General features: G+C 40.9%; 1 long non-coding RNA gene across 1 annotated transcript; it reads right to left on the bottom strand.

Moving 5' to 3' along the window:
• Positions 1-33,058: 33,058 nt before the first annotated feature.
• On the bottom strand, positions 33,059-60,696 carry LOC118999281 (uncharacterized). Its single transcript, XR_005069072.1, has 3 exons — positions 60,489-60,696; positions 47,662-47,760; positions 33,059-34,252 (listed from the first exon to the last, which is right to left on the bottom strand). It is a non-coding gene; the product is annotated as an uncharacterized LOC118999281 (long non-coding RNA).
• Between the last annotated feature and the right edge of the window lie 11,393 nt (positions 60,697-72,089).

Below are 72,089 nucleotides of genomic sequence, written 5' to 3'. Positions count from 1 at the left end.
TCAAGGAGTTGCCTGGTTAAGAAAGAGAGAAAGAAGAATAAATAATTAATTGTAATCCTGTGCAATGAGTGCTCTAACCATGTGTACTGCAGAAAATGCCTAAAAATCAGGAAGCATCACAGAAAAAGTAACTTTGGGGCCAGATCTTGGAACATGAACAGTGTCTACAACTGGAGAAGAGGGAGTGATGAGAGGGGAAAGTGGTCACCTTAAGCAGAAGGGATGGCAGGTGTGAGGACATCAAGGTATAAAATAAGTGGCTGAAATGGCAAGCGAGGCCAGATCATAAAGGACAATATATGCCTTTGTGAAATAATAGGAAAATACATATTGGTCTCCTCCCCAGCTCCTGCCACAGAGCTCCTAAATCCCTTGGAATTTCCTAGGTTATAGGAATGTCTTTTGTTCTAATGAGGCAGAAATTGGTTGGCTGTTGGACAACTTCAGAATAGGGGCTGGTCACCGTAAAGAATAAGCTCTGATTAGAAGCTTGGAAATTTCAGCCCCACCCCCATCCTCTGGGAAGAGGAGAGGGAATAGAGACTGAGTTCATGATCAGTGATGAAGCCTCCGTAAAAGTCCCCAAAGTATTTGATTTAGTTTGCCTCTGGGTTGGTGAACACTTCTATGTGCCAGGAGGTTGGCACACCTCAACTCCATGGGAACAGAAGCTCCTGTGTTCAGGACCTTTCCAGGCCTCAACCTGTGGATCTCTTCATGTGGCTATACATCTGTATTCCTTATCATATCCTTTATTATAAGAGCCAGAAAATCTGTTTCTCGGATGGGATCCAAAAAGGAGGTCATCAGAACCTTCAATTTGTAACCAAGTCAAACAGAAGTTGTGGGTACTTGGGGACCCACCGCTTGTGATTGGTGTCTGAAGTGGGGAGCAGTCTTATGGGAATGAGCCCATTACCTGTAGGGTCTTAGGGGTTACTGTCAGAATTGAATTAAATTGTAAGACACCCAGCTAGTGTTGGAGAATTGTTTGATCCGCTGTCAAACGTGTTAAGTGTTATGAGTGTTCATAAAGGAAAACACAGGAGAGTTTTCCTAGATAGCCTTGTCCAGGATTCTGGACAAGTCCTCAAACTTCTTTGAGCTTAGGGTACATGTAGCTTATTTGACACTTCTCCACACAGCAACAATTTTATATTTATGCTATTATCCTTTCAGCAATAATTCATTACCATATACCATGAATATATTTTACCCAGGCACTGGGTGATGTTGGTTAATGAAAGCTAATGTAGCAAAATATTGTCTCTTCTCTCAACCAGTGAGCATCAGTGTCTCACTCTGCAGCCAGTCTTACTCAATGAGCTCACTACCAGGCTCTCTGGAGTTGAATGTCTTTTGCCATGATAATGTTTGGCAGGTCTCTCTTTCTGCAGTCTGCTTTTGTTCTTGGAAGCAGTTTTGATCCATACGTCTAACAAAAGTTGTGCAAGTGCTAGTGCTAGTGCTAGTGCTGGAACAAAGAAATAGAGTATCTTTGCTGGGTGTTCAAATACAAGTGTAATGGCAGCTAGAGTGAGTTTTAAGAAAATGGTGGAAGAGAGAGCGAGAGAAATGATCAGCAGACTTGTAGAGACCGATTGCAGTCTGACTTTGGGCAGGGCACGCTGGGAGGACTGCACCATACCTGTGACAATTTGGCTGGAGGGTCCTTGGGTATGCCAGGGGCCAAAAAGAAACAGAGTGGCCATGGTCAGCCACTGTCGTGATGTTGGTAATATATCTCTGTAGGGTCTATGCTTTCAGGACCACGTGCAGCACTAGTTCATGGAGTGTACCCATTTCCTGAAATAAATGGACTCTGTACACACAAGAGTAAAAGGGAAATTCACGGCTTACTAGAACACACCTCTGGAGCCAGGCTATCTGGGTTTGAAACCCAGCTCTACCATTTACCAACTGTATCACTTTGGATATTGAACCTCACTGCACTTCAGTTTCCCTGTCTATAATGGGAATAACAACACTACCTACCCAATGAGGTTGTTGTGAAAATAGAATAATACTTGTAAAGAGTTTAGAATAGTGACTGGCACCTACTAAATCATTGAAGATATTATTATCATTATCATTATCATTATCATTACTACTACTACTACTACTACTACTCTTATTGCTGTTTAGTTTTCTGTCTGTAAAATGAGGAAAATAGACTAAATGATCCCTGAAGTCCCTCCCAGTTCCAGCATTACCTGAATCACTAATCCCTGTATTCCTAGGAGAAAACTGAAATTCAAAAGTTTTGACTGTTTCTGCTAAGATTACAGGGGGAATAAAGAAGTAAGATTCAAAACAGGAGTGGGAACTCAGGTCTGCCATCCCTTAATCCCATACCCCTTGTGCCCGTTGACATACCAAAAGCTGACCAAAGCAGCACACAGCCGGGCCTTTCCCTCCTTAACCTCCTGCACGCTGGCTGTCCAGGAAACTCAGCCCACTTGTTTGTTTTGTTCTGTGTTAATCCCTTCGATTGCTCTGCAGATCAAGAAGGGAAGTGGTAAGCCTGGGGAGTGAAAGGGGAATTGTTGCATTGAAGGAAATAAAATTTAGCATTAAATAACCTAAAAAATATTCCTACCAGTACTTACAACTCAAGCACCTACTGCTGGTCCCCACGACATTAGATTGATCATCCTTTCAGGACAGGTGGTTTACTTTCCATCCAACACTACATCAGTTTTGCAGAAAGCCAGATCTTTGGCTTTTCTACCCTGGAATCCAAAAAAAAAACTTTGTTTTTCCTTCTCATGCAATGATGGCAATTTTGTAAGGGTTCAGCGAAGGCAGAGGGAGCAGGAGGAGGGCAAAAAGGAGAGGGGGAAAGGGGACATATTCCCAGCAAACTGGACCCATCCTCTACTGTCATTTTGATCATTTTGTTTCTTTTTTTCTTTCTATACTTTTTAAATACATGTAGCAGAGACTCTGGTCTTTCACTCCTAGAAATGAAGTTTTCTTCTTTTGTTTAGTCTCTCTCTCTCTCTCTCTCTAAATATTAGGGTAATCATTACCCTTTAACAGCTAAAATATCTACGCAGGTTTTCTTTTTTAATAAGTATTTTGCATTTGACTGATTTCATCAGAGGAGGTCAATGTGACCATTTTAATTTGCAAAATTTCTTCCTCTTTTTATTTCTTCCACACTTGATCTCGAGCACACATTTAATCATTTCTGTTGGCTTGTGTTTCAGCATCAGCTGGACATGTAAAATAGGCTCTTGACAGTCTCAGAATTTGATTATGACAAAGGAATCACTATTCTATAAACACTGAAAATTGGGAATTATCTCTAGAGCTGTTTGTTAACGAAGTTGAAACCTAACCTTTAGGGCTCATTAAAATTCTACCCATGAAAACTCTTACATTGGTCTCTATTTCATGAATCCATCCCTATGTTAGGAGTACTGGTGTGTGGAAATTGGTCTAGGCCCTCCTCTTTTGCCCTCCCCTTTAATCTCTTGGTTGGGTTTAGGCAGAGATTTTTATAGCTTATAGATTTCTTTTTCCCTACTCGGGCTATGTGTTTTGAATCCAAATAAACATGAATGGTTCTCTGAATGTGTAACTGTTACTGAGGCACTCTGAGCAGGCTAACCTGCTGAATCTGTCTCCCTTCATCAATAAAGGAAAAAGTCCTTTAGGGATAATTAAGAGGGGCAAAAGAGGGACATGTTTTCTGTACCTGACAGTAGAAATGAATGTGAACATGGGAGAGAGAAATGACAAACCTCCACATATAAGGCACAATTGGTGGAATGCAATGAGTTGTTTTAATGACTCTATCTGCTTAGTGACAGTCAGTTAAAATACAGCCATTCTTATCAAGAGGTTCCCTGCATGGTGACAGTAGCCACTCTCCTGCCCTGCTGGCAGATAAGACCTTCCAAATCCTCCCAAAATCCTGCAGCTTTTATGCAGCATTTATGCGCAGAAGAGCATTTGCATCCACTTGGTACATTTTTATTTTTTAAAAAGACGCCATTGATGGTGAATAACATCACTAATACTATTGCTAAACAGATGGAAAATAATTGTTTATGGAATTTGTGTTTTAATCTCATTAATGTATTTGGTAGGGCAATCCACCTAAGTACACAATTCAAAGCCTGCCTTTGATCTTGGCCCCTTTGGGGCATTTTCCATGACTGATAAACTACTCTAAGTTCATAGGGAAATGATGAAAATGATAAAAAGGGAAAAAAGAAGAAGAAAGGCAGGCATCAACCTCCCATTTGGGTATTTCGTCCCTTTGGAGAATCTGACAAGCTGGCCAGGCCCGCAGTCATGCTGGAGACTCAGCACACATCCCACCCAGTCATACACCCACACGGGGCTCAGTATGAATGCCCTCATCTCTCCCCTCCCCCTCACCAGTCCCTTCGCACACAAATACACACATGCTCAATGCAAGAATTCATATGCTCTATCTTTTTAAAGATTCCTAGTTACTTTTTACATGGGCCAGTTTAGATGCTTATAAAGTATTTATCAAAAATAGCTGTTATACATACTCTCCTCTTTCACCCATCACACATTTCTTGGTTAGTATTATAATGTGACATGATAGAAGCTTTACTTTCGATGAAAATGAATGTTCTAATTGTGAAATATTGTGTCTTACAAATGTTCTGCTGTAAATCAGGCTGAGTGTAGCCATAGGCAAGAGGAAACCCTCACACCTTGCCAATTTTTCTCTTACCATAACGTAAAGGACAGATCTGGTGTAGAAAATTTGATAGCCACTGAAAGAAAGTGTTCTATACATTCCTTTTTCAGAAATACAATCTCCTTCTTTCCTCGTCTTGAGATGGTTGATCAGACACTTCCCTGCATTCTTAGAATAAAACAATCAGAGGAGGATTGAAATTCATGGATAGATTTTGTTTGTTTGTTTGCTTGATGGATTTTTCTTCTCATTCTTTCTCCTCTGCAGAACACAAGTAGTAAATGATCGGATCTTTGACAGAACAAAGGTATTTTTGATGGGCTCTGTAATCTAGTGCGCTAATGTGCCCAGTCCCCTCATTGTCTTGCTGTCTGATCCCATCCCTTCTGCCAGACAGTCACTGCGGGATGAGTCACTTTTAATGTCTGATAATCAAGGTGAATTTTCAAAAAGCTGCCATTTTGGAATTATGCACTGTATCACAGTGTCAGGGACGAGAGGAGGAGGAAGGAGGAAGGGAAGGCTAAGATAGACACCTACTGCACATTTGGGGAACTGCAGGACACCCTATCACCATGCCAGATGAGATGTGTCTGGAGGGTCTAAATCGATCGAGGCGTCCATAATGAGAAAGAGACTATGTTAATTATAAATTTAAAATAACTTCTATGATAATGAAGATTATATGCACAGGAGAAAACGTCTTAGTTAAAACAGACTGAAGGGATGAAATTAAGCACCAGCCTTTTGGGGGTATGATTCTGTACCTACTGAATATAATGTGGTCCATTAAATAACCTAATACAAACTTACATTGGAAAAAGAATAGAAATGAATTGTGGCTGTCTCTGTGGATGCTATATTGCCTGCCACCCTTATTTAAAGCAACATCAGCTAAGGGAGTTTATCTAGCAGATGAATACAGCCTTCCTTTAGTTCAAAAGACTGGATATTTCTGGAATCATTTAAAGGATTGAAACCTTGTTCCCTCCATTAAATAGCAAGGGAGGTATTGGAAACCCCAGGTAAACAAAAGTCAAGCAAATATTCTTGCAAGACTTTGACTATTCAAATAGACGTTGGGCAATATCTTCTCTAAGATAATTAACTAGACCGCTGGTAATTAACCAGTACACTGTTATGTACTGTGGCTCTGGAATTTTTTTAAAATTTTAGCATTGTGTTAAATAGTAGGGTAGTTGAAGGAAAATGATGTAAGAATAGCCTGCTACCTCTGTTTGTTATTCAGAGGAGTGAATGTCTATAAATAGAACCAGGATGTTTTGACTAGGGAAATGCTGTCCTCATTACAGCTGGGAGATGCTGGGGCAATTTAAAGCTGAAGCTTCAAAGCCTTGTCCTGCTTTATAAAAGCACAAGGGTTTTCATGGCTGTTTCAGTAACTGGTCAGAGCGTGCAGGTACTTTTTCTGTCCTGGGGGAGGGAGATAATGGCATTTCTGAGAATGCTATTTTGTAACTATGATGAATGCTTACATATTTTCTCTAGCAGGTATTTAAATACTTGCATATCTTCTTTAACACAGTTATGTTTACAGGTTATTATACCCTTTTATTGTCTACCCAGGTTAATTAGCCCATTCTGTCCTCATTCTCCACCCCTACTGTCTCATACACACTATACTTAATAGACAGTTGCAAAATAAGAAGAAAATATTTAGCTACCATGCTACTATTCTTGTGTATACAAAAAAAAAGATTGGACATAGGGAGGCTATTTGAGATGCAAGTGAGCCCTTAAAGATCTTTGGGTAAAACCCTAACTGTACCGAAGCAGAGAAGTGACTTGTCCTGGGACACTCAGTCGGAGACCAGCAGGCTTCAGGCAAGCACCCAGTCGTCGAACTGGCGTGCTGTCCGTGCAGCGAGCTTTGTTCCCGTTGAAAGAATGCAGGCTCTGCAGCTTGGCTAAACCGTGATTAATGTGCAGACGTCACAATGAAATAAAGAAAAACCTGAGGAAGAGATAAGAATCATATATATTTTCAACCATAATACAAAGGAATAAAATGGAAAATGGTATGAAATGAAGGCAAGCAAAATGTTAATAGAACATCTATCTAATAAAACGATCTGCCTAGTCAGGAATTCTATTAGAAGGCAGAATTGTCCTTTTTTGAAAAAAGTAGTAGAGACATTTGAGACTAACCAAGAAAGCAAATGCTGCTTACAAAAATCACACTGCTTTATTTCTCTATATATTCTCACCTGAAATATTAGAATAATTTACCTCAGAGTGAGGCACGGATTCTAGCTGTAATCACTGAGATCCTTCCTAGGCTCCATAAATTACTGACAGGTGAAACTAGGACTCAACCAGCATTTCTACAACCTAGATCCTTAGAGAGTACAGCCTGCCTTGCTCTCTGAGGACAGGTCTGCCTGAGGTGACCTGATAGGTATTTTTGCATCTGTGATTTCCCCGTCGCTATGTTCTATCTCTTGTTGGACTGATCTCTGTCTGAAATATTCTGCACATTTTTAGTAAAATGCCTCCTTAATACTTTGAGGACTCTAAGGCCCTCAACATCAACACCCCTGCACCCTCAAGTATACACCCTATGTTAGTGCGAACCTGATGGATTTTACTCACAGACCGTTAATGACAATAGAAGCATTCTTGGAGGCACTAAATGATAATTACGACAAACCACATATTATTATATGCCAGAACATGACCTCCCCACTCTACTTTCCCTTCTGAAAGAACCTCAAGAAAGGCTTGCACTAAGAATTTAAAAGGACATATAAAATCCATATACATTGAGAATGTGTTTTAGCATGACAGAGAATTTTTGGTAGGGATCAAAAGATTATGTATTGTAAGAAATCTTGACAAATAAGATAGATGTAGTCAGAAAACAATGAAAGGGTTAAAAAACAAATTGTGATTCCTTCAAGTATCAAAACAAAGTGGGCTTTCATATTGTCTCTGATCCAACTTTTTGCTTCTGGGAAAGAAAAAATTGAAGAACATACATTTGGCTGGTGGGATAAACACAGAAACACGGTATCTGTTTTTGCTCTGGAGATCTATCAGGAGAGTTAATGAACTTCCATTGCAATGATAACATTAGGAATAGAGTTTCTCAGCCTTGGTATTATTAACATTTTAGACCGAATAATTCTTTGCTGGGGCGTTAAAGAAGAGTCAGGGAGGGGGCTGTCCTGTGCATTTCAGGATGTGTAGCATCCTTTCTGGCCTCTATTCACTAGATGCTAGTAACACCCGCCAAGTTGTGACAACTAAAATATCTTCAGACATTGCCAAATGTCCCCTGGGAAATAAAATTACCCCTGGTAGAAAACCACTGGACCAGAAGGAATAGTTTTTATTTTGGAAAATAGCCTTAGTTTTGGAAATGATCTTTACTGATACAATAGGTTCCCCACTTCTAACAATATGTTGAAAATATAGAGGTATGTCATGGTCCCTGATATTGCCCATGAATTGACTAATGACTGGTTCCGTAATCTCGTCTAGAGAGAGACTTGTCTCAAAAAGGAAATGAGCAATGGGTTATTCACACAGAGTTGACCAGGACCAAACAGATACAAGAGCCAACTTTGTTTTTGAAAGAAGATACACTGTCAATGAAATTTTTGAAATACATTAGAGACCTAAGTTTATAAAAAGACGTCCCATAGTCATAGAATTGGAAGATTTAAAATAGTAAAGATTTCAGCACTTCCCATAGAGCCACCAGCCTAGTTGGGGTTTTTGTTTTGTTTTGTTTTGTTTTTTGTCTTTTAATACCTGTTTGAGACAAAAATGACCTTACAGCCCCCAGTCTTCCATAGAAAGCAGCCTGAGCCACAGTGGAGAGCGTATTTTTCAATGCTCTTTTCAGATGTAGCCAAGGAGGATAATGGGGGAGGGGAGAATTGGGACCTCCCAGAGCCATAGAGAACAATGAAATGAGAAGCTCTCCTGGGGAGCAGAACAAGAGCCCAATCAAAGAACCGTCCCAACTCTAGGGGGCCTTTACCATGTAATCCCATAGAGACTGCAGAATTACAGTGCATCATTGACTGCTATATAATTTCCATTTTTCCCCTTTCTAATTGGGAGACTAGTTTCCCTGTTCCTCTTCCACCACTGTATGTTGGGCACATGGGGCAAGTAACTGGACTTGTTACTTCCTAAGTGTGTGGATCAAGAGGAGCCATCTGAGAGTCAGAACTTTAAATTTGAAATGAGATTGGATGACACTTTAAGGTGTCCTCTTTCAAGAAGAATGAAAGTATTGTGCATATAAAAGAGGGAGCAATATTTGTCCAAAGGAACAGACTGCGGCAGATTTTAATACTCTGTTTCATCACTTGCTGTCCTTTCTTATGATATGATTATACATACCACTCATTGTCTTGATTGTCAGCATCTCTCCATATGGGAGACTGTCTCTGTGATATTACGGTTGGTCTACAACTTTCTTTTACCACAGAAACATGGATAGAAGTGATAGATACCACTTCCAAGCAGAAGCTTAGCTGTCTTGTGGTTTAATCATCACTTCTTTCCTTCTGTCACTTCGTCCAACTGAAAGCTGTAATGGGCACCACCAAATCAATTCAGAGAATTCAGTAGGAGTGGTGGCCATGATTTTGATTAGGTCTTAGATATGAGGCTTTTTAAAAATCAGCCTATTGCTCAAAACATTTCTCAGTGTTACTTTTTTGTTGTTGTTTGTAAAGGAAAAATAGTTGCATTTTTAAATCCCATTTACAAACCTGCAAGTTCTTTCTTGATCTTCCTCTTCTATTACCTTGTGAAATGTAGCTGATAGAAACTAAGGCACACACTACAAACATTCTGTTTTTTAGGCTCTTCACCTAAATCCACAAGCTAATTAAAAACACAATCTTCCTTCCTAGAAAAGTCAGACTTAGCAATGCAATTTTTAAATTCAAAAACAGAAATAACCAATAAAGTTTATTGGTTATTGGTTATTGGTTAAAGTTTATTGGTTCTAGTTTATGACAATAAACTAGAACGAAAAACAAAGTTCCTCAGTCTGAAAAAGGCATCTGCAAAATCCCAAAGCTAATATCATACTTAGTGTTAAAATACTAAATGCTTTCCCCCTAAAATCAGGAACTAGACAAAAGGTCTGTATTCATCACTTCTACTCAACATTGTACTGGGTGGAGGTTTAGCCAAGGCAATCAGGCAAGAAAAGGGAATAAAAGGCATCTACATTGGAATAGAAAAAGTAAAACTCTCTTTACCTTCAGATAATAAGATCTTTTATATAGAAAATCATAAACAATCCAAAAAAACAACTATTGCAACTAAGTAAACAACTTCAATGGTGTTTCAAAATCAATATACAAACATCAGTTGTATTGCTATATACTAGCAATGAAAAATCCAAAAATGAAATTAGGAAAAAGTTTCACTTACAATAGTATAAAAAAGAATAAGATAATTGGGAACAAACTTATGAAGATTCAAGGCATGCAGAGCTCATTCTATGAAATCATTATTATTTGCCTTTTTGTGGATCCCTTTAGTACGCTCTCAAAATGGTTCTACTGGCACACGAGTTTTGCTGAGTGATTTGGGTTCAGGTACAGGGCAGTTAGTGGCTGTATGTATAATTTTTGGTGAAGGGTGATTATTCTAACAAAGAGTTGTCAATCTACATCCTTACAAGTGAGAGGTTTATGTACATACTTTACTTAAGGTAAATTAGACCTTAGGTTTCCCCTTGGCAACTTCTGGAAATTATTTACCTAACATTTTAGGGTCATTTTACCAATATAAATTACTTTGTAACCTTTTTATTTCTTACGACAATTCTACCTGACAGACTTAATCACTCTGTGTTCTATACAACATCTGTACTTTGTACAATTTCCTATTTCTGCATGTCTCCCATCATTTTGTAATTATTTGTATACACATCTGCCTCTGACACCAGACCATGAAAAGAAAGACAGCTTCTTATTCCCTTTGCATCCCCAATGCTTAGAACGTGCTCAGTGTATGTTTGCCATCCTGAATTCCCATTTTCATGGGATTTCTGTTTTTCACCTGCTTGAAGGCCATCTTCCTAAGCCTTCTCTCCTCCAAACTCTGCACGTCAGTCCCTTCAAGTTACAGGTTGATATAAAAATTAATAGATATTCTCTCTGTGCATTATATCAATTTCCTTATTTCTGAAGTTACTAACCACCATTTCACTATTGGCCATAATGAGAAACAGCCCATGAGAGTCACATTAAATGCCTTACAATAGGGTTTTCATGGCACAATATGAGGACTATTTATCTGTGAACAAGATATTAAAAGTAAGAAATAAAAATCTCTGTCCATCCTTTGTTTTCACTCTCCCTGCTTTATCAACATTTCTTAGCTGAGATCTTTCCATCTGCTTTTTAAGCATAGACTATACATGCCTTTTCAAAGAGAGACAGCTGCCCTTGTATTTAGAATAAGGACAGCAAGAAGCCTGCATGTCGCTCATGCTTGATGGATATTTATTGTTCAGTACAAGCTAAAGGAACCTGCACTATCACTAGTGTTTCTATTACTGTGACTATCAGCCTATCAAATCAGACATCACGATAATTGATTGAGTTCTTGGTGCGATGGAGGGACATTCTTAATGGTTGGTTGACTAAAAAATCCATCACCAAACAATACAGTCAGCGTTATAGTCAGAGTTTATATATTCTCTGATGAGAGTTTTTAATCCAGTTATTGTTCCTCTAGAGTCTGACATGAAGCTCACTGGTGGGATAGGCATTTTCTTGTAGAGACGGTCTCAACTTAACCTGACCAGAGATGGAAGTTTCCCAAGACCCAAACAGCCAAACTGTTTTGATCTTTGAAAGAAAGATACAAGAACATTAATAACAATGATTGATGTCTTCCCCAAAGTATATCTTTGTGAAAAAAGTCTTTGTCGTTTTGGGTCATGATGAAATAAGTACTAGAAAATTTTATAGCAGCTTAACAGTACTTTCATGTCTGAGTGATCTAGTCATAAAAGAAAGACCTGGTATTTTGTATTCCCTTTACATTTTATTTTTCTAGTATTTTGTTATGTTTTATAAAACTTTTGTTCATAATGATATGGACATTTTTTCAAAAGAACTGGTCTTTACCATAGATTGTTTGGGAAACAATAATCGTAATACTATGTCTCATCTCAACACTTGTTTGCTAGCCTTACTCACTTTATTCCATTCCCCAGACTTCGTTCCATTCTATACACACTGTCATGTTATCTGAACATTCTAAACTTAGATCATTTTCCCCTCCTTAACCTGCAGGCAGTAGGTGTGTTAAAGGCTTGAGGCACCGGTTGCACCCTTTTTTAAAGCCCCTGGTATTTGAGGGTTCATTGTGGTCATGAAGCTGATAAAGTCCCCTTCTAACCACCTTAACAGTGTATTCACATTTTGGGAGATAGGAAAGTTTGGTACTGTTGGTTGTGACTTTGGCTCCTAGAGTTGTCAAACTGGAGAAGTTCATCTTAATCCACTATGCCCTTCAGCATCACTAACCCTTAAATCATCTCTGCACAATCCAATAAATGTTGGTTCTCCATGAGTATTATTTCAAGTGAACTAATACATTGTTCATTGTTATATTGCATTTGATTTCTTATGCTGAGCAGTCAACCTGTCTCCAGGAGAACTATGTTTTAACTGATTATGTCTTCACCTATGACAGCATATTTTTTAAAGAACATGATTTGAAGACATTGGTATCCACTGCCATTTACAGCTTCTTTTCATCCAGATTGATTATATGTTCATGACAGGGATATGATTGATGGGATGGAGAACACAAGACCAGAATCAAGGAGACCAGTTAAGAGGTCACTACAGTAACCCAGTCGAGAAATAATGAGGGCTAATCTAGGATAGTGACAGTGGTAATGGAGAAGAAAGGATGCGTGTGAGCAATACTTAGGCATTAGAACAACAGGATTTGGTGACTGATTAGATGTGGAGGGTAAGAATGAGGAAAAGGTGAAGATGACCCTCAAATTTTGGGCATGGGGTAACTAAGTAGGTGGTGCTGAGATAGGAAGCTAGGAGGAAGGACAAGTTTGGAGAAATATGGGGAGATGTGATGGGATGGATTTAGCTTTGAGAACACTGAGTTGACCAGTCTGACATCCAGGCAATTGGAAATGAGTCTGAAACTCAAGAAAAAAGTCTGGTTTATAGACCTAGATTTTTTTAAAGTCATGAGCTTATAAGTAAGAGTATATACCTGAATGAGAACATAGAGAAATATAATATTTTAAAGTGTGTTAGAGCCATTTCCATTTCTTCAACTTCCCCTTAAAATTTAAGATGTTTAATAGTTATGGTTTCTTTATCTTTCATGTGATAAAATAGTATAATCCAGTATAGCCTAATAGCTTACACATGGACAATATAGGATTCTATGAAAAGTGAAGCTGACCAGAGAGATCAGATGAAATGTTTCCTAAACTGGGAACTGATCTCTATCTTCCAGTGTGGTACAGATTATCCAACCGCCCCTTGTCCAGATCTCCTCACTCACACTTAGTAAAATAACACAAATATATGTGTTAGGACTTTAGGTGTGTCAGCCCATTTGATTCAATTCAGCCATCACATGACCCCCTAAGAGATATAATTAAAACCCATTAACAGGTGAGAAAATAGACTGAAAGAATTACGTGATGGAAAGTGCCTGAGTCCCCATACTTTAGCATTATTTAGCATCCCCAGTCATCTGGTAAGACATGCTTTTGCATAGTACCATATTTAGGGCCCCCACTGTACTGGCACTCTAAATGTTGTTATCTCTATCCACCTCAGCCAAATCAGGATTTTCCCAAATAGCCAATTTGTATGGTTCAAAAATTGATTCCTTTAGCTACATAGCCCCAACACAAATAGCAAACACTAATGGACATAGGAGAGAGAATTGTGTTTCAAATGCACGTCAAACCACTTTTTTGCAGTAAATCTTACCAAGAGTACACATCAAGAGGGTTGGAAATGTTCATCCTTTTTCACCCAATAATCCTGTTTCTTCAAAACTATCCTAAGGAAATAGAGAGGCACCTGTAAATTTTTCCCTGTTTTTTTCCCACTTTTTTAAACAAATATTTTTAATGAGTGTCTACCAGTCCCAGACACTCTGCTAGGAACTGGGAACACAACTGTCAATAAGAAACCATCTCTGCCTTCTAACAGCTCCCAGTTCAGAGCACCAGGCAGATTTGTACCTATAATGATAGAGAACTTGACCGGATATCATGGAAATAGAGAAGGGGAAGATCTCAGAAGTCTACAGTAGGGAAGGCCTTCTGAAGGAAGGATGCACAGGCTAAGTTGGTTGTAATGTTAGCCTTGAGAAGATGGGAGGCAAGGACATTCCCAACAGAGGCAACAACATAAGCAAAGTGGTAGGTAAAAAAATTATATTAGAGACATCAGGGTCTTTCAGGAATGAACAGTTGGGAGAGGTCATACACCATGTTCTGGAGCCTTGCTTTTACTCTGTAGGTCAGAAGTCCTCCCAGTGTGTTCAGAGTAGCCCCAGTGGCTCTCACAGAAGCTTTAGGAGACTCTGTCAACAGAAAGGTGGGTGGAGCTAGGAACTGGTTCAGACTCTGAACCCCAGCCCTGGCACAACCAAATTCCTTTGGAAGTTTTACTTATTTACAAGAAGATTTCCAGTCAAGATGGCAGCATAGGTAAACATTGCTCACCTCTTCACACAACCACAGCAGAATTACAACCAAACTATAAAACAACCATCACTCAGAACTGTCAGAAATTGAGTTGAATGAAAGTCTGACAACTACAGAATTAAAGTAACCACATCCATCCAGACTGGTAGGAGGGGTGGGGACATAGAATGGACTGGCCCCAGATCCATGTGTGGTGAATAAAAATTTGGGAGGGAGGGCCCTGGCTGGTGTAGCTCAGTGGATTGAATGCAGGCCTGCAAACCAAACAACTGCGATTCAATTCCCAGTCAGGGCAGATGCCTGGGTTGCTGGCAGTTCCCAGCAGGGGATGCATGAGAGGCAACCATACATTGATGTTTTTCTCCCTCTCTCCTTCTCTTCCCTTCTAAAGATACATATATAAAAATAAAAAAAATGGGAGTGAGGAGTCCCAGCCCCATACCAGGCCTCCCAGACCAGAGTCCTAGTACCAGGAGAGTAAGTCCCCATAACTTCCAGCTGGAGAAACCAGCAGGGATTGAGTTATTGAAAGTAGCTTCTGGAGTCCCAAGCAGTTCCTCTTAAAGCATACACACATGGACTTACTCAGACTCTGAGCTTCAGCACTGAGGTAGCAGTTTGAAAGGCACCAGTGGTGTACAGGGAGGAACTGAAGTGTCTAGCATTGAGACGAGAGCTGGGGGACAACTTTCTCTCAGACAGAGAGGTGGGCAAAGGCCATTGTCTCTTTGCTGATCCCTCTCCACCCACAGAGCCGCGGAGCTAGCAGGCAGGTGCCTTATCTGAGATTCCATCACACTGTTTAACACTGTTTGCCCCACCCTGGAGATACCATGAGGCTCCTTCCTACCCAACTCATGAGCCCACCCCAATGACTTTTCCATATGAATGGCTGGTCTTGGCTTATGCTTCACAAATTTCTAAATCATGCCCTGGCTGATGTGGCTTAGTGAATTGAGTGCTGGCCTGCAAACCAAAGAGTTGCCGGTTTGATTCTCAGTCAGGGCCCATGCCTGGGTTGTGGGCCAGGTCCCTGATTGGGGGTGTGCAAGAGGCAACCACACATTGATGTTTCTCTTCCTCTTCCTCCCTCCTTTCCCCCCTCTCTAAAAATAAATAAATAAAATTCTTTTTTAAAAGATTTCTAAATCCTCTCAAATAAGTAACAGTCAGTCTCAGTGAGATACCAACCCCCATACATCTTGCTAAGTCACCTCAGGCCCAGCACTAGCAACAGCCAGCCTAGATTCACAGCTTGGCTTGCCTGGGCATCTCCAAGCTCAGAACAAGTAGCATCCATGTCAGACTGCTTTATAACTCATGCAGGGTGGACCTCAGCAGAACATAGGTAGAAGCTGACCTTGGCCTGCACCCCCAAGAAACCCCAGCACCTGCACATCCAGTGGACAGCTACAGACCACGTCGATGTACCACTGTCTTGCCCCTGCACAGCTAATTCTCCACAGAGGGCAGAGGGTGGTGGTGAGTAGTCACTACCAGTCCCTGTAGGTGAATGGCCTGGGTAAATCCCTCCTATTAACCTGCCAAGAGAAATCAAGACTCAACTACAAGAGAGGGGTGTACTCAGCCCACATGAAGGGTGCTCTTCAGTACACAGCTTGAGTGATAAGGGAGGCTGTGCCACTGGACCCTATAGGACACCTACCACATTAGGCCATGCTACCAAGACTAGGAGTCATAGCAGCTCTACCTAATACATAGAAACAAACACAGGGAGACCAAGATGAAGAGACAAAGAAACCTGGCCCAGATAAAAGAACAGATCAAAACTCCAGGAAAAAAACTGAACAAAATGGAGATCAGCAATCTTTCAGATGCAGAGTTCAAAACACTGGGTATAAGGATGCTCAAGGAACTTAGTGAGGACCTCAACAGTATAAAAAATATCTAGTCAGAAACAAAGGATACAGTAATTGAAATAAAGAACAATTTACAGGGAAACAACAGTAGAGTGGATGAAGCCGAGAATCAAATCAATTATTTGAAACATAAGGAAGCAAAAAACAGCCAATCAGAAAACAAGAAGAAAAAAGAATCCAAAAAATATGAGGATAAAGTAAGCAGCGTCTGGGAGAACTTCAAGCATTCCTACATTCGCATCATGGGGGTACCAGAAGAGAAGAGAAAGAGCAAGAAATTGGAAATCTATTTGAAAACATAATGAAAGAAAACTTCCCTAATTTGGTGAAGGAAATAGACCCGCAAACCTAGGAAGCACAGAGCGTCCCAACCAAGATGGATGCAAAGAGGCCCACTCTAAGACACATTATAATTAAAATGCCAAAGGTTGAAAATAAAGAGAGAATCTTAAAAGCAACAAGAGAAAGGAAGCTAGTTATCTACATGGGACTTCCCATAAGACTGTCAGCTAATTTCTCAAAAGAAACTCTGCAGGCTAGAAGGGATTGGCAAAAAAATTCAAAGTCATGAAAAGCAAGGACCTACAGCCAAGATTGCTCTATGTACCTAAGCTATCATTTAGAATGGAAGGGCAGATAAAGAGCTTCCCAGACAAGAAAAAACTGGAGTTCATCATCACTAAACCATTATTCTATGAAATGCTTAAGGGACTTACTTAAGAAAAAGAAGATCAAAGCTGTGGACAATGTAATGGCATTAAATACAGATCTATCAACAACTGAATCTAAAAAACACACTAAGCAAACAAGAGCAGAGGCATAATCATGGATATGGAGACTGTTTTGATGGTTGCCTGATGGGAGTGGGTATAGGGGAATGGGTGAAGAGGTGAGGGGATTAAGTACAAATAGGTAGTTACAGAATAGCCATGGAGATGTAAAGTACAGTATAGGAAATGGAGTAGCCAAAGAACTTATATGCAAACCCATGGACATGAGCAATGGTGTGGGGATTGCCTGAGGGAGTGGGGGGGATTGGAACAACAGTAACAGCATAATCAATAAAATATAGTAAAAAAATTAATATATTTACATGAAGAGTTCCACTGCTGAGAGGAAAGTTGGAAAATCTTTGATGAGGAGCTATGGGAGATCTTTAAACAAGGTAGTGACCATAACAGACATACATTTCAGGAAGATTGCACTGGTGGCTATGGGAGGATACTTCACCTGGTATTTATTTAAAACTGGAAACAACCTGAATGTCCAATAATTAGAGCATGATCAAATAATAACAATAATACATTTTGAATGCTTACTGTGTGGGGGCACAAATCTAAATACATATATATTCTACATTATTTAACCTTGATAGAAACCACCTGAAGTGAGAATTATCGATATCTTGCAGATGTGAGAATTGAGTCTTAATGAGGGTAAGTGGCTAGGTTTGCATCATCCAGCCATTAAGATGTGAGGCCGGAATTCCATCTCAAACCTGACTCATTGGCATGCCATTCTGCCTCCCAGCTGTGATAAAACCACTTGGAGAAATATTATTTGAAATCATATTTTCAAAGACTAATGATATAGAGGAAATGTGTATAGAATAATTATTCTATTAAACATACTGGAATGTTCAGAAATATTTACCACTGAGTGAAATGACTGTAGGTAATTTTAATTCTTATACTCTTCTTCCAAATTTTCTTTAATGAGTATATTTTTCCCTTAACCATTGGAAACATTAAAAAATGCTTATGTCAGCCATTCTTGCCCCAGGCTCAAGAGGAAGGATCCATTCTTTAAACCATTTTTCAGAACAACTGTGCAAGCCATCATGTGTGTAGGGTGTAAGGGAACTTGGTCTGTGCTAATTACCAGTCATAACCTTGAAGTTAAATTCTTTGAGCTTAGTTTCTCTGCTTAGGAAATTAGAAATTTAAGGTAAATAGTCTTTACAAATTCTTCTTTAAAAAATGTTTTATTGTTGTTCAATTACAGTTGTCCCCAAGTTTCCTCCATTGCTCTCCCCTGCCCTGCCTCTCCCCCTTCTCCCACGTTCAGTCCTTGTCCATGGGTCCTGTATACAAATCATAAATAAAACAAATCTGATAGGTTTTTTTTTAGTACAGATAAAATCAGGCAGGGCATAAAAGAAATGCATTATATTCTTTTTGCTTTTGTTACATTTTTATGGGCATTTAAGGTGGGTTCTTTGATTTGATCTTGACTATCTGATAATATGATAATATGCTCAGATGCGTTCAACATCTGAGCACCATGCAATGCTTCCACAAAAATTTTTCTCATCTCATCTTCACTAAAACCTATTGAGATGAGCATTATTATCCCTGATGTAAATCAAGGAGTTAAGGAACTCACAAAAGATCTCTCACAGTATGTTGTAGCCAGACTCAAACCCACATGCTTATTATATATCCCCAGAATATTGTTAATTCAGATTTGGAATTTTTGCTTGATTATTTGTTTGTTTTATCCTTTCAACTACCTACAGTACTGGTTACAAAAAATACAGTTTCTGTCCTAATGTATCTTGTATTCTAAAAGAGAGGCAAGGTTCTTTTAAAGAAACAATTCTGAAATTAAAATTAAGAATGCATGTAATGGGGACAAATGCAGGCTTTCAGCAATGTCTCTTGTATCCTTTAGTGAAAAGCAAACAAAAGGACATTATTATAAAATTGCAAATGGGGGCAGAAACAGTCACTTGTCATTAGTGTCAGGGTCATTTTAATGAAAATTAACCCCAGAGTTGCTTGACTAAGCAGTGGAAACATAGGCATCATTTGGACTGTGACAGAACCAGGGCAGTTAAATTTTTCCTACCTGCGTATGAGATTAAGAGGGTAAATCAGTCCAAAGCCACTGGCCATTTAATTGCTCAAATTATTATCACAGGAACCACTAAGTAATACCTACATGGTATCAAAAGATAGTTACATCCCAGGATAATCTCTAACCAAAGAATTCCCAGTGGAATACTCAGTCACTGGCCACAAAGCGTGGGCCCGCCCGGTTGGATAATAAAGCATTAAAACATGTAGTTTGACAGAAAGGGTAGATTCCATAGCATAGGGTATCCTCTTCTGCTGGGAATGACCCTGTTCGGTGGACAGGCAGCACCTGGAAGAAATTCAGCAGGACATCTCCAAGAGTCATTATTGAAACACTTTAGCCCATAACATGGCTACTCTGTGCGTGTGTGTGTGTGTGTGTGTGTGTGTTTGTGTGTGTGTGATGCACACGTGGCCTTCGAGTAAAAGAACAAACTGGAGTGATTTGTTTATTGGCAGCACAGCCCTATTTCTTGAAATGTGACTACTATTCACCCAGCATTTATAGGCTATGTGAAGAGGATAATGTCTAAGTAAAAGCTTCTAGGATTTGCTGAGGGGCTGTCAACTTCTTAAATTCCCTGCTATCCTGAGATGAAAGGGTGACCCAAGGTGGTCAGCTGGACCTCAGAGAGTAAGTGAAAAAAAGGATGTTTTATGCATGATCAGCACCAGTTGACCATCTGTACATCATCTGAATGGGAAGGGTACTTGGTTTATCCTACTCAAACATTGCTTCTCCAGTAGATTATCTCCTTGTAGGGAGTTGAAGAAATAACTATTGAGAAGTGCTCTCGTTCTCTGAGAAATGTGGATATGTGAGTAAATTACAATGGATCAAAGACCACTGGACCAGAATTTGAGGAGATGGCCTCAGTTCCACCACTGTGTCTCACAAGTAAATTAAGCTACAGATGCCATTAATTCTCCATTATCAAGAATAAAATTAGGTTTATTAGCATAAGTAACACAGAACAAATAAATAATGTGTCAAAGCGCTTAACTTTCACTTGAAGTAAATTATAACAAAATTTAAGGAGCTCTTACTATGTGCAAAGTCTAGATACTCTGGAAAACACAAACAAGATATGCTTCATGGGTTTAGGGAGCTTGGAATCCAGTGAAGTGACAGACCCATGCACATATTGTAAACAACTGAGTTGCAACAGACATTGTGGTAATTGCTATTCAAAAGCTGAATCGTTCAACAAGTACTGGCAGGCACTGTACAGACTCTAAAAGTAAATTATTTATTTCTAAGTTTGTGGGAGGCAAAGTCATAAGGCTTTATGAAAATGAGTGTTTGGATTAGGCATTGGAGGTGAGATTAACATTGTTAGCCAGAGATGAATTGAGGCAAGTATGACAAAGGTAATGGGGGAGTAAAGCCATGGGAAACATATAGAGTGTGCTTAAGAAATAGTGAGTTGTCTGGTTGGGAAAAAAGTAAAAAATGTGTAATTAGCCCTGGCTGGTGTAGCTCAGTGGATTGAGTGCGGGCCTGCAAACCACACGATTGCGGTTCGATTCCCAGTCAGGACACATGCCTGGGTTGCAGGCCAGTTCCCAGCAGGGGACTCACGAGAAGCAACCATACATTGATATTTCTCTCCCTCTCTCTTTCCCTTCCCCTCTAAAGATAAATAAATAAAATATTTTTAAAAATGTGTAATTAGCCCTGGCTAGTGTAGCTCAGCGGATTGAGCATGGGCCTGTGAAGCAAAGGGTCACTGGTTCAATTCCCAGTCAGGGCATATGCCTGGGTTGCAGGCCAGGTCCCCAGTAAGGGACACATGAGAGGCAACCACATATTGATGTTTCTCTCCCACTCTTTCTCCTTCCCTTCCCCTCTCTCTAAAAATAAATTAATAAAATATTTATTTTTAAAAATGTATAATTACTAAAGGAGGAGGTAGTGAAAGATATGCCTTGTGGCTAGATCACGAATAGCTAGATTCAAGGTGTCCAAGTTGAGAAGCTTGAACTTCATCCTATAGATATCAAACACTTGGGGCAGAGGGATGGTATAATCACATCTGTGTTATAGGACAGTGTCTGTCAGTGGAGTAAAGGTCAGACTGGAGGACAAGAAACTTAGTCAGAGTCTTTTGCAAGAGCCCAAGAGACAAGAGAGAGCCAAACTTGGGCAAAGGAGTATAGAATGAAGAGAGAGAAGATATGGATGATGTAGAATCCACAGAACATGACAGCTACTTGGACATAGGGCCGAGGACAGAATTGGAGACGATACTACTTCAACTTCTCAAATACTGCTATTATCAGTCTAGCCCTTTATAAATACTGCTATTATCAGTCTGGCCCTTTATATTTTTGAAGTAAGGTTTTTTTTTGTTTGCTTGCTTGTTTTTTAGCTTCGGAGAGCTCAGTGCAGTACCTCTCTTCTGTTATCAGGGCCACGTATGGTTACTTCCTTTCCACTGTCCAAGTCTGTCATCTGGAAAGGGTGTGAAATTCACTCTGCCTTACAAAACCTGCTATTCCCAGCTGTTTGCCCTTTGACAGATTTCTAAGCTTCAAGGTAGAGATAGAAACCTTTCAAAGGTAATTTCTAATGTTGCCTAGTAATTTTCCTACTAATTAGGAAGCATTTTATTCTCAAGTTTTCTATATTTCAAACTGTGCCTTAGTGCAGTCTTGTTTGTTGGCAAGGGTGATATTCAAAATGCTGAATAATTCCTTACAGTGCAGTTGCTGAGTGATCCATAAGGAACACCAACTACAAACTGTTTAGGACCATATCAGAACATCTAGCTGAGTATCAGATTAAGTGTTTGCATCTTCTGGGTTATTATAGCCTTACAAATAAGGACAGGCCAATGGACCTATAGCCAAGAATTATACCCAGTCTTTTGAAAACTAGATTAAAATGAAATGAAAAACAGACTATAATCCACTTCACTATCACTGGATTTCCAAAGGCTACTGATGCTGGTCCACTAACTACTGATCCATAACTGTTCCCAGGCACGGTAGGAAGGAGTTGTGAAAATTCTATGATAGGATATACCTCCTCAGCCTTAACCTTTCTCCCTTGTACACAGGGTCTCTTGCTCCAGTGACTTTGAGATGCTTTGGAGGAAAGGAAGCAAAGGTTCCAGCTGTTCCATTCCCTGCTGCATTCCACTCTTCCTTCTGCAGCCCAGAGCAGCAGACTTTTCACCGGTCAGGCTGTGCATCATGACAGCCTGCCCTGGCTGTTATTATCCGAGATTATTCACTTTCTCTTATTTGAAAGATCCACACTATTTTAAATACCACCCGTAAGGCTGCAGCTGTCCTCAGAAATGGAGTTCTGATTGAATTCCTACTGCTCTTTTAAGAGCCAACTTAAATGTCACCTCTAAATAATACCCAGTGACATTTACTCAGTGCTTACTCTGAGCCAGGCACTTTGCTAAGGGCTTCTAATGGATTTTTCTCATTTCACCCTCAAAATCGAACTCTGAAGTAAGTACTAGTGTTGTCCCCATTCTATAGATATGGAAACTGAGGGGTTAAATAACTGATCCAAGGTCTCACAACTAGTGAGTAGGAAAACCAGCAGTGCACAGATCCTCAGTGCAGGTACATAGTAGGCATTCAGTAACTGATCTGAGTGATGCACAGCCTCTACTTCCCTTTGGACAATGTTCTGTGCATGTCTTTCACAGCAGTCCTGACATTTGCAGTGACTTTACCAGTGTGCTTCTCTCCAAACTCAACAAGACCAACATTGTGCCCCACTAGACCTGGTACCGTGCCTGGCATATTGTGGCTCTGCAATAAATCTTTGTGGAAGGAGGAAATAAAGGAGGGGTGGGAGGAAGGAAAAGAAGAACATAAAGGCTTTCTAATTTGAGGTTTAAAAGATACAGTGACCGACAGAATGGCCGTCATCAATAAATTAACAAACAAGTGTTGGTGAGGATGTGGAGAAAAGGGAACCCTCGTGCACTGTTGCTAGGATTGCAAATTGATGCAGCTACTATGGAAAACAGTGTGGATATTCCTCAAAAAATTAAAAATGGAACTGCCTTATGACCCAGCAATTCCCCTTCTGAGAATATAATAAAGAAATACAAAACACTACTTCAAAAAGATATATACACCCTTGTGTTTATTGCAGCATTATTTTCAATAGTCAAAATTTTAAAACAACTCAAGTGCCCATCAATAGATGATTGGATAAAGAAGATGTGGTATATATAGATGATGCAATATTACTCAGCAATAAGAAAGAATGATGTCTTACCCTTTAGGACAGCATAGATGGACCTCCTAGAGGACATTATGCTAAGTGAAATAAGTCGGACAAAGACAAATACCGTATGATTTCACTTATATGTGGAATCCAAAGAATAAATGAACAAACAAAACATAAACAGACTCATAGATACAGTGAACAAACTGAGGTTGTTAGATGGGAAGTGGTTGGGAGGGAAGGTTGAAAAACGTAAAGGGAATTAGAAGTTACAAAATAGTCACAGGGATATAAAGAACAGCACAGAGAATATAGTCAATAATATTGTAATAAGTATGTATGGGGCCAGGTGAGTACTGGAATTATCAGGAGGATCATTTGTAAATTATATAATTGTCTGATCACTATGCTGTATAACTGAAACATATGTATGTGTATTTTTAAGAGACTGTTATCACCCCTGAGATTCCAAGTGTTTTAGGAGCTGTGTGCTGGAACCAGGAACACAAACCCAATTTGTTCCTGTTATATAAATTCTTTTAGTATATACATTTGTTTTCTCTATAATTATTATATATAATAGTATATAAAATTTTTATTTCTAATTAGAAAGAAAAATGCAGTGAGCTTGCGTGTCCTTTTGAGAGAGAAGAAGCTGTGTCATGAGGGCTGCACCACTCTTAGATTTGCAATCCCAACTCTACCATTTACTGGCCAAGCAACTCCCATGCACATCACTTGACTGTTGAGCCTCGGTTTCCACATCTTGTAACATGGTTTTCTTCTTTAGAGATAGGAAAGTTAAATGAGATCGCATATATGAATTAGGCCAGCAAGGTGCCTGCTACTCAGTAGTTGTTGATTGTGTTGTGAAGTAAGAGATACACAGAAAGGACTGACATATTTCATTCACATCATGTAGAGGAGCGTGTAGGCATCACTGATATATAACATATTGCAGGAGACCAATAACTATTTTGAGTGATTAGGCCAAATGGCTGTATGTCTAAACATTAAAATATGATATATGCCAGTATTATCAGGAACACCTATTTCATGTCTCAATGCCATCTTTACTGAAATATGGATATTTATATTTATAAGGCAAATGCATTGTGCTGTTCCTGGTCAGAATAGCTGCAATGTCTGCTTTTCTATCTCCCCCGCCCTTCCTGCCTCTTGAGCATATGCATTCCTTCCCCCACCCCTCCTTCCAAACACCCTTCATCTGCCTGTCACTTTTCAAAGACAAGCTCCTCAGAATGAAATCTCTGCTTTCTTTGTTTTCCTGGTTTCCATTTTGTATCCTAAAATATTCACTTCAAGTTCCGCTTGACAGACGGCCCTAATCTAATCTCCACGTCTGCTTTCTAATTTTCACAGTCAGAATAAAACAAATAGGTTGGAGTTAATTGCCGGAGCAGCGGGCCGGAGCTCTGAGCTGTGATTTATGAGCTGAGTGCAGACGCTCTGCAACACATTTTTCTTAATTTATTTTTAATGAGTCTTTCAATTAATTTTCTTGGAAACATCTTAATGATGTTGGAGGCGGGTGTTAATGAGGTCTGCACCAGCTCCTAATTTTGCATATTTTAAAGTGCCTAATGTCATCTTGCACCCTTTCTGTCCATTTTCAGAAGAGGTGGGGGATTATTGTTGAATGGAGAATTTACATTCTTCATGCCTCAGTCTTTGCTTAACCTTTCAGACTTTACCGGCTTGTGTGTGTCTCAGAACAATCACCTACTTGCTGCTCCCCTCCCCCACCTGCTCTGGGCTCTCTGAGTCTGAGAAACTGCTGCAGGAAAAGGAGAGAAGACACAGTCCCCAGGAATTGCTAGTTCTGGGGAACAGTCTGTATCTCTGAGTGAAGATGTCCATAGGGTAATTTTGCTAGGTGATCTGACCTTTTCCAAAGCAGACAGTGAGTAAGGGAAAATACCAATGGAAGAAACAACTCAAGGGTTGTCTTATGGCATCTGGACAAATGTTCAGAGAACCTGGTCCCCAAACGTCCCTGCAGAGCTTGAGGCACCAGATCCACCTCTGCATCCCCCAAGGTCCAGGGCAAAGTGCCACTGCGTCCTCATTAGTCTTTTTTCTGTATTTGCTAGCTAGAGCTTATTTTTCTGATTAAATAGTCATTAAATGCTTATGAGAAAATAAATTGGAAAATGCAAAAGAATGGAGCAAATAAGGGAAAACCAAGTTCTAATGCCTAAAAACAGCCAGTATTAAAATTGTGTTTCCTTCTAGATATTGTTCTTTTTCTATTTGTGGGCTTTTGGCTTTTTTTATTCAATTATGATGATACCAAAAATGATTTTTTTCCATTTAACATTATAACTAAGTAACAAACTTCTATCAAGCATCATTTTTACTTTAATTTTTTATTTTTCAATTACAATTGACATACAATTTTTATATTAGTTGTAAGTGTACAACCCAGTGATTAGACATTATATAACTCACTAAGTAATCACTCCGATAAATCTAGTACTTATCTGACACCAAACACAGTGACTACAATATTATTGGCTGTGCTCCCTATGCTGTACTTGACATGCCCACGACTATTCTGTGACTGCCAGTTTGCACTTCTCAGCCCCTTCACCTTTTTCACCCATCCCTTCGGTCCCCTCCCATCTGGCAACCATCAAAATGTCCTATGTATCTACGAGTCTGTTTCTGTTCTTCTTGTTCATTGATTTTGTCAAACATCATTTTAAATGGCTGTTTAATATTCCATCCAACAGAGTTGTCATAATTTATTGAGTCATTCCACTGTAACTGGGCACCTAAGCTAATTTTCAAACTGTTACCATGAATACCGTTGTGGTAAATATCTTTGTACAGAAAGCTTTTTTTTAAAAAAGAGTTTATTTATTTATTTATCTTTAGAGGGGAAGGAGAGAGGGAGAGAAACATCAATGTATGGTTGCTTTTCGTGCGTCCCCTGCTGGGAGTTGGCCTGCAGGGAACCGGCCTGCAACCCAGGCATGTGCCCTGACTGGGAATTGAACCACGATCCTCTGGTTCGCAGGCCCGCGCTCAATCCACCGAGCTACACCAGCCATGGCCTAGAAAGCTTTTTGAAAATTAGGGATTATTTTCTTTGGAATAGCCTGAGTAATTACTGGTTTAAAGAGTATAATTGTTTTTAAGGTGCTTGATACATATATTTCCAAATTACTTTCTAAAGCATGCTGGCTTACTTCCAAAAGTAATACACAAGTGTGACTACTTCTTTGATCTTGAAATAGCATAGAGTATTGCAAGCGGAAAAAAATTATTTACGCCCTGGCTAGTGTAGCTCAGTGGATTGAGCACAGGCCTGCGAACCACATGATCGCGGTTCGATTCCCAGTCAGGGCACATGCCTGGGTTGCAGGCCAGTTCCCAGCAGGGAACTCACGAGAGGCAACCATACATTGATATTTCTCTCCTTCTCTCTTTCCCTTCCCCTCTAAAGATAAATAAATAAAAATCTTTTAAAAAATTTTTAAAAAGTATTTACTAGTTAGGCAGATTTCCATGTTTTTCTTTAATTTTTCCACTAATCCCCTTTTGGGGTTGTGTTTCCATTAAACCCAAGGCCACTTTTCCTAGAGAACTTCCTGGGCTGTGAAGCCCAATGTGGACAAGACCTAGGTTCTTCTCTCAACATGTAGTAGAGACTCAACCAATATGTATTAAATTGACTTAACGAGTGTGTGTTAAAATGACTTACCCAAGAACTGGAAAGTTGAGGCTGTATCTGTGAGTGTCTTATTTCCATGTGGATCTGCACTGTGGCCTTTCCAGGTCGGTGTTTCCAAAACTGAGTGCACATTTCCTCGCTCTTCTTTCCCATCTTCAGCAAAGGTGCTCCCATTGAGCAGTTCCCACAGGCTACAGATGTGCAGTGCACCCCTGTCCTCACACTCCCCCAACACACGCACATGCAGTCCTGTGAATATACCTCCTGACACCTTCATGACTGCCTCTTCCCTTCCATTCCCCCAGTCCTGTTTCAGGCCCCTGACTCACCTGGACTAGTACAAAAGCCTTCCAACGGCCTACTATCCTTCCCTCTCTGTTTTAGCCCTTTAAAGTGCCAGAGTGCTATCTTTCCAACAGAAGTGAAAACCCTACCGTGATGATAGGGTTTGTTCCTTGTATGCAGAACATGGTCCAAAATCCTCAGTATGTCATTAGGGAATTTCATATAATTTTACCCCCCCAGTACCCTACTGTAAGGGAAATACAGCTATTTTCCTTCCTGTGTTGGGAGAACCCCAGCTCTTCCCCACCGTGTGTTTCTCCTGTTAGTCTCCCTTTCTATTCACACAAAACACTTCACTTCTCATGCTTCTGGGCACTGAATATAGCGGAGGGAGGCTTCCCCCACACTAAGCAATTCTCTGCAACACCATTGGGTGTTCCACAATTTAACTCATTTCTGACACTGTTTACCCGGAGACAGCATCAGATTCACATAGGAAAAGGGCTTAGTCCCACAAGACTGCCTCTCTCCATCCCCACTTCAGGTTATTGCCTATGCTTCTGTCAACAGCCAACTGTAGATTGGAAGTTCCAACAACCCCCTCTTCAGGCTTGAATAATTTGCTAGAGCAGCTCACAGAACTCAGGAAAACATTTATGTTTACTGCTTTATTTTATAATAAAAGACCCAGATGAACAGCCAGTTGAAGAGATACACAGGGCAAGGTCTAAAAGGGTCCTGTGGAGTCAGACTGCATCAGTCTCCCAGTGTGGATGTGCTCAGCCCCCTGGAAGCTCCCCAGACCCTCTACTGTTGGAACTTTACGGAGGCTTCCTCACACAGGCCTGATCAACTCCATCTCCAGCCCCTCTCCCCTCTCTGGAGGATGAAGGGTTGGGTTAAAAAATTCCAAGCTTCTAATCATGGCTTAGTTCTTCTGGTGACCAGCACACACCCAAAGCCATCCAGAAGCCCACACATAGTCACCTCATGAGAACAAAAGATGCTCTTAGTGTTCTTATCACTTAGGAATTTACATGCTTTTAGGAGTCCTATGGAGGGCTGGGCTCAAAGACAAATATTAGAATAAGAGATGCTCATAGTGTCCTTATCACTTACGAAATTACAAAGGTTTTAGGAGCTTGTGTCAGGAACTGGGGCAGAAAACGGTATTCACATATGTTTTTTTCTGTTATCTCATAATTACCCATTACTCCAATATGCTGTGCACTTTGTTCAGGCCAGTTCCTAAGCTTGAGATGCTCTCTTCCTACTCCCCATAGAGCAATTCCCTGCCACCTCCTCCATGAAGGCTGATTCACCACTATAGCTCCAAATGGTACATACTTTGCACATGGTAGATGCCTAGTGAATATCTGGCAAATGAATATAAAGATAAAGCATCTGTAGAAACATGTTTTCTTCAAAGCTGTTACCTGCTGTACTGTCTGGGCTGTTTTACACATTAGGTTGGATATTTATATTTGAAATTTTAAAGAACCCTTCAACCTGAGGGTTGTATGTTTATATTTAAATTTTTAGGACACTTCAGCCTGGGGAAAAAAGATAGTTTCTCAAGGCATTTCTGCTTTTTGTTAGACTCCATTGATTTATTGCTGGACATTTCTTAATTTCCGTGAAAGGTTCTTTTTAGTGCTTTTCCCACTGATTCCTTGTGCTCAGTGTAAGTATTGTCAAAATATTTGCTGAAAAAAGACTACAAATTTTAGCTTTATGGGATAATTGGTTCAGATAAGATTTAGTATCCAGATGCAGAGCTTAGTATGTAGTGGTCTTACAGTTAAAACAGGATCTTTACAGCATTATCTTAAAGCTGAAGGATTTTTTTTTTAAATCTCCTGACCAATAGCAACAATTTACCTATAACTGAAATTCTGATCTTTGACCCCAAATATTTGTCAAATAACTTAATCATAAGTGAAGCTCTGACATCAAAGGCATTTTTTTAAGCCCTGAATTTACACAGGGAAAGAACAGAGATTTATCAGTGGGTGGAAGTCAAGATAAGTGAGCAAGGGTAATATCAATAGTTTTGGATATGATGCTGAAGATGGTTGACACTGGATGTGTTACAAAACATTACTATTATTTCTAGTGTTTGGCCACTATATTTTAGAGTTCTTTTTAATACTATAATTAAGTGAACCCTTCATTTTATTTTAAGTGTTTAAAATTCCCAGCAAAGTATATTAGTCATGATAGTTTTTGCTATACAAATAACCTCAAATCAAAGAGGCTTGATACAATAAACATTTATATTTTGCTCACACAAAATTTAAGGTAGATATTTTTAGTAGGACATTTCTGGGTATCTCTCTAGTGACTCAGGGAAGCAGATCCCTTAGGGCATTATTGTAGTCTTCTGCTAGGTCCTCTATATTGCCGGCCAATGAGTGAAGAGAGGGTATGTGAAGGATTTATACTACAAAGTTTAGAAGCCAGGTGTGTAATTGGCATACTCTATCTAGGTGGTATACTAGAGTAACTCATCACAGCTCACAAGAGCCATCTATTAAAGTTTCAGGCATTTTACAAGCTTGTTGTTAAACACAGGCATTATTAAAAATTATATGATGTAAACATATTTTAATTTTTCAATTTTTAAATTAAGTTTTTAAAATAGAAACAAAGGTAATAATTGCTCAAAATTGCTATTTTTAGTATATTTTACTATTATCTATGCCAGTGATTATTTATATCTCTTGTAAGTGGGAAACACTATAGAATGGTGGTAGCTATTGTGCATCTCTTCCTGACTCCATGGTCAATGACTTTATGTTGGTTGTTTGAAATAGATGATGGTAGGAGTATTTACATCATGGACATTGGCAAACACTATAAATCAGAGCTTGATTTCTTTTGTTGATAGTCTATTGGCCAGAACACAATCATGTGGTTTTAGATACAAGGATTGTAGAGTAGTTAATGTAGCTACAGGTTAGGAAGGAGAGAAGTGGATATTCATGAGCACTAGCAGTCTGTTCCATAGTCTATCCTTCTGGTCACCCAGTATCAGCTTCCTTCTTCTTCCCATATGCAGAACACAGTCACCCCCTCGCATGGGAAATGACCCAAAGTCCCATCCTGTAATTGCATTCTGACTCAAGATCCAGGATCTCTAGATGCTGCATAGATTTCTCTATTGGGTCAGATGTAACTTTTTTAGACATGGCAACCAATGAACTAAGAAGAAGTTATCTTCTTCCCCACCCCTCCCCGGCCCCATCCCATATACTATAGTAAAGCAGGGGCAAGAATTGTAATGAAAAATTTACAGTCAGAAAAGGAACAAAAAGGGGTACACCGCAGTCACTCTTAACAAATAAATATTGGACTCCTATGGGGCTGTCCCCTTGCCCTGGCAACCACCCAGTTTCTTCCCAAACTGCTGTCTGGGAAGAAATCCCTTTGTCTCTAAATCACATCTGAAATGGGTGTTGGGAAGTTTCACCCTCCTTGGGGAGCTGTATAAATTAACAGCTTAGGTTCTGTTTTCTGCTTCTACTGGGGAGGCTAAAGGTGTTTTATGTCTCAAGCACTTAAAAGCTTCTTTAATCAAGACTCATGGTTTCCTTAGCATCACAGTTCTCTCAAAAACCAGTATAGGCTTCTGATCTATTTGCTTTCCAGTTAGTTTCATTACTCAATAATTACAAACAGTTATTTCTTAGAGATGATCATCAACTCTGCCTCATTTCTCTGCTTCCTCACATTCATACTCATCTCAATTTAATAGCAGCTGGCTTAAGGCCATCTGGAACCATCAGTGAGGAGGTCATAGCTTCAGTCTGGTCTTTGCCACAACCTGGGTTGCACTGTTCACCTCAGAGGTTTTATCAGGCCTCTCTCACGTATCTGCTACTGTTCGGGGTCTAAAAGCATGAACTTTTTCAACCCTTTGACTCTGCAAATGTCTGAACTCCCTTTATTTTCACTTATATCTGTGTACAGACCGAGTAATTCTCTCCTAAGTTCATCTCCTTCTTCTAATAATAGCTTAGCAAAGGCAGACAATGAAAATCAACACATATTACAAATAATCTGTTTTCTAGACTCTTCTTCTAGAGCTGACAGCTTACAAGAAGACCTGAGTCACTGTAAGTGACAGTTTTCTCATGTTTTACCACTGGTCTCATCTTTCCAGCCACCATAACAGCATCCTTGACACTCATTGCCTGACCACTAAGCCAGTGCCATGTATTTTATGTCTTTATTTGGGCAGCACCTCATATCAAGGTTCCAATTTCTGTATTAGCCAAAACAGGGTAGGCTAAGCTATGGTAACAAAGAAATCCTAGCAGCTTAGCACAATCAAATCATTTCTGCCTAATGGAAAGTTCATGTAGACTTTTGTACTAGGGCAACTCTCCTCCAGGTACTGATTCTGAGATACTGATTCTTTAACTTGGTGGCTCCATGTCCCAGGAGTTTCCCAGGGGTCCTCAGCACTTCATCCTCTGCACTTACTGGACCAAGAAGCAAAGAAAGAGTAGGGAGAACCATGTGAGGTACTTTAGGGGCCAGGCTTGTAAGGGGTATATATCACTTCCACCACCACCACCCCTTTGCCATTGGCCAGGACTAAGTCATGGTCCCCCCTAGAAGCAAGGGAGCTGATTGCTCTAGTTGTGTACCCAGGAAGAGGAAAATAGATACGTACTGGCAAACAATGCCATCTACGTCACACAGACAGGATAAAATTAACACTATTTTTTATCCTTTTCCTGACAAAAACAAGAGTCTTAAGATGCCTTAACTTTTTCCTAACTTTATCCACTCAGCTTTCCTTGTTAGGATTTTTGGGTTTTTTAGTTTCACTGTTTTTTCTTAAAAGCCAGATGAGGTTCTTGTTGGTTGGTTGGGTTTTTGTTCATTTGTTTGTTTAAACACTTAGAACTTATTTAGTTTACTAATATATTTCTTTTTTTTTTTTTTGGTCACTGCTATTTCCTGTATTCCGTTCTCTTCTGGTTTAATTTACCTTCTTGAAACTATTTCCTCTATTTGTTCTTTCAGGTAAGGGCCTAAGACAAATTTGAAGTATTTTTATATCACCTCACTTTTTGAATGATTATTTGGGTAGAAAATTCAAGGTTGTCAACTATTTTCCCTAAACATTTTTTCCTTTTTATTGAATTATTGGGGTGACTCTAGCTAGCAAAATTATACAGGTTTTAGGTGCACAATTCCACTCCCTAAATGTTTTAAAGATTGTTTTATCATCTTCAGTTTTTTCAGCTGTTTATACTGATACCTCTATACTTATAATGTATTTAACTGATATTTCTTATTTGCAATCTTAGAAATTACCCAATGACTTCATATTATAATAAATATGGAATTAGTTCTCTTATTCTACCTTATAGCACTCCTATTTTTAATAATAGTGTATTCAATATTTACAACAGTATGATTATATTAACACTGTTCATGGTTGAGTCAAGTAATGAACTATGATTGCATTTAAATTGGTTTATGATTCAAATTCCAGTGCAGCTTTGAGATTTTCTTGGAATTTCTATTTACTCTTTGTTTATTTGCAAAGTTTTCTACCTACTTATCCTTGACCTTTTCCTTCAAATGATTCATCATATTAGATATTCATTCAACTTGTATCAGTTGAGTGACAGGTAACTTTGTATTAGTTATCTATTGTGTGGAACAAATTGCCCTCAAAACCTTGTGCTTAAAACAGCAGGCATTTATTGTCTCAAATTTTTGAAGGAAAGAAATCAGACTTGAGTTAGTTGGGTCCTACAGCTCAGGATCTCTTGCAAGGCTGTAGTTAAGATGTCTGCCAGGGCCATAATCATCTCAAGGTTTGGCTAGAAGAGGATTCGTTTCCAGGCTCATCCAAATGGTTATTAACAGGATTCAGTTTCTCATCATTTCTCCTTTGGCCAGGACCATCCCTCAGTTTCTTGCCAGATGAGCTTCTCCATGGGGCAGCTCACAAAAATGGCAGCTGGCTTTCATCAGAGCAAGAGATGGCAAATGAGATGGAAGCAAGAATCTTTTTATGCCCTTATCATGGAAGTAATATCCTGACTCTTATATCATATCACATATTCTGTTTATTAGAGGCAGGTCACTAGGTCTGTATTCAAGAGGAATGAGCTATACAAGGTCATGACTACCAGGAGTCAGAGATCATTGGGAATCATTTTGGAAGCTACCTATCACACTCTCATTTTTTTCCTGGATTTCTCTTTCTTTCTCTTGCTCTAATCCAGACCAGTTAATCTTGAGTCTTGCTCTCAGCCAACATCCTGAGAGTCTCCTTCACCATTTGGCTGTGTTGGAAGTCTCTTTCCTGGATCCCATCGTCTCCTTTCTTGGTTTACTCTCCCTCCCTTTTTAGGGGAGCATATCTGTAACTACTGATCCCTAACAAAGGACCAGAGAAGATAAATTTTCAAAGTCTGTTCATAATCTGAAATGTCTTTATGTTAGTTATTTCTAATATTTGACCAGCTACAGAATTCAAGGTTAAAAATTACTTTCCATCATAATTTGTAAGGTCTCGCTCCATTTTCTTCTAGTATCAGATACAACTGTTAAAAAGCCTCAAAAAAAAAAAAAGAAAAGAAAAAACAGTGAGTATGATCTTTTATTCCTCTGTGAGTGACCTATTTTTCCATCTCCTCTGGAAACTTTCAGGTTCTTCTCATTATCCCAGATGTTCTGAAATTACACATTGATATTCTTTGGTAAAGTATTAGTTCACATTCATTGTTCTGGTTACTGCATGAACATTTTCAGTCTTATACTCATATCCTTAAGTTTGGGGAATTATTCTTATATAATTTCTTTAAGGATTTCTTCTTTTTATTTTATCTCTTCTCTCTTTCTGGAACTTCTATTAGTTAGACTTTGGACCTTCTAAATCAGGGGACAGCAAATTTTTTCTGTAAAGAAACAGATAATAAACATTTTAGGCTTATGGGGCTACATGTACCCTCTGCTCCATATATATGTACATATATATGAGAAACAAATTTAAAAGCATATATATATATAAGTATATATGAAACTGTTCACAAATTTAGAAGCATTCTTAGCTTAAATGACAGAAAAACAGACCATGGGCTGGATTTGGCTCATAGGCCATTAAATACCAATTTCTAAATAGACATACACTATGTCTCATATTTGTTCTCATATTTTCTATTACTTCTTGCTATAAAATCTATATTTTCTTAATGTTATATTTTAATTCTCTCATCACATTTTTTTATTTCAGAAATTCTATTTTTAAGATTTTATTTATTTATTTTTAGAAAGAGGGAAAGGGAAAGAGAGAGGGGGAGAAACATCATTGTGTGGTTGCCTCTCACATGACCCCCAACCTGGAACTGGTCTGCAACCCAGGCATATGCCCCAACCAGGAATCAAACCAGCTTTCTTTCTTTCTTTTTTTTTTTAAGATTTTATTTCTTTATCTTTAGAGGGGAAGGGAAGAAGGAGAGAAATATCAATGTATGGTTGCCTCTCGTGAGTCCCTTGCTGAGAACTGGCCCGCAACCCAGGGCATGTGCCCTGACTGGGAATCAAACCGCTATTGTATGGTTCGCAGGCCTGTGCTCAATCCACTGAGCTACACCAGCCAGGGCTCGAACCAGCTCTCTTATCCTCCAAATGTTTCCTTTGTATAACATCTTCTCTGTTCTTGATGAAGATATAAACTAGCGGTGGTTTCTTTAATTTTTCCCCCTTACATTATCTCTAGTTCCCTCATGTTCTTTTTTCTGTTTGTTTATTTTTGTTACTTCCTTTCATTTGAGGGTTTTTAAAAAAAATCCTTGCCTGTCACTTCTATTTAAATGAGAGATTCTAAACAGGGGGGTTCTATTTCAGGATGGGAGCAAGATTTGCCAACTATTTGCAAGCTACGATTGGCGGTTATTGGATGGAGAATGCTAGTTTGGGGAAGTCTAGTCCCTAGGGTCTGGTTTATCCAGAGAACAACCTTCTTATCTCCTGCCTGGAGGATAGATGTGTTGCTGGCTCCTATCGTATCATGATTAAATTCAGTCAGTAATCACTAACCGACCGCCTATTCTATGCCACGCACTGTTGCAGGCACTGAAGAGTCAACAGTGAACAAAGACACAATCTCTGCCCTCCTGGAGCTTAAATTCTACTTGGGAAAGATAAATAATTAACTAGTAAGCATACAAAATAAAGGAGGATTAAAGAGATGTTTAACCCTTGGAAATTTGTTATAAAATGTATTAATTTGATACATTGAGTATGTTGTAATGTGATTAACACTATAGTATTCACTAACCTTTCTACCATGTCCCATAATTATCATTTCTTTTTTGTGGTGAGAACATTTAGTATTCAGTTTATTAGCAAGTTTGAAGTATCTAATACAGAATGATTTTCATTTGTTAGTGCATTGCCAACAAGAATTTATAACTGTGAGTTAACCAAACACACCCCCAAGTACTATACTTGGTAAAGGCTTTTAAATTTCAGTTACTTATTGTTCTTATGGTTGATGTCACTATTTGAGTATTCATCTCTGCTTTTAGCCCACATGACTTCATTGTTTCTATTCATATTAATAAACAAACAAACAAGCAAAATATAACCAGAGTCACTTAAATTAAGAACAATCTGACAGTAACCAGAGGGGAGGTGGGAAGGGATAATGGCGGGGAAGGGGGAAAGGGATTTGAGGAACAGCTATAAAAGACACATGGAAAAAACCAAAGCAGGGTGGAATCAGGGGAGGGAGGTGGGGATGGCTGGGGGGACAGAGGTGGGGGGTAAATGCAGACAACTATACTTGAACAACAATAAAATAATTTAAAAATATAATAATTATTACTCCCTGACATACACTGAAGTTTTGATCCAAGGAAATCAATGTGCCTTAACTGATTATCTCTCACCTATGAGGAGTAAAGTAGCTGTTACAAAGACCTAAAACACAGAAGTCTCTGGTGAACCACACACAAAGTTAAGCCCTCTCCGCCAAACCTCATTTGTTTTATAAAACTCGAGTTACCACCCTGCTGTGAGGATTGCGCAGGACAATTACTCTGAAAGCACCTAGCACACCCTTAAGCACATTGTAGATTCTTTTCTCTTCAGCATCCTTTTACTAGTAACTGGCTCCTAGGGTGATAAAACCACCCCTTGCCATTCTCCACCATTCTCCACCTGGAGAAGGACTTATCTAGCAAAGGATCCACCTGGTAGACATTTTTCTTTCTCCTTAAACTGCTTCTAGCCCCTTCCAGTATATGGTAGTGGATATCTTGTTAATTTGGGGCACTAAGAAGAGTTGGCTACTGGATCGTTTTAGGGACAATGGCCATGAAACTTATTTAATGTGTCCTTTGTCCTGTAAATTCCTGGATGGCATCGCTCCTGCTGCAAGGGAAAAGACTTCACCTCCCCAGCACTCTTTGTTTTGTTTTGGGTAAACCAATGGGAGACTCAGTAGCCACAGGAGTAAAATTGCCCCTGGTTTTCTCACAGCTTGTCAGTCTTTGTTAAATCAAAGAAGGCTGAAAAATGAATTCTTTTTTTGTTCCCGTGCAAACATGGCAGCTGTTTAATTTCAATTAGCAAAGCTTGAAAAAGAATATTCTGGCAGGAGTAATTAAAGCAGGAGGGGTTCCTTGCTCACTGCTACTCCCCCTCCCAGTAGAGGATCTGCAGTGTCCCGCAGCAGGTCTGTGAAGTTTGGGTTCTGGGGAATTCTGATGCCTGGGGCTTAGACATAGCGCTCTTTTCTAACAAGTGAGAGAAGAGGGAGCACAAGCCTCCAGGAAGGATTCATTTAACTTCTTAAAGTCTACAAATTAGCTATACAGATCAGACTTGCCCACACCCAACCACAAACTTGTTCACTTCAAGCCCTTGCTTTTTCCTCTCTGTAAATAGTCGGCTTTCAAAGCTCCTCCTCTCCTGCTGAGGAAGGCCAACCCGTTTCCCCTCTATCAAACAAGTATTTGTTCTAGTTGACACATTAGAATCTGTGCCAAAAAGCAAAGCAACCCCCTACCTGCAACTTCTTAAGTTTCATTCCATCAGCCAGGGTCCCAGCAGGAAGCAGAATTCACCTCTAATGATACAGATGAAGGGGATTGAAGGAAGGGGCTGCTGACAGAGGAGGGGACAGGATTAAGAAAACAGACAAACTCTGGCTGGTGTGGCTCAGTGGATTCAGTACTAGCCTGCGACCAAATGGTTGCCTGTTTGAATCCTGATTAGGGCACAGGCCTGGGTTGCAGGCCAGGTCCCCAGTTGGGGGCATGTAAGAGGCAACTGATCGATATTTCTCTTGCACATTGATGTTTCTCTTTTTTCTTCCCTTCTTCTCTCTCTGAAGATGGGTAAATAACACCTTTAATTAAAAAAATAGACAAGGTAGGGTGAGGTGCCCCGAGGGAGGGACATAATGTGTGTAATCCGGGAACTTGGAGGGTGGCCCAGCAGAAACTGGAGTCTTAGGAGGATGTGACCTTCCCAGAGAGGCTGAAGCAGGGAAGAAATGTCCTCCTGCCTCCCCGTCTCCTGCATGTTCATCGAGGACAGTTCCTTGTCACTTCTTCAGTGTGGGTCTTATTTCCCCAGCTCCTACGTAGTCAGTAATGAGGGCCAGTGTTATGTCTGCAGTTTGTTCTACATCCCATGAGTCTTAACTGAGTACGTGGGTGCTCAATAAATACTCTTGTTAGATTATTTGATTATAATTATTATAGTATAAAATAGAATTGAAAAAAGATAACTATATACTGTCATGTCATATGTATAATATATAGTGGTATCTCTTTTCTTTTTTGGTATTATATACACATTTTTTAAGATATAATTGACATATACATTGTATAAGTTTGTTATACAATGTATTAATTTGATACATTGCGGATGTTGTAATGTAATTAACATTATAGCATTCACTAACCCTTCTATCATGTCCCATAATTATCATTTCTTTTTTGTGGTGACAACATTTAATATTCAGTTTATTAGCAAGTTTGAAGTATATAATACAGTATTGTTTGTTATAATCTTCCTTCAATTATATAGAGTGATAACTCTGAAAATACATGTGGGATATCATTGTGAATCAATGATTAGGTCTCAACTGGAAATACAGAGAGAACTTTCTATTAACAAAAGTGAGAAAACAGCAGAGCCAGTGAGAAAAGACAGTTAATGGTATGTATGGCCAGGAACACTATGCACAATGACTTTCTGGGCATAGGCACTGAGAAGTATGTTCATGGTCTTTTTTTAAGAGGTTAAACCATGAGAGGGGAGCAGTGGGGCTTCCAGGAAGAAGACTCACCAGGCTGAGTGCCCTGCGGGCTATGTGGCGTCTACTGAGGAGCAGCAGTGCACAGCGGAAAGGGGCAGCGTGGTGCAAGTCAGAACTAGGATTCCAGTACCTGGTCTGCAAGCTCAAAACAAGGTCTTGTCACTGTTCACCTTTAAAGTTTTGCAGAGTCTCAATTTCTCCATTGTGAGCATCGTGCTCTCGCATTGTCTCTCTCTCTCTCTCTCTCTCTCTCTCTCTCTCTCTCTCTCTCTCTCTCGCTGCCCTGTGCTGGAGCATTGATTAGATGGGAAGTGGTGCAGCGGCAGGTCAGTACACAACAGCCCGCTTTCCACCTTGTCCAGCTGACAAAACTGCAAGTTCCTTTGCTCCTGACCCAACTGACACCAGTGCTAGAAAGTGTATTTAAGTAAATACTAAGCAGTTGACATGCCGGCAAGAACGAATGCATCCTGCATCAATGATGAAAAGCCACGAATAACATAGAATGATTACTTTGATTATCTTTGTAAGCAATACGCACCTTTATCCACAACATATTTTCTATTATTAGCTAGATTTTCCTTTGCCCCACATCATTTCTGAGCTACCTGCCTCTGCAAATGGTGGCATACCAAAAATGCAAACTAACCTAAACTTTTCCCTGGGCAAATATAGTTAGAATGGAACATTGCATATTCAATTTAATAACTTTGGGGGGGGTGAAAGAATGAATGTCGAGTCAAATAAAAATGTCCCCCCACCCCCATCATTTGAAGAACTCTTGTTGACCCTGCTGCCCCTTCTGGTTTCTGTGTGATTGTTCTCCTTCTTTTGGCTGCCAACCTTCCCAAGTAAGTTGTTATGTCTCCTGGCCCTTTTTTCACCACTGTAGATTCCTTATTTAGCCCCCCAAAACTGACTTCATGATATTTATGATAGTTAATTTTATGTGTCAACTTGACTGGGCCACAGGGTGCCAGACATTGGGTCAAGCATTCTGAACTGGTCTGTGAGGGTGTTTCTGGATGAGATTAACATTTGAATGTATAGACTGAATAAAGCAGATTGCCTCCCTGATGTGGGTGGGCCCCAACTAATCAGTGGAAGACCCGAATGGAACAAAAAGTCTTGGTAAGAGGGAACTCCATGCCTGAGTGAGGACACCGGTTTTTTCCAGCTTTCAGATTTATACTGACACATCTGCTCTTCTTGGGTCTCCTACCACCCGTTAGCCATTTCTCCTCAGCGTTCCCATCTCTCATAAAATTCACTGTGTCTCTTTTCCCTCAAAATTATCTCTTCTCCCTCTTAATTCTTTCTGTGGCTGAATCCTTTTGAATCTGCTTCCCTCACCCCAGGATCCAGTTAATCACCAAGTCCTGTTGATTTTTCCATTCATTTCCAGACCGCTCATTCTTTTCTTTCCCTCTGCTCAACTCTAGCCCATCCCTGAGCCCCACAGCAAAAGTCTTCTCATTGGCTTCTCTGCCTTCAGTCTCTTTTTCTTCACCCTACAAACCACTGCCAGATTGATTTTAGCAGAACGTTATTTCATCACACCTGTCCCCTCTTCAATCACATCCAGTGACTCAAGCAAGCAAAGCCCGGGCTACTTTCCTGAGCCTCTGAGCCTCTCTGCTGTCTGACCCACCATTCCAGGCTGGCTATTAAGACAAAAATAGAACTCCAGGTAATTGCAGCCATGTTGCCTAGAGCTGCCTTCCTGACACACCCAGTATTCCTTCCAACACTGAAAAATATAAAAACATAAATGACTCATTTTCCAATTCAAAATCCCCTTCCTACAGGCATTTTTTTCAAATTTTGAGATTATAAACATGGTGGGTAGAAACATGATTCACACGAAGTTCGCTATAAAACTTTTAGGGAGCTCGACATTTCCTAGTCTGCTTTGCTGTTGTTTCTACTAGCCACAGTCATCATCACCACCTTGAGTTAGCTGAGAGTAGTGCTTTGTGGAGGCAATGGGTTCTTAGAACAAACTCCCTGCTCCACAGGCTGTGTGGACTTTGGCAAATCCTTTCATCTCTTGCAGCCTCAAGGCCAGAATAGACAAGATAGAAATAACAATAGTCACACCCATAGGACTATTGTAAGGCTTTACAGAAAGTGGTTGGACAAGTGTAAATGCTCGTAATAAAAGCTCTCTGAGTTTTTGTCCTTGCCACACTGTTACTGATGGTGAGCTGCCCATGCAGTGTTGGCATGACCCCATGAAGCTGCCCTCCTGGCATGCCATGGCCATGAGTAAGTGGGCATTCTCAAAAGTTACAAATAGGTGCAGGTCATAGAGGTTCCTTACCTGGAGGTGCCTCTGGTTCTGTTTGTCAGACACAATGGGGACTGTTCCATGCATTATCTCATTTCAACTACCCATAAAATGAAACAGAAGCTCTGAGAGGCCAAGTAATTTGCCTAATTCTACACAGCTAGAATGCGAGCTCAGATCTAACAGGGGGGTTTTTTGTGCCTCTGGTTTTGTTCTCTCTCTCCTGTAACTTCCCAGTCACTCTGACACACTTCCTCAGACCCCATCCAGCTTTTCCAATAGCAAGCACTCACCTAGTCAGGGCATTCATTCATTTGTAGTTGATTTGAAATAAGGCAAAGCAAAGGAATGAAATTTCTCTCCTGGCTCTGAGGTTGTAAATCAGATCTTCCCACCTTCATAAGCAGTGACTCCAGAGCAGTGGAAAGGGAAGAGACATGTTCTCAGAGCACCTGATACTTCTAAAGCTCACCTGCATGTCCTATGCCATGGGGCATCAGGGGTGGTGGGCAGGGCTGGGCTGCTGTGGCTCCTGCTTAATAGTTCTTATGCCAAGGCTCAGAGAAGATATGAGGCCAGAAACATCATTGGGTTTTAGTGTTAAATTACAAGTCTGAGAGCAGATTTCCTGGTTGTGCAGAGGTTGTCAGTGGAATCATCACCATGCACCTAGGAATTGCACTTACCTTTCTTACAGCTCAAATGCATGATTCTCCCAACATTAGCAAGCGGAAAAGGTTTATAATTCCTCCACAGAGCATCACTTGGGTAGACATTTTTGTCTGCGGAGGCCTGTTTCGTATGTGCCTTCAGTCATTTTACTGTCATTGATGATTTAGTCAGAATAAGATCAACTAGGCTGAGATAACAAACCCTGAAATCTAGCGGCTTAATACAATAAAAGCTTTTTCCTGTTCATGCAAAAGCTGAACACTGGAGGTTCTCTGTGCAGTGCCTGAGGGACCTTGGTTCCCTTAGTTTCAGCATCACCATCTCAGCTGGGGTCTTCCAGAGTGACCATGGCAGGGAAGGAGAGAACACAGAGGTGGCGCATTAACTTTTTAATGGCTCGGCCTGGATGTGACACATGACACTTCCACATATACTTTGGGGTCTGGAGCTAGTCACATGACCCTACCTAACTTCAGAGGGACGAAGCAATGCCACCTTCCTGGGAGACTAGGAAGAAGAGATGAACCAGAAATGCAAGCACACTACTAATCTGCACCATAATATTTACATAAGAAACTACTGGAAACATGAAAACAGAGTTTCCCAAGCTTGTTCTGGTGAGAATACACTTTATTATTAAATATTTTAACTATAAAAGGAATACATCTCCATGGTAAAATGCACAGGAAAGAGTCAGGTGAAAAGGAAAATTTTTCCCTTCTATCTTATTGTTACCTTCTCCCTCCATGTCCTTCCCAGAGGTTCCTTGTATGTTCTTCCTGCTATTGTTTTTTTTTTACTCAATAGTATGTCTTCAATGGCTTCTCATGTCCAAACACATTGAGCTACCACCTTTTAATTTTCTGCATGGATGTAGTAGGAATGACTACATCAGCCCCTATTAATTTAAGTTGTTGCCCATGTCTAACTATGATAAAGAATGCTATCTTTGCATAGTTTAGTGAATATAGTACATCCTAAGATAAATTTCTATGCATGCAATGCAGAATCAGAAGGCATAGGCATTTAAAATGTTGAAATCTATGACAAACTGCCCTCTCGATAGGAACAAAATTTTACTTACACCAAAAAAAAAGGTGAACCTGCTGTTTAAATGTCGATGGTGGTAAAGACTCTGTGAATTTTATTAGGCATGACAGTATTATTAAGTTCATGCCTGTTAGGGATAATTATTGAAATACTTGTAGGAGAAATGATATGATGACTTTGCCTTGCTTTAAAAGAATAGAATTAGTAGGTGGGGGATGGATAAAGCAAGAATGACAAACTATTGATCATTGTTTATATTTGATATTTGCCATAATAAAAAGTTAATTCTCCAGGTTTATTCTAAAAGGAGATGTGTGAGAGGCTTATCACAGCACATTATCAACTTTTTGATTAAAGTCAGATGTGCCCTTGGTGAGAGTAAGTCTCCTATGGTCAGCCAGCCAGGAGACATTGGAAAGAGATGGGGACTTAGAATGAGGAAGAAAATAGAGTTGTAGGAGACAGAGGAGGAGAAAGCTTGAGAAGGAGTGAGCAGGTCGCTCCTCCCTGTTCTCCAACCCCTCCTGGTGAACCACACAGAAAGAAACTCCTTCATTCCCTTTCAAGGGTAGAGTTGCGCCTGGGCTTATGAGACTGTGCAAAATAAGGGAGGGTGCATGGCTGCTGTGGGGATAAGGAGAGGGCAGCAGGGTGGGCAGAGAGAAGAAGAGAGGAAACGGAGTGCGCAGCCCCGCCCACTAAATTCTACATTCACAAGTTGGGAACGTAGATATATGATTTGTGTCTGCATGTAAATCTGTGTGCCCAGCAGGAAAAAGAAATTGTTTATGTGAGAGAATTCAGAAAGAGAACACTGTATTTTTTAAGTAAGAAAATAAGCACTTGCAGAATGAACCCAGTGTGGTTGGTAATTATATCCTCCTCTGGCAAGTTCATTGCTGCAATGACTAAACACAAAGACTGTCTTCAATTAGGATCTGAAATACTGATCTCTAAGAATTCTCTGAAAGACATCACTAAAAGTGCTCTGCATGGACATACTCAGAACTTCATGAAAAAAAGGTCACGCTGCCGCCCGGTAACCACATTTATGCACTGAGTGTGAGTACTGTACTCTGCGTCTGCACCATCGAACCCAGTCCTGTCCTTGTATCATGCCCTTTATGTGTTACAGCAAGAGCCAGCAAAGTGGCCCAAACTAGGACATGTTGGGGTCAGTCTACCAACAACATTCCAGGACACCCACAGGATGTGTTTTACTTTTGACATCCGGCCACAATTGTACACATACTTGTGGTTATTGTAGAAGATGCTACAGAAGGGGGAAAATGTCTTGATAAGAAACATATCGTTTTTAAAAGGAGTCATTCATTGAGCACCAATCCACTCAACATGATGCCAAACAATTATTTCAGTGACATTCTGTCTCTGCACTACCACAGCCCTGCACTTCAGCAGAGGGAGGAACCGGAAATGTCATTTGTTTCTAAAATTTGAAATTTAAACACTAGTTCCCTGTTTGTAAAGTCTCCGCATGAAGCTTTCACTTCTTTGCCCTGCTCCTAATCTTTAAGGTCTTGGTCCTGGGCCAGAAAGGCAAATTACCAACCCATAAACACCAGCGATGACATCTAGAATGTTCTGGCCTGAAGTGACAGAATAGTCACAGAAGGGTCCACGTGCTCGTCAGAATAGAATGTGATGCTGCATTCTCCAATATGGCAGCCACTGGCCATTGTGGCTCTTTAAAATAATTAAAATTAAACAAATTTTTAAAGTTCAATTCTTCAATGGCACTAGCTAGATTTTTTTATTAATTTTAGAGAGAGAGAGAGAGAGAAAGGAAGGGAGAGAGAGAAACATCGATTTGTGTTGTTTCACTTATTTGTGCATTCACTGGTTGATTCTTATATGTGCCCTGACCCGAGATCAAACCCACAACCCTGGCACATCTGAACAACGCCCTGACCAACTGAGCTACCCAGCCAGGGCCTGCATTAGCCACGTTTTATGTGCTCAATAGTCACCTGTGTGAGGAACTACCACACTGGACAGTACCTACAGATCTAGAACATTTCGATTATCACAAAAATTTCTATTGGACAGCACTACTACTCTGATGCCATCGTTCTTTGAAAGACCCCCAAACCTGTGTGAGGACAAATAATGGAAAATCATAGATCAGGCACTGGTCGGGGCGCCCAGTCCTCTCCTCCGCTCTTCCATCCCTGTCATGAACGTTACATGCTTGTAAGTCAAGGCACTTCCAGGTATTGGGATGCTCAGGGTCCCCCCAAGTGACTCAGACTCTGCTCCTGCTCTTAAAAGACTGACAACTTGGTTCAAGACATAAGAAATGTAATAAAGAACCATAATATGAGTAGAAAGGAAGCATCTCATAAGAGAAGTGTGTGAGTGCTCATGAGTTCAGAGAAGCAAAAAAATGCTCCTGGCTTGGGAAAAGGAGCCACTCTCAAAGGAGGAAGGGTGTGGAGGTGGAGCAGAGACTAAACCAAGCAAGAGGAAGGGCCTGAGCAGAGTTGCAGAGAGACAGGTTCTGCCCTGGCTGAACAGTGGTCCTCCTCTCTCCCACTCTCCAGCCTAAGGCTCTGCACGGGACCCCTGCTGGCTGGCTGATTACCTCAGTGCACCCTGCTAAGCGTAGGGGTGAATGCCTAGCCCAGTCGCTATCTGCTTTGATTAAGGGTCAGTTGTAGAAAGGGAATTCTCTCAAACAAATTAAAGCAGGGACTTAAATGACTTGCAAAATTACCAGCAAGCTAAAATCACAGACACTAGGTGGAGCATTCAGGGGTGACTCGGAACACCAAAGAAACTGCTGCCTGGTTTGTGAGGAGGAAGCCACCAAGTCAGGAAGTGGCCACCAGTGAAAATCCTGACACAGCCATGAGGGTGCTGCCAGAGAATCAGTGGCTCCTGAAAACATGGGCTCCACCCTACTGTCACCTCTCACATTTCACACAGGTACATGTAACTGGCAGAATTTTAATCATATCCAGCCCCCTAGGTGCAAAAGCACCTAGTAAATAAAAGAGGGTATGGGAAATAATGGTTGCTGGCTTTCCAGGCTGCAAAGTACAGGAAGGAACATTGGAAGAAGTGGGAATCCATTCCTCCTCCAACTTGCCACACCCTCGTACCCCCTAGTGATGGGAGACTAGATGGCAGGTTGTTCTCCAGAGTGATTAGAGCTACTTTCAGGACCTGAAAGTAGAGCTAAATTAAATCACTCTGTTCTCCAGAGTGATTAGAGCTAAATTCAGGACCTGAGACCTTTGGAAAGACGTTAAAGGCAAAAAGCAGAGGACAACACTCATATAACCATGTTAACAAGAAAGTAAAATCTGAAAAATATTTTAACATGCTTATATGTGCTTTATAAAGATTTCTGGAAGTGTGCAACTTCTTTGCTCAGATGCAGCCACTGTGGTTCTTAGCTTTTTGCAAAGAACTGCAGGCATCAGTGGGTGTACAGCATCCCACACATTGATGAAGAGTGAAGGAGGCTATTTTTAGGGTGAATTTCCAAGTCTGAGAAATGCCAGGAGGAAGTTGGCACCCAGCTCCAGGTTTTATTTGTCATGTCTGTCCCCGCTGAGGAAAGCAAACAGCAGGTAACTGTAGAACACACCTGTCTGTTGCAGCTGTTTGATGTTAGCAGGCTTTGATTGTCAACTGAGCAATTTGCTTAGGATTTGGAAACAAAGGAAGAAGATTGTCAAGAGCTGGAGGAGCGGGTGACGTGCAGCATGCCTATATGCTCACAGCAGTCAGGAGTATGCATGAGCAAGAGATTGGCACCAGAGGTGGTGCACTTTGGGGAAGTGACAGCCTCCTACAGGGAAGTAATCGGATCGCTACAATAAAGTGCCAACTCCCTATCCCAATAAAACCTTGATGTCACTGAAGACCATGGTGCTAGTAAACAATGTGTTAGGGTGGGATCTAGGGGAGGAAAAAATCGTGGTTAGAGAAGAACATCACTAAGGACTCTCGAGAATGCTGGCCAGGATAGTTTATAGTTTATAGTGACTGATTTATTACTAAGGAATGTCTGAACCTGCCTGTCCTTCAATGCAGCTCAAATCCCATATCAACTCATTCATTCATTAATTCATTCAAGGGTATCCACTCAGCCTGCTCTACCTTCTGGACACAGATGTACACCACACTCTGCTAGTCAGGGTGCCCCGAGGGAGAAAAGTGAAAGACAACTTCTCTAAAGCAACTTCTGTCTAATAGAAGGTAGTAAGTGAAATAAAGTGATATGAAAAATTCTGGGATGGGAGAGTTAACTTCAGTTTGGTGAAGGGAAATGAGGAGAAGGATCTAGAAGGCCTCCCAGGAGGAAGCAAGCTCATGAACACCCCTCCCTTGGGCGTGCAGTCCCTCTGAACAGTCAGGGTACCTGCTACTTGGCCAGCATCTACCTTGTAGCGTTAGTGGTCTTTCAATATATCTAGTCTTCTGACCTAAATAATGAGTTTTGAAAGTTTTTTTTTGATGAATTGAGATAATTTGTAAAAAGATAGGTGTCTAGACGTATAGTTGTTAATTAATAAATATTAGTCTTTTCTGGGATTGAATTGGGCTCAGAGGAAAGGAAAGGAAATGCTGTGGTTGAATATAAGGCTGAAAAGCAGTACAAACCTTTGACCAACTGAAATGTTGAAGGACTGGTGTTGGCAGCTTTGCTTGAATTCTTTATTAGCATTTGTGTTACAGCCAGTCCCTTCTGTATTCAGAAAAGTGTTCGCCATCATGTTGAGGCGAATGACTCTGAAAATTGCTGTTTGTTTTTAACTATCATTATAGAGGAGACATGCATGAATCCAACTGAATTAAAAGCCAGATGTAAAGTGGAAAGTGTTAAAGATCTCTCTAACTGTTGGGAATGAGAAGTAGTTACAATAAAAATGTGCACACAGTTCCTATAACTTTTACACCTTTCAAACTCCAATTTAAATTTAAATCCAAAATATTGTCCTAAGGGTAATTGTTCAGCATAAAAATATGAACTCAAATTAGCTTCTCATCACCTTCTCAAGGGAAGCCTGAGAACTGGAGCCACGGAGTCAAGTGTCAGCTTTCCCATCAGACAACTCCAGGTCAGTGTCGAAGCAGTACTGGAAAGAGAGCTGGAAAAGCAATACCATATTCACTAATTAGGATTCTGTGACAATCTGGGGAGCTCTGTGAATCTGTCCCACAGGTGAAACAATAGGTGGAAAAGTAGTAAGTGGGAAGTTGTCCAAACAGAGGGTCATAACACAGCTAACGTACCCAGAGACCCCCACAAATGACAGTCTCTATGAATGTCCCAGCAGCACGCAGAACTGGGCCCACAGGCTACTCGCCTTTTCCCCAGGCAGCCTGCCATCCCCCAAGGCCTGGGTATCCCCCCAGTACCCAACTAAGATGTGAGCTGTTTCCTTCAAGCAGAGTTTCATCACTGAGTGGATGGTGTTGCCTTACCTCCCCAGTACAGAGGAGGTGGGGAGGAGAGAATTGGATATCATGGTAAGTTCTGAATGTGCACCCAACCTTCCTAGGTATTCCATGGAAGCTAAACCCTGTGCTCCAGAAAACAAGAGTGTGTGGCTTGGGAAAGTCCCACATGCGGCTACAGTGCAGACACACCTAACACTACGTACTTTAAAATGCCCGCTTACTTTTGTCAATTCAATAAATCTCATTTGAGCAATACTTGCCAAATATAGAAACATTTGTATCAGAAGAGACTGTAAAACTCCTTAATCCTTAAAAAGTGTGTGCTGTCTCCCTAGGTGAGGCAAACGAATTGGCTTAAATAAAGGAAAACCTTGCTGTGGTCAGGCCTTACTGCAGAGAAAAGCAGACTCTGGGAACACATGGCCTGAGCTAAGTGCTAATCTAACTCTGCCACTTACTAGTGTGTGACCTTGGATGAGTTTCTTAGTCACTCTGTGCCTCAGTTTCCTCATCCGTAAGATGAAGTTATGCCTCCTTCATAGGGTAATAGTGCGGATTAAATGAGTTAAAATGAATGAAGTGTTTGGAATGGTGTGTGGCATTTAGTAAGCACCAAATAAGAGTTAACAATTACTGCTACTATTTCTGTTGTTGTTTTTGTCATCTTTGTCATTATCTGTTCCTACAGGCAATTGAGTTTGCAACCCCCTGGCCTAAAACAGTTGTTCTCAACTGGGGGCATTTTTGCCCACCAGGAGATGTTTGGCAATGTCTGGAGACACTTAGCTGTCATGCCTGGGGAGGGAGGTGCTGGTAGCTTCTAGAGAGTAGAGTTAAGGAATACAGTTGAACATCTTATGATGCATGGGACAGCCGCCACAACAAAGAATGATCTGGCCCAAAATGTCAACTGTGCCAAGGTTGAGAAACCTGTTCCTACATGCACCACTCATGCACATCACTTTGAGGTCTTGCCTCTGAGGTAAGGAAGAGAGTATGGATGGAGAGAGGCACGGGAAGGGGTGGGCATGTCTGCTTTTTTTATTACTCAGTAGGTGTAGCTGAAGATGCAGCAAAGGTTTTTATTTTGGAGGAGTCCAACATAATTACACCAAAACCTCAAATGCCACCATCACTCTGAGTTCTACTGCTTCTTAAGCAGATTTGTAGATCAGGCTTCTTGCCCAGGAGAACTACAACTGTCTTCTCATTTGCTTCCAGGATTCACACCTCCCAAAAGAGAAGATTAGATTGGGTTGGGTTGCCTCCATTTAATCTGTAAAACTCCAGTGAGCAGAACACAGACTAAACTTATTCAGAGGCATCTGGCCCCTTCATGCTCAGCTAGCTCCCATCCATTCACCCAGAGGCTGGCTGGTTCTCTCCAAACATAGGACTATAGCATATTTGTAGGAAGGAGTCTCTTTGGGCCTCTTCCTTCAGAAAGGGCAGACCCTCAGGCCTTCAGCCTGTCCCATCACCACAGGTGGGGGGAAGAGCACTGCGCCCGTCGTCCAATGATCTAGATCTTTTCCTTACTCTGTGGAATTTTGTCCTAGCCCCAGCTTCTTTAGGTCTTAATTTTCTCATCTGTAAAAGGTACTCCACTTGTACCATAGAGTTGCTGTGCAGTTCACATAAGTACTTTGAAAGACTATAAGAACTGTAATAATGTTATTCCTTGACTATAGATAAATGAACATAATAAAACTGCTATTGCACATATTAGCATAATAACACAGATTGCCCTTCCCTTTAGTGAAATCCATCCTGGACAAAATGCTCAGGCTTTTTTCTGACATTCTCTCACCATCTTTCTTCAGTGGGAAGCCATGAAGCTCCATGGTCCCCAGCCACAAACCTCTGTATGGGTCACTCTGCCTAAAGGACATTGCTCAGTTATAGGTTAAACATCCTCCTAGAAGTGGCCAAGGCTCTAACTGCCTGAACAGCTCTAGAGGGTCAGCAAGTATAGTCATGCACTGTGTAATGATGTTTTGGCCAAGAAAGGTCTGCCTATATGATAGTGGTTCCACAAGATTATAACGGAGCTGAAAAATTCCTATCACCTAGTGTCACTGTAGTTGTTGGGATGTCCTAGCACAACACATTACTCATGTGTTTGCGATGCTGGTGTAAACAAACCTACTTCACTGCCAGTCACATAAAAGCATAGCACATACGCGTACAACTACAGTAGTAGGCTATACCATGGAGCTTTGTGTAAGAGCACTCTATGATGTTCACACAACCACGAAATTCCCTAGTGACACATTTCTCAGAACGCATCCCTGTAGTGAAGCAGCACGTGACTGTATTCGAAACTACTTCGTTGGGAAATGATGCTCCAGTATAAATCAAACTAACTTTGATTAGAAAACGGGTTCAATTTTGCAAATAGCTGGACAATTTGCCAATCACAAGGACAGCGCTTCCTCTTCCTAGCCAGGGGGAGCTTGGTCTGGTTTAAAGTCCCGGACAGAGGCTGGAGGGCTGGCTCTACCTGAGGATATCATGCTTCCCTGCCCTGTGGAAGGGCAGGTGTGGGGCAAGGCTGTTTGGCACAGGCCTTCCAGCAGCTATGTTGCAGCAGGGTGAGTATAGAGCCTCGTGTGCTACCAACATCTTGGCATGTGGTTTCCTCTCTCCATATCCAAATGTCACACTGCTTATACAAAATTCATGGCGATGCTTCTCTCCATTTCTTCTCTGCCTGCTTTGCTCCCACAAGCTCCGTGAATATTTCCATTGTCACCAAGCTGTCTATGAATCAGCAATGACCACCAGCAGCCTAGCCTAATTTCATGCTGCCATTCCCTCTCTTCTCTCCTCATTTCCAGCACATTGTTAGGACAGTGGCTTAGTAGTAGCGGGAGAAGTGATTTGCGACTACATTTTCCCCCTTATTAGATGATCCTGCCCACTAAAGGAAGCCACTGCAAAAACTGCCTTTTTTTTCTTTTTCTCAAAAGACCTCTTCAATAATGTCCCTGTTTTTAAGTTTCCTTCTGCTTGACCTTCAATGTGGACTCTCTGAGGGCTGCACTCTGCCTTGTGTTCACTAGTTATTAGAACAGGTTTCACATCTTTTTTAAAGTGACATTCATAAAGAGGAGTTCATCAGAGGGCTAGGGCTACACAAAAGCTGTCAGCCAGGGAGGACACTGCCTCCTGCCTAGGAACACAGGCAGACTGTGGACAACACCTGAACCAATGGGGAGAGGTGACCTTGGTTTGGAAACAAAGGGCTGGGCCCGGAAGCGTGCCTCTTAGTTCCTGCAGCAGCACAGCAACTCGCCCTGGGAAGAGCAGGAGTGCAGAAAACAAAGGCTCTTTCGGCATCTCTGATACCATCTTTGGAAGTGAATAAGACAAATAACTTTAAAGGGGCAGGGGAGATCGATGGTGCTGCTAACTTGAGACTGTCCATATGAGAGACTCTGATTTATCAGCCTTCATAAGAGCGGATAAGCTCTCAAAATGAGTGTTCTGTGATCGGTGGCTGTACCTCCTGCTAATCTGTGTTGCTCTCCTGGCTGGGGAAGTGTGTGTGGAGGGGGAGATGACTGTGACAGGGACTGAAAATACATACTTTGGTTCCATTATTCACTGATCCACGGGTTCCCTTTCTTATGATGGGCTGTTAATTGTAGTATTCCAAGGTACAACCCAGAGCCAGTGGGAATTATATTTCAGAGCAGGTTTGGGGTGGGAGGGAGCTACTGCTGAGAGTGGAACCCTGTCACTTTCTATACCGGGATTATTATTAAAGCTGCATTCCTTGTATTAGTGGAATAGAGTCAGAAACCAGGCAGCCATTCGGAAAGGAGGAGGGGCACTCTCCCCAAGGCAGGGGGACATGCAGAATCGAGCAGAGAGAGGGAAGCTATTATTTAAAATAAGAATAAGAAAATAGAGCTGTAAAGTGGGCGAGTAACCCGGCTGAATATTGGTGCTGAACAGTGTCTGAGTACTGGCTGGGGCTGCCTGAGTAAGATTAAAATCTGCAGGGAAATTTTGTTCCTTAGCACTGGCAGAAATTAGGAATAAATTCAATTGCATTCTGCACAATAGCTGGAAGCTATTGAGGTTAAGTGGCCTCGCTCTCTGATGTGTTAGTATTACTGAGCACTCTCTGCCCATGTGACTTGGTGCAATCTGCTCTTGGAACACGTCGCCATGGCAACTGATGATTTCTATTACAGTACATTCAAGTTCACATTCTAGGCCTGTCATATGCTTGGAAATTTCCAGTTAAAATATTTATTTATGAAAAAGGCACACACACAAAAAGCCACCCCAGATGCTTTCAGGGATAGAAAACAAAAAGATACTCATATGCAGGATGATTTATCTATGTATCACCATGTATCTGCATATATACCTCAGACGAGAAGAGATTATTGCATTTTCGCTTAGCTGTTGCCACCAAACAAAAAAAAAATTCCTATGAGGTAGTCGGCTGTTTGGAGGAGGGGGCAGGTGGGAATCTTACCTGCTGTGGTTTGTGTGCGGGTGTAATGTCTGTCTGAGTGCTAAGTGGCAGAAGTAGCCGGAAAAACCTGCAGATCACAGTTGCTACTTGGTTCTCCCAGGCACATTTCCAATTTCAGCTTCCCACTTAAATTCCGAAATGCTTTTTTGTAGTCAGACCTTAAATGAGAAAGAGCTGCACTCACCCCTTAGCCATGAGGAGGTGGGGGGGATTTCTCACTGGGTGGGTCAGTATTTGGGGTCACCAGGAATTCTTAAGCTGACCTCAGTAGAGGAGGGCAAACTGGGGCATTACATGGCAGGCTGCTCTCTCAGTAGAATTCGTGACTGAGTTCCATAACAGCAGTCTCTGTGGCTTTCTGGGTACACCTTCTAGGCACAGTTCGTGGGGCCCCAGGGGCTTCGAATGCTCTCAGCAAGACTACTATTTATGCTGGTAGATGCCCATTCACTTCTCCCCGGAGAAATACAGTCAAGGGCTGAACCAAACCTTTGCTGAGAAAGAAAACACTGTTTTTCTACCGTACTCTTTACAGGGAGGGGTGGCTAACAAGGCCTCCTGGCTTTGCCTACTTTTTCCCCTTAGTCGCGCACATTAAATATGTTAATAAAAGATTCCCTCACTGCTTTCACTATCAGAAGCTGCCAGGTGGCTACAGTGACCCGAGGTTCCCAATGACCTGGTGAGAGCAGCCCATGACTCTCAGATTGTTCTTCCTCCTGCTGCTAAGATCGCCCCCTCTCTCTCTGCATTGTGGCTTCTGCTGTATCTGGAATTATATCCTGGTTCAGAGCTAGATTCCACTTTGTTTAGTGGGCCAGTGTTTTCTGAACATGCCTGAACATAAGAGTCACTGGGATGCTTGTCTAAAATACATATTCCCAAGGGACAGGCCTGGAAATCTGTGTTCTTAACAATCACGCAAATTTGAGTAGAACTGTACTTGGATTGTGGAGCCTATGTTAGCAATGTTCAGGCTATCTTTTAAAAATCAGCCATCCAGTGTATGAGAAAATAACTTCTTAAAACTCAGATTAGCCGATGTGCCAACCCACAGCTCCAAAAAAGGAGTATTTAGGCATATAAAACAGATAGGGCTAGTTGGGGATGATAGGTGAATTGCAGGGTTAAATTTTTAGTGCCACTCAGCAGCTTTGTCTATGAAGATTTACAAGACAGGTGTTATGTTTAGAGATTGCTGAGTGTGCGTGTGAGAAGGCAGTGGAAGCAACGTAAAAGATGGCAATGCGAAAGCCAAAACCCTGACCAGGGAGATGTGCATTCTGCATTCATCAGAGAAGACACCAGGCATAGAAAAAGCCCACGTACCTATGCTCCGTGTCTCCCTATATTCCTAACAAGTGGAGAACAAGCGAGTGGTGCATGGACATACAACTCCTTTAAGAGATTCTAGATAAAGACTTTGACGTCAATACCACTCAAATCAATTGTTCTCCCATCTCTGAGGGCGGGGTGGAGGTTGCTGAGCTTTCAATGTTCTGTTGATTGTAGTCATGTAAGGTGAACTGGTGGGCTCTTGGAGAAATTAGAGCAGCCACAATTAGTTCTTGAATCAATTAAAGGGTTTCAGAGAACTACACACACACACACACACTTCTGAGAGAGAAAGTGGAAGAGAGAAACTGATCGATTTAACATGCTCCTCTAGAGCCTGGATTCATGGACCTGGAAATTACTTTTTCAGATTCTGGAATGGATTACAGACCACAGGCCCCATCCCGCCAAGGAAGCAGCAGGACCCCTGGCCCAGAGTGGCTCTGGCCAAGCCTAGCTCAGGCTGTCACCTTTGTGTGGGGCAGCAGCGTCACCTAGTGATCCTGTGACTTAAGTACAAGCTGTTTTCCTGGGAATTGTCCAATTTGGTCAACCTGTAATGGGATCAATTATCCATATTGAGTGAGAGTAGTAATATACATAATCCCAGACAAGAGATGACCCCCAATTCCACTTTTATTTATCCTGAAATGCCTTCTGTGACTATGTAGCATATGGGTTTTCCATCAAGTAACATAAAAGAGAGCATAACTGAGCTCATGCCAGGCAGGATGGGTGGGGGAGGTAGGAGAAGCTAGCAAGGTTAAATGAAGACTGGATCCTTGGGTTAGTTCAATTCCTCCAAGAAGCTGATGCTGAGATGGAGTTAGAAGTACAAGATATTTAGTGGAGTGTAGCAGTAGGCAGACAGAGCCTCAGATGCAGACCTGACATCTGTGAAAAGGACAGGGGGGAGGAAGGAAGATGATCCAGGGAGAGCCTCTGGCTGCGGTGCATCTGGAGAAGAGCTTGGCCAGCAGGCAGGGCGATCTGGTGCGAAGATCCAGAAAAGGTGATCCCCACTACCACCACTGTGCCTGGCCATTAACCAGGAGCTACTTTGGACACACTCACAGCTAGAGGCCGCCAACTGACTGCACTCCTTGGGGCGGATTCTCTCTCGAAGGGTGACCTGAGCAGCATGGCTCTATGGAGTCTGACAAGGCTTGAAGGGAAACTGTCCCTTCACATGTTTGTCAGAAGATCCCCATGTCCACACATGGACACTCTCCAAAACTGACAATGAAGGAACGGTGGACTGATGTGTCTAAATGGATGAGTGTAAAATCTAGCCATGACTGATGTGGCTCAGTTTGTTGGGTGTTGTCCTACAAAGCAAAAGGCTACCAGATCAATTCCCAGCCAGGGCACATGCCTGGGTTACAGGTTTGATCCCCAGTCAGGGCACGTGAGGAAGCAACCGACTGATGTTTCTTTCATACTTCGAAGTTTCTCTCCCTCTCTTTCTCCCTCCTTTCCATTTTCTCTAAAAACAAATAAACAAAAAAATTTTTAAAATCTAGTACTTGTTCTCATTCTGTTAACTAATGTAAACTAGAAAAAGGGACTTCTGAGCAGCCTTTATTAATCTCACCCTTCTAAACAGCAAGCTGCCTGCCATCTGTGGTTTATTCTCCGCCCAGGAAGCCAAGTTCAATGTCAACAACCTGGAACACCAGTGCCACTTTAGCTTCTTTGTTGAGGATAGATTTGGGTCTCATAGTGTCAATATCCTGCCCAAGCGTGAACAATGACCTCATATCTGTGCTGGTTCTCTCCCTTCTATAAATGGTCTTTGATGCTGTTGACCATGAGATGTCACTACCCTGATGGTATGACCTGATCTCTATATTTTAAAACATGAAGGAACTTTGTCAAGTTTAAGGATTTCCATAAATTCAACTTGGATGAATTAAGAAACCCGGAGAGCGCTACACGCAAGAGTGCAAAGTTTTCAAATCGCAGTTAAGCCACAAAGGCCCATGATGCCTTGAATAACAAATGCAAGGAGCCACTTGACAAAGAGCCTTGAAAAGATCTAAGGGTGGAAAAAGCCCACTGTGGAAATCTAGAAAGGATGAGAAAGAGCAAAAAAAATGAATGCACAAACTCTTTCTAAGGCTTGTCAAGGGGAGATAAGAGCAGCAGAGGGGTTAGAGGCAGTGAAAATAAGCGAGGGAGGGGGAAGCATGCGCAGTAAGGTGGCTGGACTAATAAAGGAGAAGGCGAGTGAAATTAATGATGACTCTGAGTGGCAGAGATACCGAGCTGCTCTTTTAAATTGGCCTTTAACAAAAAAATAAAGGAAGGGGGCGTAGATAATTAGGAAGTAATGAAGACCTTTAAATATAGATGTTGAAATAAACCAGGTAAGGGAATACTTGGAAACATGGTATGATATGTAAATCAGCAGGTCCAGGTAATGTACATTCCCCAACCTAGAGGGAATCAGTTAATGAACTTGCTGAACTACCGGCGATTATTTGCAAAGGCTCCGAGAGACCAGGGATTTTAAAATGAAAATATTTGACCAGTCTTTTACCAAAAAAAAAGTGCCCTCGATAATTACTATATCTATCACTATATACTCTCCCCACCTCATGGGTATGTTATAATGACAAATGAAATTAGAAATATTAAACCACCGGGAGGAAAACATAGTGAGGAGGGGAGTAGCTGGTGGGGGCGTGTGCGTTCAGGCTGATGGACTGGAGCTGGAATGGTGAGGGGCAGTAACACACTTGACATTTTGTTCAGTGGAATGCATCTGGGGGTTGTAGAGTTTTGTTCTTGTTTTTTAGGCTGATATACAGTCAGCTTACATCCTCCAGTGAATAAGGGAGAGAAAGGGATTTCATAATATGTGCTACCATATGGTGTTAAATTTTCTTAAGATAATCCACAGATGGATAATGGAGTGTGAGCAGTATTGTAAGTCTCCAAGCTTTGTCTTTAATAGACTGCAACAAGTCATTCTTTATTTTAATCAAAATAAATAAGACATCATTCTTGTAGAAAAAAATCCTGATAAGCAGTAATAATAATAACGACCTAAAATCCTGCCATGTCTTATACAATTTGAAGGTGTTTGCATCCATAATTTTCCCCGTGAAAATGAATGTTGAAATAGTTTTTATTAAAAAATGAAAATAAAAATTGGGTGGTCCATATACATATTAAATAACTGATTTTTTTCTACTCACTGTAACATGTATACCTATCCATCATTTTAAATTGCCTCATAGTTATTTAACCAGTAAGTTTTAGACATTTAGATTATTTCTCCTTCTTTCTTATTGCTACAACGAACACTTCAGTTAATACCCCGAAGCAAATATCTTTGTATATTTTTTGTTTTCTTCCCTTAGGATATACTCCCATAAGGGGAATTGCCAAGTCAATTGTAGTTTGTTTGTTTTTAGGACTTTTGTTCCATATTGCTAAATTACTTTCAAGAAAGAAGGCAATTAACACTCCACCAACAATAAATGAAAATACCCGTTTCCTCATATGCACAGCAACTGGCTTTAATAAATTTTTTAATCTTTCAATTCAATAACAAACATCCTATAACAGTTGAGTTTGGATCATTAGATGGAACAAAACACCTGAGGAAATTTGTGTCTTCTATACTGGCCTTAAACTATTGGGGGGCAATTCTCTTTCTTCCCTCCCTCTCTCTCTCTCTCCTTGTTTTCCTTCCTTTCTTCCTGCCATCCTGTCTACCAGTCTGCCTGTCTCTTAATCAAAGCTGCATTGACATATTTTTCATTAAGTTGGTTAAGAAATTAAAATGGCACTGTTGAGAACAACAGTCTGGCACTGTCTTACAAAGTTAAACGTCTGCAAGCCTATAAACCAGGCACAGACATTAGAGAAACATTTTCACTACAGCATGAGAATGCCCAAGAACACAGGCAGCAGCCTTGTCCATCACAGCTAGGGAACTGCCAACAATTCAGCCGTGTAGGAAAATGGATGAGTATACTGTGCCACTGTATTCCCACAGTAGACTGTCATATGGCGGTGAAATGGATAGCCACAGCTAAATGCAACTTTACGTGAACCACTGTATCTTAGAAACAAGAGCTGAATGAAAATAGCAGGTTGCAGAAGATTAAGTATAGTAAGATACAACTTTAATAAAGTTCAAAAGCAAAGAAACTTAAAGAATATATTACTTAGGGGTACATGCATATGTGATAAAAGCATTTTTCATCATAAACATAGTATAAACATAAAATTCAGGACAGTGGTTACCTCTGAGCAGGGAGCCAGGGTCAGAGGAATAAAACAAAGGGAATCATTAGATGCCACATTTGGGAATGTTATCCCTAGAGGTATCACACAAATTCATTTTATCAGTCTGCTTCATAACTTGTATACATATCATAAGCAACTGAATGTATCCACTACAGAGAGGAGATGATGTATCGCATGCTCAGTAGTTAGCAAATTTCATTGGCTACCACATCAAATAGCGTTCAAATGTCCCCCAAGAGCATAAGCAGTTTTTCACTGATAAAACCAGGCCCCATACTCTACTGGCTGGGTGCTTCTCACAGAAAATACAGGACAGAACCTCTCTGGAGGATTCCACAGTCCCCCAGAGAAGTAGCTGTGCCTCACGCCTCAAGTGGAGAATTCCCTCTGCTCCGGAGAATCAGGTAGGGAGAAAAATGAACCAAAAAGTACAACAGACACAGCTTCTAGAGGAGTTCCCTAAGGCTCTGGGCTCTGACCTTACCCATTCACGTGTGCTTCTCTAAATATAGATCCCCAATTCTGGTAAAATGGTTAAAGGAAAATAGCCTATTTTAAAAAGAGAGGTCCTAAATAGCAAAAGCATTTTGCTTAAGCAATGAGCCAAGTCACTTCTAATGAGGTTGGGGCATTACTGGAAATAAGAGTTATATTTAAATAGTCCATACACTACCCCAATAAATCACTTAAAAATACTCTCAATGTACTAAATGTATTTTCAGTGACATGTGCCTGACCTTTAGAAGAAAGATAATGCTAGAACATTTTGAGAATAAACATTTATCCAAATTAGTAGTCAAGACACTGGTAAAATTATTTTGTATTTTCTTAACACCTTTAACTATACCCTATGCTTCAGAAACAATTCATTTTTCTTACCTTTAATAGAAAACAGAGTTTGTCTGTAAAGAGCAGGACTATGAGAGCAGAAACTTTTTTGATGACCCAATGAGAAATGCTATAATAGTCCTATTACTTTAAGGCCCCAGGCAAGATGGATATATGCATTTGCAACATTTCATAAAATGATTTGCAGTCCATAAAATGTTAGTTTTTTTATAACTGTGTCTCCATGTATTTTAAAACCGGTGCCATATTCTTTTTTATAATATTCACAATAAAAATGTCAACAAGACCCATGTATTCGCCCAACAAACACGTTAGGAGAATCTGCTCCTCCACCTGGGCCTCTGCTAGGGACACAGTGTCATCTCTCAAAGTCCTCACAGCCTAGGATGTCTCAGAAAGCCACCCATATTAAATCTGCATCTGAACCTTTTTATGTCAGGTTTCAGTGCCTAAAAAATAATTATTATTATTTCATCGTCCTCCTGAGACTGCTTCAGGTTGAGGTTTGCAGAGGAGAAGTCTGGTGCCTCAATTTTACTCATCTCTGATGCTTCCCTCACCCCACCTCAGGCTATGCTTTTCCCCCTTCTCTGGATCTTTAGCCAAGCTCGTTATTTTTCTTTCCTTTCCCTCTCTTTCCCTTCTCTCTCCCTCTCCCCTCTCCCCTTTACTATAAAACTTCTAGAAAAACATTCACACCATTCTCTCCTCCTAGAAACTCCCCATCAACTACAGCATAATTTCAGACCTCTGTTCTGCCTGTTCGCCCCGTGCTCACTAAGGTCAGCAGTGGCCTGATCTCCAAAATTATGAATGGCCTGGTTCTCCTCGTCTTACTGGACACCGTGGACCTTTAGAGAGGTCTCTCTGCTGGTTTTTCCTTCTTTGGGCTCCTTCTGATCCCTCTTTGCTGACTCCTCTCTCTCTACCCATCCCCCCAGGATCAGCACTCATACCCCAAACTGTGACCCATCTCATCCTGCTACTCGGACCACTGGGGTCTTCCTTGTGTGCCACAGGTAGTCACAAATCAATGCCCTTGGACAACTTTGTCCCTTTGCTTGGAATGCTGTCCCTGACATCCTCATCTCACCCATTCCCCTTTTCTCCATCTGCTCAAACCCCACTCACCTTTCAGGGACTAGCTTAAAGCGACAGCAGGTAGTGGCTGAGGGTACGGGCTCTGGAAACAGATGGTGTAAGTTCAAATCCTGATTCTATGTGGACAAGCTCAGGCAAAGTTATTAACCCCTCTATACCTTAATTTCCTTTACTATAGAATAAAGGTAATAATAGTATCTGTCTTCAAAGATTGTTATGAGAATTAATGAGTTAATATTTGTAAAGTCTTTAGAGTGGTGTCTGAAACATTGTTAAGTACCATGTGTGTTTGTTTAAGATAAGAAAAAAGTCAACTTGAAAAGTATTTTCCAAATGCTCAGGCTTTTAATGATCTCTTATTAGCCCACTTACCACCATGTAGTGTGATTTTTAGGTAAGTGTCTCCAGAATACTCTGTGCTCCCTTGGTCACGGACACTGTCCCAGTCACTTCTGCGCCCCAGCCTGGCACAAGGCAGCTGTCAGCAAATGTCTGTTGAGTCAGTGGACGATCACACAGGAAGGGTCTTCCATGGGCACCCAGTCCTAATGGTAAAACAGAGAGCATGAGCCTAAGATTTCCTTGAGAGGCTTCTAGGGGGGTGGGGGAGGAGAGGTTCGGGTATTGTTGGGCACCAGCACTTCCTATTCCCACAATTCCTTCAGCTCAGTAAACTGGTCAGGTGACAGGAGCCATAATAGTGCCAAGCCCAGTTAATCCAAACCAGAACGGCACACACTGTACCTTTCTGTGTCACCTCAGTGGAGCTTTATTTTCCATCCCTCATACCTGTTTCCTTCTCTGCATGTAGTTAATGAGCTTTACACTTAAAACACGAAAAGCCAATAAAACATGAAAATCACAAACCAACAGTGCTTTGTTCAAGAATAGCCTGTTTAATCAAGAAACTTTCCCAAGCAATGCGTTCAATTTAGCCACCAGGAGCCAGGTGGCAGGCAATAGGTGCTGTCGGTGAGGGCTAGGAAAAAGGCGAGAGAAAAGCTGTGCTCCCTTCCCTGGGGGGACTCACAATGCCAGAAATGATTAGAATACACCATCCCCCTCCTGGGCAAGCATCTTTAGAAATCAAAGATGTTCCCATAACCTACTAATGCATCTGTACCTTTAATTAGCCCAACCGAGCATATAACTCAGTAAAATCTCTCACCTCTTTTGCTCCTTTCAACTAATTTCTGAATATTTCATTTTCTCATAAGCTTTCACTGCATAACAAGTAGTAATGAAATGACCAATATTAACCCATTGTTAGACTAAACCCAGTACCTCACTGGCTGGTAGCATTCTATATTATTGGGGTTTGAAATGGGTCCTATCCTGTGATGGAAACGTTTAGTATTTTCCTAATGAGACCATTCTTGTACTTACAAAGGAAATGGACATTGGATTAAAGCATTTCATGTTAACGAAAGCATGTTCAGCACTTTCTGCTCGCAGCCACATCTGTGGGTGAGGCAGCTTTCTGGATATTAAATGTTGCAGTTGGGCCCATATTCTTAGAGAGATGTCTGATTGGCTACTCCCCAAATACAACTTAAATTGGCTTAAAATAGAACAATCACATGCTAACCCGGTAGCATTAGCAACTCTATTAACAGCCAATTTCACATCCACACCAGAGGGAGTAAAAGGTAATTTGCTCATTATCAACACCCTCTGGCAGTGGAAGGAAATGACTGTTCATCAAAAAGTATTTTCCAACATAACAATAGTAGTGCCCATATGCAACCACCTCACTCTCCCTTCCTTCCACAACTTGATCGCCGGAGAACAGCTACAGGAAAAAGACTTTGAAATATAAGTGGGTTTGATATAGGTAGTCTACCAGCCAGCACCTCCTTCCAGAATTCGTCATACCTTCATCTCACCTCCACAATCCCGTACGGTTACAAATGAAATGTTAGGCAGATAACCCTACAGGGTCTAGGGTGGCTGTACAACCACAGAAGTTATTTAGATCAAAAAGGTTTCCAGTTCGTGCCCTGACTGCTTGAATGGTACCTCAGACTATTATAACCCAACCGGTTGAACGGGGACAGTTCTTAGAGCTCACTGAGACCCGATCTAAGCCATGGACTGATCTGGTGATCGAAGAATATGAACCATTCAGAAAATGAACCATACAGCATTACCTTAATGCAGCAGTCCCTGACGCAGCAGTTCAAACTCACCCACCACTGGCCTGCATTAGGGAAATATCTATTCAGAAATGAAGTTGTTTTCATTTGTCTTGCTTTTAATTGCTGGTCATTACATTTCCATATTGTATTTATGTGTTTGGATATAATATTATACTATTATAGTGACAAGCTAGAGAAACAGGCTTCTTACCTATTACCCTGCTCAACTATTTTCTTTTGAAAAGAATCATCTCCTAATTCCTGTCTACCTCTCTGGGCCTTTTCTTCTTCTTCCTACCTCTGTCCCGCCTGTCTGCAGGCTAATCTGCCTGAAACAGTTCTTTAGATATCACTTCCCAGCTCAAAAACTTTCACTGGCTCCCTGTTACCTCTAGATAAATTCCAGACTCTGCTTCTCCTACTCTTTGGGCTCTAGTTGGAATTTTTTAATTTCTCCCTAATATCCTAGAATACAACCCATCTTCCCTATCAGAATCAGATGCAACCATCTCCATAAAATCTATTCTTGATTATCCAGTGGAAGATGATCCGTTGCCCCTTTAAGATGGTCTGCCATTTCATAGAAGATTACAGGGAGGTTTCCCCCAGAACTTGCAATTGAGAGGAAGTTGGTTCTGGAAGAGCCTAACTCTATCTATAGGCACCTTAGTCACTTAAAACAGAATAGCTCTCAGATCTTCAAATAATGACTGTACCAGAGTAGCCTATTTAAGGAAAGAACTTATCAATCTTACGAGGCCGAGCAGGGGAAATGATGTCTGGACTCCTCCTAGCAAAGTCTAGGAGAGAGGGGTCCATGGCCAACAGACTGATAATACCGGCCCCATTGGTGAGATCGTTGCAATCTGAGATAGTTATATGATGCTGCCCTAGCCTGTTGCCACTCATCACTGGATTCTGTAAGTGTTCTTTAGTTCTGATTCTGTCACCAAAAAAAGCCTTGTTTTCTCATGCTGGCCTACCTATACAGAAAGAGTGTACTGGTCATTATGGACTAAGAGCATTCCAGCTCCCATGACAGTGATTTCTCATTGTAAATTAGTTAATTGGCTCTTCGTTCTTTAAACAAACATTACTGAACAACTATTCTGTCCCATATACTTGTCTACTCACTTGAGATAAGATGAGGAACCAGAAAACTACATCCCTTGATCTATGGAGTTTACAATCTAGAGGGAAATACAGACAACTGAGCACACGATTCTAATGTAGTGTCATGACTGCCCTGTCGGGGTGCTCAGTGGATCAACGTGGGAGCACATGGTTGGAGGAAGAATCCAGGGTTGGAGAACTAGAGAAGGCTATGTAGAGGAAATGATATTTACTGACACGTCAGCTGGAGTTGCCCCAAAAATAGTGGGAAAGAAAAATTGAATGATGCGTATGGGCAAAGACTCAGGGTATGTCTGAGAAACTGATCATAGTTCAGTAGATGGGGAATGTGAAGAAGAGCAGAGGAGAGGGCCAGAAAAGCAGGACGCAGATCAAAGGGGGCCTTGTAAACCATTCTAAGAGTCTATACTCCGTCATGAAAACAATGGAGAATTATTGAAAGGTTTTAAGCAAGTAAATGACATGATCGTATATCTAGTTGCTGAAGGAATGGACAGTGTCATTGGAGATAAAGAGAAGAGGGACAATAGTTTTATTTAGAAGATACAATAGGCAGGACTGGGTAAGTGATGGGACAAGGGGACTGGGAATTGAAGTGAGTGAGAGAAAGAGAGAAGAATCAAGATGCTACTCATATTTCTGGGCTTGAACAAATGGAGTGGGTAGTGGTGCCTTTCACTAAGGCAACATATAATAAAGGTTGAGAGCACAAACTCCAGAGTAGGGCTACTTGGGTTTGATTCCTTGCTTTACCACTCCTACTGTGTAGTCTTAGAAAAGTTACTTAACATTTCTGTGCCTCACTTCTCATCTATAATGAAGATAACAAAGTATTTACATCATAGAGTTGTTATGCAGATTACATGAGTTAATAGTGGCCTACTCAGAATAGTGTCTGGCACATAAAAATGTTACATGTGTTAAATAAAACAGGTGACACGGGAGGAATAGCACTTTTGGAGGAGTAGCGTAAAGCAGGGGTGTCCAACCTGTGGCCCACAGGCTGTGTGCGCCCCAGGACGGCTATGAATGCAGTCCAACACAGAATTGTAAATTTACTTAAAACATTACAAGATTTTCTTGTGATTACATGTTACAATGTATTTAATGTGCAGCCAAAGACAACTCTTCTTCTTCCCGTGTGGCCCTTTTTCCCTTTTGGTGGTCCAACCAAAAGGTTGGACACCCCTGGCATAGAGGGTTATGATTTTAGCTTGGGAAATGAGTTTAGTCTCATCAGACTGTAGAGACCTGTCTAGAAGGCAGTTGTACATATAGGTCTGATCTCCAAATGGAGATCTGTGCTGGAGATTTTGTGGGAGCAGTTGTCATGTGAATAGTAACTAAAATGAGGACAGTGGTTGGAATAGAGTAGATAGGATGTAGAGTCAGAAAGGAGAGGACAAGACAAGAGAGAATCTTGAGGACCATTTTAGGAATGGTCTGCAGGAGAGGTACTGGCTGAGGAAACTGGGCACAAGGAAAACTCAGAGAGGGTGTCAAAAACTAAGGACAGAAAATGTTTCTAGAAGGAGGAAGTAGCCACTGGTGTCAAGTTTGTGAGATACAGTGAGAACCAAAAAGAGTCCGTTGGATCTAACAACAAAAGTTTGACTGTGAGCAATCCGAATTGCTGCTGCCAGGATGGGGGTGGTGAGGTGGGGGTGGGAGGAGGGTGGTGAAAATACAAAGATACAGCAAATGCAAACAATTCATTCCTAAAGAATAGGGAGGAGAGAATAGACAATAGATGGAGGTCAGGAGAAGCTTTTTTTTTTTTTTGATACTGTAGAATATATTTTAGCACATTTAACAGTTGTTATGGGTTGAATTGTGTCCTCCAAAATTAATATGTTGAAGTCCTAACCCCCAGCACCTGAGAATGTGACCTTATTTAGCAGCGTCATTTGTTAAGATGAGGTCATGCTGGAATAGGGGGCGCCTACACCCCAAGACTACTGCTGTTCTGATAAAGGGAATTTTGGAGATGGACATGCACACAGGAAGAACACCACGTGAACACGAAGGCAGAGGTGGGAGGGGTGGGGGAAAACGACTGGCAGCTAGGTGAGAGGAATGGACCAGCTTCTCCCTCACAGCCCTCCAAAGGAATCAACCCTGCCCACACCTTTGTTTCAGGCTTCTACCCACCAGAACTGTGAGATGATAAATATCTGTTGTTTAAGCCACCCAGTTTGTGGTACTTTGTTGTTCCAGCCCTAGCAAACTAATGCCACTGCTAATGGCATTTTCCATTTGCCATATGAATAAGGGTCTCAGCAGGAAGTAGATGGCATGTTCAGACTGAGTCATTTCAAGGAATGTCTCCTAAAGGAACTAGGTATAAAGACGTGGACAGTGTATAAGGAAGCTACAAGGTACCTGCAGTGCCAGAGTAGAGTAAGAATGGACCTTGTTCATCTCTAGACCTCAGTGGTCAAGGGGGGCAGCAGACCTCCCTGAAACGGGCAACAGAGCAGCTGTGTGGAAGGGCCCCAGACAGGAGTGTGACTGGAGTCTCACTCACTCTTGGGGACCTGCCAGAGGCACATCTGAGGGCACACGTGCACATATGGTAGTTCTCCCTCCCTGTGATCTGGTTATTCTACCACCAGCCAAGCCAACCAGAAGCGTGAGGGCAAGATTGCTGGTTGATGCAGCACCCATAGGTCCACTACATGGGGCACAAAGCAGAGGAAAGAGGAATAGAAAGTAAAAGTGAGGGTCAACAAATGGAAAACCAACCCATTGCCTTGTCACATTTTGGAACCACTCAACTACATAACGTATTAAAATACTTAAATTTTAAAAATGCTAATAATCATCGAGAGGGAGAAGCTGTAGTTATAAAGGCAGCACACTGTGTAAGGCCCCCTAGAGGAGAGAGGTGGGCTGTTTTGTGGTGCCAGTGTTCTCTTAGTCATATTGTCCTTGTTTACTTCCATTTCAACTAATACATGCTGGGTCCTCAGCACTTTTTAACTGCCGGATAAATTCATGCTTACAGCGTCTCTTTCTCTTCTTTCATCTTTGGAAATATCCACTGAGAAGGACTTTTTCTACTATCACTAACCTCTTGGCTATTTGAAGTGACTGAAGTATATCTCTCTTCCCCGAGAATAAATTTGAGATATACACGTATGCCAGTGACCACAAGGAAAACTGGTCGGGTTTAAAGTGCAGCCTCCTAAGAGCCAGGAAGTGACTGCAACAGAAACTTCTGTTTATAGCACAACTGGTAAGAATTGTTTCTTTTATCTGTAATTATAAACATTAATTAAACTACAAAAACTACATTATCGAAGCTAAAACATTATGACACGCTATCACTTTTATATGCCTTTATGCTAGATTTAGCCAATGCTTTATTTCAAATAGAATCTTAATTCATTGCAGAGTTAGCATGATAACCATTGATAAAAATAACAAATCTTTTATAATGAAGGTCAATGTTCAAGTGTTCATAGCAGTACACCTCTGGGTTTTGCAACCTAAATAATGTTTTGATCCCACAAAGTAGCACCAGCTGTGTGGTAGTCTTTTGAGTCCTTAGGTTGCCTTTTCCAAGTGAAACTAAAGATTTGTATTGTGACAATATCTATCTCAGGACTCTCAGCTTCCCACATAATAATTAGAGCTTCAATCTGTTGGTTACCTGCTTCTTGAAACAGAAAAAACAAATTTGGAAGTGAGCCTAATGACCAGACTATTCATGTGACTTTCTGCATACTGTATTATTTATCTATTGTGGAAATAAAAACAAGGATGTAATAAAATATATAAATTTTCATAATGGAAGGAGAAGGTTACTCATGGAAAAATCATTTCAGGAAAATCAGAATTGAGCTTTGACCCAATTTCTCTGTTGCATGAATAATGGAATTAAGAGATGGAGATAGACCAAGCCTCAGAGAACATCAGTGATAGCAAACGAAGAAACTGGGTGAGTGAGAGAAATGACTGTGCTGGGTGGACAGGTCACTCAGGAAAGCAGTGTGCATTCAGAATCTTTCTAACTGGAGATGTTATGAAAAGAAAGCTAAGGAAGCAATGAGAAGCCTTGTCCCAGTAGCTCAGTTGGGCAGATCCCTGGTCAGGGCACATACAAGAAGCAACCAACGAATGAATAAATAAGTGGAACAACAAACTGATGTTTCTCTCTCTCTCTCAAATAAGTAAATACATAAATAAATAAATAAATATTTTTTAAAAAAGGAAGTAATAAGAAAAAGCCAAAAATAGCCAAGAACTTTAATTTTTAAAAAATTAAAATTAAAAAGCAAAAGGCAAAATGGACGAGAAATGTGGCGTACCCCATGGCCCAAACTGTCTTCTGATAAAATACACTTTCATGAATGGTCCTATTTCTAATTTTTTTAAAAAGTCACACCCCCATGCTATAACACACAGGAATCTTTTCATTTCTTCCCTTCATATTGGGGACAGAAATTCCCTTTCAGGTCTCCTTGTCATTGGAACTATGGGAGCACCAGGGTTCACCCGGGCCTGGGCTTTCCTCCCTTGCCGCCACTTGCACAGCTGATGTGCTCTTAGTTATAGAGCACAGGACTGCTGCTGCCTTCAGTCAATCCGTTTAGCCGAAGGCCTCTGATTTGTTCACATTTGCTACAACACATACAGAGGGCTGGAGAATTTTTTTTTTTAACTATTGATCTGGTGCTTTAAGAGGGGAAAAAATCTCCTTGGCTGTCTAAACACTATTGATCCTTGCTTGGGAGTCACAGCAGAAGTGTAGAAAGGGCGTGGATGAATTGAAATTTCATTTCCGACAACTTGTTCCTGTTATTTTTACCCTTTTGGACAGGGAGAAACACGTTACTGCGGCTTCAGTCAATGTGGTCGATAGCTCCACTGAGAAACTCAACACGGCTTCTGCCAGAGATTTGGCAATGAGACATGATATTGGATTTGGAGTATATGAAACTGAAGAATGCTGGTGAAAAGCACATGGTCTTCATGTCAATCGGAAGCAGAGCAATTGGCTTTGGGCTCACTATGACCTACCATAGCAAGTGGCTTTGGAGAAAGAAGGATTATGAAGGCTAATGACACTCACATTTGAGAAAGTCCCTGAGTAGTCATGCAAGAAGCTTCACAGGGCTATACAGTCCCTGCTTCTGACTCTTGGCTGGCTTTCTGCACCAACCAGAGGCGAGATCCTCTCCAGCCAAAGCCAAATTTCAGGGCTTGACAAGCATTATGTTGAGCTATGACACAAAGTAGCTTATGGCTGACCAGAAAGGACCAACGCAGAAACTGGAGCTTCATGCCCTCAGGGAACTAGTGGATGACACCGAGCATGGGAGGGCATACACCTGCAGCCAGTGGCCTCAGGAAGCACTCCCACCCCTGAGCACACTGAGTAGATGTGGTTTGGTGCCAACAGCACCAGCTTTGTTCTTACTTTTATTGGATGTTCAAAGAATACAGGAGAGAACCAGGCTCCCTCTTCCTAATGGCAACATCTGGCACTCATGTAGCCATGCACCTTTGATCCTTAAGGAGACCAAGGCTCTTTATAACCTGCTATAGTGCTAATGGCAATAGCAACAATCTTATAGTAAATGCGGCCAAGCATTCCCTATACTGGTTCTGTCCTCTCAGTTTTTGCAGTGTACACAGCAGTTCTCCATTCTGGAAGAAAGGATTCAGTTTACATTCCAAACACCCTTTTTGTATGTCTTTTTTTTTTTGCAAAGTTTATTCAGTACTGTCCTTGCCTTTTTAAACTAAAAGTACTTCATAACCGTTCCTAATAAACAGTATTTTGTTTACATTTTCAATGATTTTATAGGCTCATTTATGTCCCACCCCCATCCCTCCCATTCCAAAGAAAAGATGAAAATGTTCTTTTCCCCTGGGAGCCAAGAATCTGCATTGCGGATGAGATTGCAAATTCAGACATAATAAACAGAATTAAGAAAAACTGAGCTGGCATTTGACAGAAATTGTAAAATGACACTCAGAAATGTTGCTCTTGTGGAAATTACTGATATTAAAATATAAATCAGTGTCTTGCGTTTCCCGTAGCGCCAGGGGCTCTATTAGGTTATGCAGTTTGATTGCTGAGCTGAACCTAAGAGACCTGGCAGTTCAGTGATGAAGTTTTCCCTAAGAATTTAACCCTTCTCCTGCTGGAGAACAGGCACCGAGGCAAATGCCAATTGATCATATCACCTCCAAAAGGCCTTGACTCATTCACTGAACCCTTTGAAACCTGGGAGAAGGTGGAGGGGGGCTAACATAAGGAGGAAAAGGAAAGGGATTAGGAAAATCCTTTATAAAAACTAGTCTTCTTGCATAGTACCAGAAATAAGGCATCAAGGGGCAACTCAAGAAGAAGATTTGATTAATTTTTTATTAATTCTAATGGAGAAAATAGTAACTGTACAGAAGATAAACTCAGTAAACACCAGCATAACCAAGCAACCAAGTTCAGTATCATCAGTAATAAGACACTGACATTATGTAAGATACTAACAATGGGGAAACTACAGAAAGGACATATAGGAACTCTCTATACTATGTTTGTAACTTTTCTGGAAATTTAAAAGAATTTCAGAAAGGCCTATATGTTCTTGTTCTTTCACCAGAATAGACCACTGCTTCCTTTGTGGAGAGACAAAGGAAATAATAAATAACCTTAATAATGGCAGATAATGTTGTGTTAAAAGATATTTGGTAAAATGTTGTAGAGGTGTTAGAGGTTACCCATCTGGCAGGGTTGCTGTAAGGATTAACTATGTTATTTCATGTTTAGAACATTGCCTGAGACACCGTAATGGCCAAGTTTTCTGGAAATTTATTATAACTTTCTATAATGCTGAAAATGAAAGTTTGAGAGAAGATGACAGAAATGGCCATGGAGTTAGGTCTTGAAGGTGTGTGATTTTTGAACAGGCATAAAGCAGACATCCCTCTTAAAAAAAAAAGAAAGAAAGAAAGTTAGAAAGACATTGAGCAGTCAGGTGGGAGAGTTTTCACCATGTCAATCAATCATAGCGGCGACCAAGTTGAGATGGAGTGTATGCTTCAGAAGAGGAAGTTCTACTAAATGGCATGGGAATGCTGCTGGTGGCGGTAGAAAGACTGAGTATGTCACTTTCTTCCCCACCCTGGATCCTCCTACGCCATGCATCAAGTGGAGAAAGAGAAAATGAAAGCAAAGAGCTGACGTAACAAGAGAAAACCAAGTCAAAGAAAAGAAGGAGCATTTGAGAAAAATATCTGTGAGGCCTAAGAGTTGGTCCACAATGAAACAGGAGTTGCAACGCGTGTAGGAGAAGCGACTGGTGAGGGTCTAGAAATGGGGCACGAGTTGAAGGGGTCTCTCTGGGAGGAATGTAAATAAGGGTACTTTGTCCACTTGTGTTAGATTCAGCCTCATAGAGCAGAAAAAAATTCAAAATAACAGTGATATAAATTGATATGATATAAATTGTTCTGTGTCTAGGACTGACATGGTGGTTCCACGCCATCAGGGACCTAGGCTCCTCCTGTCTCTATGAGTATTTCTTCATGTTCCAAATGGTTGCTGAAGCATCAGCCATTAAATCAACATTCCAAACAGTCAGGAAGGAGGAAGGAACAAAGAACTGTGCATTGCTTCTCTTTAGAAGATTCCCTGGAAGTTTCTACAATGTTTCTCTTACATCTCATTGGCCAAAACTTATAAAGTAACCATATCTAGTTACAAGAGAGGCTGGGATCGGTAGTCTTTTGGATGAGTACATGAGAACAACAATAAAATTAGGGTTCTCTTACTAAGGAAGATACATTTATAGATATTGAAATAGGCAACTGAAAGCCCCTGATGTACCAAAGGAGGTAGCCACGGGGAGAGATTTTCACCTGGGACAGTGAGCCTGAAAAATCCTGGAAATCCTTTTCTTGTTCCTTCTGTGCCCTCGAGGTTTTTTTGTTTATTTGTCTGTTTGTTTATCCTCACTCAAGGACATTTTATCATTGCTTTTACAGGGAGTGGAAGAGAGAGAAACATCAATATGAGAGAGAAGCATTCATTGATTGCATCCCAAACGTGCCCAGACCAGGGACTGTTTGCACCAGGACCAGGGATCGAATCCCTGGTCTGTAGTTATGTGTCCTGACTGGGAATTGAATCCTCAGATCCTGGAAAAACTATCTCCAGCATCATCTCCTCATACCGTCTTCCCTTAGTAAGTATGCCCTACAGAATCAGGAATTTTTCTCTCGTAATTCAAAGCTGGGTTTGGATTCAAAGAGACAGACTCTCTTCATGCCAGGCCTCTGTTCACTATGGCTCTGTCCACTCATTCTCAGAAGAAATAATTTATTGAGGAAGAAGTATTCCTGTTCATTCATGGTGCTCACATATTTTTTTAAATAAGGGAAGCACTGAACATCCTTTCATCATTTCGATAATTAAAAGACTTAGAATTCATCTTTTTCATTGGTAGGAGGTAGAACATGGAGAAAAATCTAAAATTCATAAGCGTAAAGGAAAGACTTATGACTGAGTGTAGGTAAACTTGTTTGTTTGTGTTGATTAACTCCCAAGGATAGCTTTAACTTTAAACTGAATAGCATCTCTTCCCATGAAAACATAGAAAAAATGCTTTACGGAAGAAAAATAGATCCCTGATATTCTTTCATCCAGATCACGAAGGAAAAGGAATAGACAGCGTGGCTCTAAGACCAG

Source organism: Sturnira hondurensis, unplaced genomic scaffold, assembly GCF_014824575.4.
Source record: "Sturnira hondurensis isolate 20B ecotype Veracruz unplaced genomic scaffold, ASM1482457v3 Scaffold0014745, whole genome shotgun sequence".
NCBI lineage: Eukaryota > Metazoa > Chordata > Mammalia > Chiroptera > Phyllostomidae > Sturnira > Sturnira hondurensis.
The sequence above is the reverse complement of the archived record's forward strand: the minus strand, read 5'-3'. Positions and strand labels throughout refer to the sequence as shown.